Genomic DNA, 60,948 nt, shown 5'->3' on the forward strand with positions numbered 1-60,948 from the left:
GTTTTATTTGTTTACAGCAGCAATATACCTTTGCTGGCAACAACAAATCGTGTGTGTGGATCAACAATCAAGGCTGTGAATTTAGGTAAGGGTAGGAATTTGATGCGTTTTGTAGTTAGATGTTTATGTGGTAAGGGAATTGGGTTTGGATTTAATCTAATGGGTTGATTGGGGATTTAGTTGCTAACCCTAATTAACTATTAGATTTAAAAAGGTAAATTGAGGATATGTGATTAGGGTTTTACCCTAATTTAGTGTCAGAGCTTTTTATTTAGCTATTTATATTGGAATTTTAGCTAAATAAAATATATCTCTGTTGGTATCACAGGACCTTGACGCGAGACGAGTATCTCGACGTCGTGTTCGGACCAGATTTGACATTTCCTATTGGAGGCGGGTACTTTTGACTTATTGTCTTTGATATGCTTAGTAATGAAAATAATATGTTGCATTAATTGTGTTTCCTATTTATTTCGGTTAATCACTGCCCAATACATGTTACCTGTTTGATTGATTGTTTGATTGCATATCGTATTGGTCTTGTACCTGATCTATCATGCTCATGGGTAGTGATATAACCACGTTTCACATGTTCAGGACCTAGGTTTGCTACCTTATTGATCAGTATATCTTGATATGATTTATTCGCTTTCGTGCACATTATGATATGTCCAGAGGTTGGATTAGTATATTACCATGCTTAGTGACATGCACCATTTGCATGATCGCATGCTGTGCGATAGATTGCTCCATTATTGTCGAGCACATTGCCAGTTTCATCACTGTTCGGTGCTCCGTTGTGACGCTCATGGGTAGCGAGATACAGCGTGGTAGCACGTCAGTTTGACTCTTCCGGTGCTCCGTTGATCCGCTCAGGGTAGTGTGACGCAGCGTGTAGCACGTTAGAGATTCCTCCCGTCATAGCGTACCGGGAGTTGAGAGCATTGCGCTCCCCCATTTATGATTTGGGGTAGGAGTACGTATGTACTCCGACAACATCCCGTCCACTCGATCACTCATCAGGAGTAGTGTTGCGAGTGCACGGTTGTCACAGCCCTACCCACTGGTCCCACCTTTGTTGTGAGTCGGCTGACTGGCGTCAGGGGTGACCATGACATTGGCATCATATGCATGATGCATTTACTGTTTGTGTTTGTGTTTGTTGCACTTATATGCTGCACATTGCTTGGATACCTTGATTGACATGCATACAGGTCTTCTATACCTTTCGGACTGTTTGTCCTTTTACCGGGTCCTGGTTAGTACAGATTCTCTCCTGTCTTCTTCGGTTTTGTAGTTACCTTTATCTTTATCAGGAGACTGTACGCATGATTAGTGCTAGGTGTTATTTCTTTACTTTGCATATCAATTGTCGATTGTTGTTATTTTCAGGTTGATGCTGTCAGGAGGGAGTTCCAGTCGCTAGTCCCCACTGCACGTAGTGCTACTCCGCTGCTGGTTTTTGAGTTGTTTCATTTTAGCTTTTCGCTATCAGACTTTATTTTAGTTTTGTTTTGGACTTACATATAGATATTGTATGGAATCTTTCCGTTGGATGAACTTTTCGTATGATTTGGATTTACTCTACTACATGCCTGCCTGAACGGCAGAAGAGGTAAGAAAAAAAATCGGATTTGGGCTTTACGAGTGTAGTTGAGTAGGGTTGATTTCGAGTCAGAGTATTTTTACTGTGTGGTTGTGTCAGCCAGAGGCTGAATATATATATATAAACTGCGTGGTGATTGATTTTCATTACTGTTATTATTCCAGCCGCCTGTGGCTGAGTATTTAGTGCTTGTAGAAAATTTTGATTGTCCGCCGTACAGGGGAGATGCTGCCGAAATTTTCTCGGACAGGGACTCTTCTGGGGGCGTGACATTTTTAAATAAGTTTTCAAATAATGCATTCAAGTTTTTAAATAGTAATTTTGAAAACAAGTTTTTGAAAACCAACCACTTCATATAGAAAGTGATATCTTTTGAAATAATTTTTACAAGTAATATTTTCAAGTAAATAAAGTTTAGAAAGGCAAAAAAAAATCAGAAAAACTTAGGTTTATTGTAGGGAGGAGTAAATGAAAATTTTTTAAAGCAACTTTAAAGCAAGTTTTCAAAATTTTCAAAAGATTTTCAAAATTTTGAAAATTGAATTTTTCAACAACATTTTGCAAAGCCACAGTTTGCAAAGTATTACCAAAATAGTATTTTTCAAAAATGCCTTTTAAAACAAGGTTGTTAAAATAATTTATACAATAGTTTTCAAAATATTTTACATAAATATTTTTAAAAATCCTTTCAAAAATATTTTTAAAATAATTAAGGAAATTTTGAAAGGAATTTTCAAAAATAAAATATTTTGCAAATGGTTTTCCAATGTTTGAAAATTAAAACAAAAACAAAACATTTTACAAAGATAAATTTTATAAGAATTTGATAAAACTTTTCAAAGTGTTTTCAAAAATATCTTTCAAAATATTTTTTAAAGTATTTTTAAGTAGTTTTCAATGTAATTTACAAAGGATTTTTATTTCATTTTCAAAGAAGATATTGTTTTTTACCATTTGCAAAGTTAGTTTTAGTAAGGTTGCAAAAGAATTTTTAAACCAACACCTTGCAAAAAAAATAAATTTTGAAATAAAACACTTTTGAAAGTCATTTTCAAATATCCTCTCCCTGAACTTGATTTTATTTAAAAAAATAATATTCATCTAAAAATTATCTTTAAATGTCTAACTTTTAATTACTAACTAACTATCAGAAGATAGCAGTGTTCACTTGGTTAGTCAAGTTAAGTATTAATGTCCAGTTAGAATTTTACTGAAGAAGCACTACTTAACTTGATCAATGTACTATTGTATTTTTCATCCAGACTTATATTGATGCACTGATATAAGCATCTGAAGTTAAGGCAAAAGACTTATGCATCTCATGTCATTCTATATTTTTGAATACACAATCAAGATAGACTTAGTGTGTTTGTGAGATGCTCATTCCCTAAATCTATAGGATCATGCTTTCTATGGGTACGATCTAGACTAAGGCCAAAATAATTTTACAATACTAGAGAAATGGGAAATTTTTTTAAAATGATAAGTAAAAAGAGTTTTCCTAGAATTTACAAATCACTTGAAGATTTATTTGATAACAAGAGTCCTAGCCCATTTTACACATTCTCAGTCATCTTCATAGGTTACTAAATTCAAATTCTGGAGTGATTTAGTAAAAATATCAGCCAGATTTGACTTGGACTCAATATAGTTGAGTTCAGTATCTCCTTTAGCGACGTGATCTCTAATGAAGTGATGTTTGATTTCAATATGTTTAGTTCTTAAATGATGCACTGAATTTTTACTTAAGTTGATTGAACTGATATTATCAATATGGATTTTTATATTTTTATATTCTAAGTTAACGTTTTTTAATGTGTGCATCATTCATAACAATTGTGTTACACACTCACCCATTGCTATGTACTCGACTTTATTAGTAGATAAAGCAATACAGTAGGGTACCAAATTCCTATATTTGGTGTATCTTTTAAGTATCTAAAAATTCTTTTTACATTAGTTAAGTGAGATTTCTTAACATATGTTTAATATCTAGTACACATACTAACTGCAAATAAAATATCAGATCGATTTACAGTTAAGTATAAAAAGCTACCTATGACACTCTTATAATATTTTAAATCTATTGGTTTCCCATTTAAATCATTATCTAAGGTTGTGTTAGTTGTCATTGGTGTTTTATTTCTTTGGTATTTTTCATTCCAAATTTTTTAAGTAATTCTTTTATGTATTTTTGTTGGTAAACATAATTTTTTTTATTTGTTTGTTTAATTTATAATCCTAAGAAATAGGTTAGTTTACCTACTAGGCTCATTTCAAGTTCTTGTTCCATTAAGGTTATAAATTCATGCAGAAATTCTGAACAAAAAACTATGTCATCTACATATACTTGGGCTATGAAGATGTCTTGTTTAAGTGATTTTATAAATAAAGTTGGATTAATTTGACTTTAGTTGAATCCTTTAGAAATTAAATAGGAAGATAGTCTTTCATACCAGACCCTAGATGCTTATTTAAGACCATACAAAGCTTTCTTTAATTTAAAGATATGGCCAGGATGATCTAGACTCTCAAACCCATATGGTTAACATAAATAGATCTCTTCTTTTATTAGCCCATTTAAGAAGGCAAATGTACTATCCATTTGATAAAGTTTATGTAAATATGGAAATTTTAAAATAAGTTTTATTGGAGAAATAGCCTTATAAAAGTTTTGGGGAATTTTTAAAAAAAATTTGAGATTTAAATGGAGTCTGTATGACACGTTTAGGAGGATTAATCTATTGTGCTAGGGGAAAGCCTGTTTAAGCTACCCTATTTGAATGAGAAAATATTTAATTTACTTAAATATTTTCTTTTCTTTTCCTCTTCCTATTCTCGTGCCCTAGCCTTCCTTAGGCGCCACCTCTCTCTCTCACTCTTGTGTCTGCGATCATGTCGTCCACCCCCCTTCACTGCCGATCGTCGATGCCACATCTTAGTCATCGATGGAGCAGCTTCGGCTACAGCCGCCATCGTCGGATTATCGTCATACCGTCACCCCTGTGGGAGTTCGATATGGTTATGTCGTAGTGCTGCCTATTCTTCCTCCCAAGGCCGACATCGTCATCCCTAGCTACGATGCTCCGATCCCTTCTCCCTTGCATCACCATCGTCACCCCTCTCAATTGATCGTCGACCGATGCCCTTCGCATGAGACAGGGCTGGCAATGACATCACCCCTCTCTCGTTCGCTGCGGGTCCTCCGGCCGCCATTTCTTGGAAGCCATAGCTCGATCCCTCTCCTTCACATCACTGTTTCTTCGAGTGAGAGCAACTCGACATCGCCTTCTCTTCTTCCTGATTAACACACCATTGGCTTCCTCATTCCGGTGTCGATCTGTCCCTTCTCTTGTCCAGCCACCATGGCTAGACGCGGTTAACCATGGCCATCATAGTTGGACACATCTAGTGCAACCAACCCACAACTGTGGTCAACCTGCAGCTATCATGATCAGCCCTGCAGCTCCTGTTGTGGGCCTTCTCCCACCTCAGCCAAATCACCGGTTGCTACGTTTCCTCTACGGCCACTGCAACAACTCCACCATGCTAGAGAAAGAGCTGTCGATTCTCTTGTTGCACCCTGTGACATCACTGTACCAGAGAGGGTGAAGGTAATGGGTGTGGATGAATAATTAGGTTTAATTCTCAATTGGGAAAGTAGTAATTGTGAATTGGATATTAGATACATGCTAGGTGTTGATTTGGGGGCATCTGATTTGCTGGATAGTAGCTCTACCAAGCTCCGACCACCTCTCCAGCCATGAGCCTCCACCAACCACCGTTGGACTATGTAAGAATTAGGATTAATTGATTTGACTTGGGATTAGGTTAACTATTGGATTCATGATAGAATTGACTAATCTATTTTGGGTGTTGTAGGACCTTGATTAGAAATGAGCATCTCAACATGGGGAGTTATTTGACACGAGCTATATTTAAGGCAAGTACTTCTTCATTCGCCTCTATAGTTCTTTGAACTTAGTGCATGGATTATCTAATGGATTAGGTTGCTTTATCTTGACTCCACTCATATTTTATCTGTGTTTGATACTTATATGCTTGATCTTAGAGATGATCTCTTTATTGTCTATACAGTCTCACTGTTCGATATTCCTATTCTGTAGGATGCACACGTGTATGGTGTGTACGGTAGGAATTTGCGTTTAGATTGTTTATATACAGTAGTACACACATGAGGTTGGTGCGTGCTATAGGAGTTATCATGCTGATTATGCATATATTAGTGTGCACACGTGTATAGGTGTTGCTACATATTATAGATGTGGTTGGTAGACACATGTTGGATCTTTGCATGAATATAGGTATATGTGATTGATGGATCATATTTTTGGATCTATTGTGTGTTGTGTGTGCATACATGTCAGGTGAGTTTTATTGGAAGTATTTTGTTGATTATACCTTTATTGTTATATGCACATGTGTCCAGTATGTTTAGTTAGAAGCATCTTGATGATTATATCTATGTTGTAAGTGTACATGTGTTTGTCGTGTGTGTATGAGTGGCTGGTGAGTAGTATTTGAGGTATCTTATCGATTATACCTATGTTGTGGTGTGTGTACACATGTCGTGTGTGTACTATTGGAGGTATCTAGTTAATTATGTCTATGTTGAGTGTTCACACATGTCTGGTGTGTATTATTAGAGGTATCATGTTAATTATACCCGTGTGGTGTGTGTGCACATGTTTGGTGTGTACTATTGGAGGATCATGTTGATTATATTGTACCTATGTTGAGGGAGTTGTTGCATTGATGATCATTGTATCGGTATCATAGTTAATTACATCATATTCATCATTGCACTATATGCCTGCCAACGACCATTACTCCTTTTGTGGTATGAGCTAGTTTGACAACCATTGCTCCCATGCGGTATAAGCTAACTTGATGACTATTGTTCCCATGTGGTATGAGCTAGTTTAACAATCATTGCTCCCTTGTGGTATAAGCTAGTTTGATGACCATTGCTCCCTTACAGTATGAGCTAGTTTAATGGTCATTGGTCTCATATGGTATGAGCTAGTTTGGCGACCATTGCTCCCTTGTAGTCGGAGCCAATAAATAGTGATTATTATACAGTGAGATTTTCATGTCTCCTATCGATCAGGGCTCTCTCCCGTTATAGGATGAGGTCAAAGCCAGTCGACGGTGAGTGTTATATCTTGGGTTGCCCACAGTGATATATGGTAGAGTGATCTCGAGCAACCCGTAGTTAGATAGCTACTTCCTATCTACCCATAGTGATCTGTGGTAGAGTGATCTCGTATAGACAGGGAGCCTGATAATTTGAACTGCCCACAGTGATCTGTCGTAGAGTGATCTCGCGCAGTCCCTAACTAGATAACTAGATGTCTTGGTCACTTGTATTTTCTTGTGGTGGAGTATCGCTCCCATATATGATAGTTTAATTTGCTTATGGTTTTATCCTCGGGTTATTATACCCTGGACTGCCCACAGTGATTTATGGTAGAGTGATCTCGAGCAACCCATAGTTAGATAGCTACTTCCTATCTGCCCATAGTGATCTGTGGTAGAGTGATCTCGCATAGACAGAGACCCTGACAATTCGGACTGTCCACAGTGATATGTGGTAGAGTGATCTCGTACAGTCTCTAACTAGATAGCTAGATGTCTTAGTCACTTGTATTTTCTTGTAGTGGAGCATCGCTCCCATATATGATGATTTTATCCTCGAGTTATTATACCCTGGGCTGCCCACAGTGATCTGTGGTAGAGTGATCTCGCGTAGCTTGTAGCTAGATAGCTACTTTCTGTCTACCCATAGTAATCTGTGGTAGAGTGATCTCAGACAGATAGGGACCCTAACATTTCGGACTACCCATAGTGATCTGTGGTAGAGTGCCCCTAGCTAGATAGCTAGATGTCTTGGCTACTTGTGGATTATTTGTGGTGGAGAGTTGCTCCCATATACTATGGATTGTTTGTGGTACAGCGTTGCTCCCACATACTGTGGATTGTTTGTGGTACAGCGTTGCTCCCACATACTATGGATTGTTAGTGGTGGAACATTACTTCCACATACGATAGATTGCTTATGGTGGAGCGTTGCTCCCACATACGATGAATTACTTGTGTTGGAGTGTTGCTCTCACATTTAATGATCTATTACTATTTATCATATATGGTTATAATGTCATATATATTTTCTAGGTGTTATGAGCAGGTTTATTGTTGATCCCTAGTGAGTTACTGATAATTATACCTGTTTATGTTAGATCGGTATGAGTATGCATATATATGCTTATTTTCCTACTGATACTGAATATCTTTGATCGCCTTACACTTTTATCCATGCACTACCATGTTCTTATTACCACTTAAGTGATCCGCACTCACCACCCCTTGTACTAGTTTTTCTTTTGTCGGATAACAAGTAGATGATGGAGGAGTTGCTTGGTTTATTTTGTGCTATTTGTATTTTGTATTTAGATTTGGTATTGTGTTATATTGTTTTGTATATGGTTTTGAGTCTTGTGGCCACTTTAATTTATTTTCAAGTTTTATTGTGGTGTAAGTTATGCCGACATGCAGACAGTATATTATCTTGCATGGTTTTGTGTTTGTACCAACCGTGTAGGTTGTGCATTATTTTTGTCTTCCACTATGTTTTTAGTATAGTCGTGTGAATTGTTTATTATACAACTATGTGGTTATGTTCTTTTTGTTCCAGTCATGCGAGCTATATATATAATTGCATTGTTATGTATATTCTAGCCGTGTGGGTTATTTATAGCTTGTGAGTAGCCTTGTAGCATTGTATACATGTTTCATTTGTCACTGCTACAGAGGACGTGTTGTTCGATTTTCGTCGGATAACTTTACACTTGAGGCATGACAGTTTAAATCCTTTATAGGCTGCATAGCTTAGTAGCATTCTAATAGACTTAAGTCTAGCTACTAGAGCATAAGTTTCATTAAAGTCAAGTCCCTCTACTTGACTAAACCCTGTAGCAACTAGTCTAGCTTTGTTTCTAGCAATTTCCCCATTTTTCACTTAGTTTATTTTTAAACACCAATTTTATTTCTATTACCTTTTTATTTTTAGGTAATGACACTAAATCTCAAACTTCATTCCTTTCAAATTGAGCCAATTTTTCTTGCATGGTTATAATCTAGTCTAGATCAAGTATGGATTCTTCTACTATTTTGGGTTCAATTTTAGAAATTAAAGATATTTAACTTAGGTTTCTAAAAGATGAACTAGTTTGAACTCTTAGGTCTGGATCACCTATAATTTGTTCAATTAGTTGATCTGACCTGCTCTTATTATTCTAGGCTCAATTTGTGTTTGTTCATTTTCTGGTGGTTGATTGTGTTCATCTTCGTATTCATTTATTGGGTTTTCACTTGCTCCCCCTAGATTAGTGCTAGCTCTAATGAAATTAATTGGTTGATATTGAGGTTGAGTTGTGTTAGATTCTTTAGAGTTAGTAATTTCATCAAATTTTACATTGGTTGCTTTCTCAATTCTTAGAATAGGTTTATTATAAACTCTATATCCTCTATTGTTTAGGGAGTACCCTATAAAGATTCTATTTTCTACTTTTGAAGTAAATTTTTCTAAGTATTCTCTTGTGTTTAATATGTAAATAGGACATCCAAATACATTAAAGTATTTAATATTAGGTAATTTATTATAGTAAATTTCAAATAGGGTTTTATTATATTTCTTATTTATTGTTGTTCTATTTTATACATAGCAGGCTGTACTAATAGCTTCTGCCCAGAAATATTTTGATAGTCGGTATTCATTGAGCATTGTCCTAGTGACTTCTTGGAGAGTTCCATTTTTTCTGTCAACTATTCTATTTTGTTAAGGTGTATTAGGACACGAGAATTCTTGATGGTACCCATTTTCTAAGTAAAATTTAGTAAACATATGATTTTTAAATTCTCCACCAATATCAATCCTAATTCTTTTGATTTTTGAGTCTTTCTCATTTTCAATTTATTTTAAAAAAACACTAAGTATTTCAAATATTTCATCTTTATTTTTTTTTAATTTTACCCAAGTGAATCTTGAGTAATCATCAATTATTACTAGACAGTATAAATTTTCATTAATAGATTTAACCCCATGTGAGTCAAATAAATCTAAGTATAATAATTCAAGTGTTGAATTGGTTTGAGTTTGATTAGTTGGTTTGTAGGTTGATTTGGTCTATTTTCCTTGTTGACAAACATTACAAATTATTAAGTCGAAATTAGATAGTTTTAGTAATCCTCTAACTAAACCATTTGGTTTGGTGAGGTTTCTAAAGTGAGTGTGAGACGGTCTTCTATGTTATAGTCAGGTTTCCTCCTTTTGTATCAAGTGACACTTAAGTAAGGAGTTGAATAGATTAATTGTGTAAATATTATTATTCCTAAATTCTTTTAATTTTATTATGGAATCTTAACTTCTTTCTTTTTGTAAACCTACTAAACGACCTCCAAAAATTACGTAAAAATACTCTAAAAATTCCTAAAAATATCTAGAATATTTTAAAAAAAATTCTAAATATTTTTATGGACTTTTAGAACTTGAAATAGGGAAAATTGGGTCGTTACAATCCTCCATACCTTATAAAAAGTTCGTCCTCGAACTTAGAATAGCTCTGGATACTTCTGTCTCATACTGTCCTCACGCTCCCAAGTGACTTCCTTGTGCTTCTGGTTCTGCTGAATGACCTTCACTAGTGGCACATCTTTATTTCTTAGTCTCTTGACTGCTCTGTCCACTATCTGTGTAGGTTTGCTCTCATAGCTAAGATCCTCTTGAATCTGCACTGTCTGAGGCTGAATCACTTGGCTAGGGTCGTGAATACGCTTCTTTAGCATAGAGACATGAAATACATTGTGTATTGCTGACATGTCTTGTGATAAATCCAGCTTGTAAGCTACTTTCCCAATCCTTTCTATGATCAAGCAAGGTCCTACATAGCGAGGACTTAATTTGCCCTTCTTGCCAAATCTCATCACTCCCTTCATAGGAGCAATCTTGAGGAAGACTGAATCCCTTACTTGGAATTCAAGTGGCCTACGACGTGTGTCAGCATAGCTTTTCTGTCTACTCTGGGCAGTCCCAATTCTCTGCCTGATCTTCTGAATAGTCTGAGTAGTCTCATCTATCAGCTCTGTCTGAATGCCCAGCTCTACCTCCATTTCTTTTCTCTCACCTGCTTCTTGCCAGCAAATGGGTGATCTGCACTTCCTGCTATACAACGCCTCATAGGGTGCCATCTTGATGGTCGCCTGATAGCTATTGTTGTAGGCAAACTCAGCTAAGCACAGATACTTGCACCAACTTCCCTGGAAATCTAGCGCACAAGCTCTGAGCATATCTTCTAAAATCTGATTTACTCGCTATGTCTGTCCATCAGTCTGAGGATGGAAGGTTGTGCTGAACTTGAATTTGGTGCCTAGTGCAGTCTGAACACACTCCCAAAAGTGTGAGGTGAAGCGCCCATCTCTATCAAAAATGATAGATTTAGGAACTCCATGAAGTCTGATCACCTCCTTAGCGTATAGTTGTGCCAATTGCTCTATGGAGTGGGACACTTTGATGGCTAGGAATTGGGCAGACTTAGTCAATCTGTCCACTACTACCCATATCACATCGTATCCATTTGTGGTTCTTGGGAGGCCTGTTATGAAGTCCATGGATATGTCTTCCCATTTCCATTCTGGTATTGGAAGAGACTGAAGAACTCCTCCTGGTCTCTGGTGTCCTGCTTCGACTCTCTGGCATGTCAGGCAGGTACTGACATATTTAGCAACGTCTCTTTTGAGTCCTGACCACCAGAACCTCTGTTTCACGTCTTGGTACATCTTGGTAGAACCAGGATGCATGGAGTAGGATGTACTATGAGCTTCCTCTAAAATCTTCCTTCTTAATTCCTTATCATTGGGGACCAAAAGGCGGTTCCCCTGATAAAGAACTCCACTGTCTGATACTCAAAACTCTATATCTTCTTCTTGTATCCCTTTCTTGATCTTCTAGATATCTGGATCTTCGCTTAGCTTTCTCTGTATATCCTCAAGCAAGGTAGACTCTAAGGTCAATGCAGAGAGTTGCCCATAAATAATTTCAATTCCAAAATCTATCAACTCCTTCTGCAGTGGCAGAGCTAATGATGACAAAGACATCAGGGATGCACTGGTTTTTCTGCTTAGTGCATCTGCCACTTTGTTAGCTTTGCCTGGGTGGTAGAGGATCTCACAGTCTTAGTCTTTGACCAACTCTAGCCACATTCGTTGTCTCATGTTTAAGTCCTTCTGAGTGAAGAAGTACTTAAGACTCTGATGGTCCGTGAAGATCCTGCACTGGACTCCATACAGGTAGTGTCGCTAGAGTTTCAGTGCAAAGACCACTGCTGCCAGCTCAAGATCATGAGTGGAGTAGTTCTTCTCATAGCCTTTGAGTTGTCTGGAAGCATAAGCTATCACTTTTCCTTCCTGCATGAGTACAGCTCCTAAGCCCATCTTGGAAGCATCAGTGTAGATGTCAAAACTCCTGTCACTTTCTGGAACTGTCAGGATAGGAGTACTGGTCAGTCTCTTCTTGAGCTCTTGGAAACTCTGCTCGCATTTATCTGACCATTCAAATCTCTTGTTCTTCCTGGTGAGGGCTGTTAGTGGAGAGGCTATCCTGGAAAAGTCCTCCACGAATTTCTTGTAGTACCCAGCTAAACCAAGGAAGCTTCTGATCTCTCTGGCATTCTTGGGTCTACTCCAGTTGTTGACCGCTTCTATTTTGGCTGGATCCACTTGAATACCTTCTTTAGAAATAATGTGACCTAGAAACGCCACCTGCTTTAACCAGAACTCGCACTTTGAGAATTTAGCATAAAGTTGCTTTTGCTGAAGGGTCTGCAGTACTATCCTCAAGTGTGTATCATGCTCCTCCGGGGTTCTGGAATAGACTAGAATGTCGTCGATGAATACAATGATAAATTTGTCAAGATATTCTCTGAACACTCTATTCATCAAGTCCATGAAGACCGCTGGTGCATTAGTCACCCCAAAAAGCATTACCACAAACTCGTAGTGTCCATATCTGGTCCTGAACGTCGTTCTGGGTATATCCCTTTCTTTCACTTTCAGCTGATGGTACCCGGAGTGCAGGTCTATCTTTGAGAACACTGTTGCCCCTCTTAACTAATCAAATAAGTCGTCGATCCTGGGAAGGGAGTACTTGTTCTTGATCGTCACTTGATTCAGAGCTCTGTAATCTATGCACATCCGCATAGTTCCATCTTTCTTCTTGACAAATAACACAGGAGCTCCCCAAGGTGAGTGACTAGGGCGAATGAAACCTTTGTCAAGTAACTCCTGTAGTTGTTCTTGTAACTCTTTCAGCTCTGCTGGAGACATGCGATACGGAGCTTTTGAAATTGGACTGGTACCAGGAACCAATTCAATTTCAAACTCCACTTCTCTGTTGGGAGGTAGTTCAGGTAGCTCTTCTGGAAATACTTCTGGATACTCACATACTACCCGGACATCCTCCTGCTTGAGTCCTTTCTGCTCTTCTGCCTTTACTATGTATGCAAGAAAACCAGCACACCCTTTAATGCTGCTTCCATGTGGTGCAACTGTGCAGGCTGGCCTCCATATTGCAATGGCTGTGGCTGAGGTGCTTTGAGCTTGTTAGGGCATTCTTTAGCCATGTGTCCTTCCTGACCACAGGAGTAACATCCAGTCTTACCCAACAGACAGGCTCCTAGATGTGTTCTCCCACATTTGGGACAGGAAGGGAACTTGGTCTGCTTGTTTGCTGGTCCTCCCTTCTGGCTACCTCCTGTGTTTAAAGGAACTTCCTTTTACTACCTTTGCCTTTCCAGTTCTTATTACTTGACTGGGGTCTCTGTTTCCCCACTGTCTTGTATTCGATCTTGACTGACTTGTGTTGTGTTTGTTGTGCCTTGATGCTGTTCAGATAGTGCTCACTAATACCCTGTTGTCCAGCTCTTCATCAATCTGTGGTCGGTGAGTTTCATTACTCACATTAAGTGTTATTTCTGGTCTCAGCCTTCGGAGCATCAATCTGTCTCGCTCCTTCTCTGTACTTACTAGCTCTGGGCAGAGACGAGCTAGTCTGTTGAACTTCTTGGCTGCTTCTTCCACTGACAGGTCACCCTGTTTGAACTCTATAAATTACTCATAGTGCTTGTTGGTGATCTATAGGTGGAAGAACTCTTCATAAAACTCTGACTGAAAATCAGCCCAGCTCATTTGATCGGCTGCTCTCTTGGTCTTTATCCTCTCCCACCACATACGAGCATCTCCAGATAGGCAGAAAGAGGCACACTTAACCTTCTCGACTTCTAGCTAGTCAAGAAGCTCCATAGTGCTCTCCAGTGTTTTAAACCAAGCCTGGGCATCCTAAGGCTCAGTCGTGCCTGAGAAGCTCTCTGGTTTCAGTTTCAGCCACTGTATAAGGTAAGCTTCTGGTCTCTGAGGTGCTGTGATGGCTCCCAGGGCAGCTGGTGGAGTCTTAGTTACCACTGAAGTCTCTACAGTGACAATTGGAGGAGGGGGAGGAACTGCTTGCTGGTTTGCCATCAGATTGGCAATCACTTGTTGCTGCTCTGCTACTTGTTTCTGGAGTTGAGCAACCATTTCAGAAAGATTGGGCTCAGTTGCCCTAGGCACTTCGTTCTCTTGGGCTGGTTCCTCAGCACGAGCAGTACGGGGACGTCCTCTTCTTGCCATCTAATTTTTTTTCTACAAAGGAAAAGGTTTGATAACTTCTCTTACCCTTCAAATCATACATATATATGAATAAAGAAAAGGAAAACAAAATCTTCTATCTTACTTAAGCACTCAAAAACAAGTACTCTATACTGTAGTTAATAATAAGGAAAGCAGAATAAAGAAAGAATTTAAATACTTTCTTACTTGAAGACGGCAAGGATGATGCTGATGTGTGTGTGATGCTGGAGAATGGGAACTGCTCTGATACCAACTGTAACAACCACCCTTCTTACTACTACTCTCTAAGGGCGACCGTTACCTAACTACTACTCTACTTACTAGTGTCACTTATGCTAATATTAGCAACACTTAGATTTATCACGGCCCCAGAGAAAGTCCTACCAAAAAATTTCGACAGAATCTCCCTTGTACCGATGACTAAATCAACCGTACAGACACTATATACACAGCCACAGGCGGCTGGAACATACTTTTTCACAACCACGCAGTATAATAACACAATAAGAAGAAGGAAACTACTCTAGCAATAGCAAACAACTATATCACTCCAACTCATAATAAAAGAAAACTAATTACAAGTGCGGAATAAACTTAATTACAATCTCAACTCATAATAACATTAAAAGAAAACTAAAAACATAAACTGAAACTCTAAATAGGTAGGTCCTGAAATTCTGCCAGCAAACTCTGGATCTCTCCATAGTCCAGTCATCACACACCTTCATCACCACCACCTTGTCGCCTTCCTTTCATACTTAACTTTTCCTTTATCTGCAGTAGGAGGAAAAAGAAATCTATAAGCGAAACGCTTAGTAAGTACTAAACTATCTCACAAAAACTCGAAGTGCATAAAAATGCAAACGATACTGAAACTGAAATGCTAAAAGAAAAGCTACATGTACTCATCTAATAGCAAAGTACTCAAATAAACTGCGTACTCATGATATACCAGAATAAAGCTGAATACTGGAAATAAAACTGAACATGCTCACTAAACTGATAAGAAAAGTAATGAAACTAATGCTGTAAGCTTAGAATTTAAGAAACTAAACTTTTGTTGATTCCAAACATAGATGGTACTTGTTTCATTTACTTATAACTTTATACTTGAAATTAATCTTTTAATTTCACTTTTACTTTTACTTTTTTTTCTTCTTCTTTTTCTTTTTCTTTTTCTTTCTTTCTTCTTTTCTTTCTTGGGCTCAGGCTTAGTACCATCTTATGTGCGCTCTCTAATAGTGACTAGGGTAGCGAGCCTCCAGCGCTATGAGGATAAAAACCTCGGTCTTACCAGGGCCAAGACCTCAGAATTGGTCACCTGGATTTGTTTAACGACAATCTCGAAAGTCGGGTACTAGCCTCTTACTTTAGTTTACTTGTTATCTTTTCTAACTAGACCTTGGTCTTTTTCTTACTTGTAGTTACCCATAATCCTCAAAAGGTTTAATAGGGCACATAATCATACTTCTAAAATACATGGCTGCTCATGCTTGTTAAAATAGCAAATGAACACTAGAAAATCTGCACATATGACTAATAAAAATCTGCACATATGACTAATAAAAATCTGCATCTAAGCTATAAGAAATCTACATGCCATACTAAACTGAAGTGCCTAAAAAAATAACATGGTACAACACATAAAACCTCATGATCAAGAAAACCAAGAAGCTAACACTACATACTTAAATAAAGGTTGTTCTTGCCTTTTTGAGTAGCAAGGAAAATGCTAACTGCATGCTTAAATAACAAAGGTTATTCATGTTCAGAAACATGAAAATCCAAGGCTAAGATACTAAACTTAAAACTAATCATGTGCATGGAATTAGCAAAGATGAACTAAGCTACAATGAAAAATTCTGCATACAAAGAGATCCAACTACACTAAAATTCTGCACATGATATTCTAATAGCAAGAAAACTAAATTTCCAATGCTACTAAACAAGACTGATCATGTTTATTAAATAGCAAGAAAGCTAACACCATGTTCCTAGATCTAAGGCTGTTCATGCCCACTACTTAGCACAAAAGAAGGGTCTAACAGGAATGCTGATTATAGGGCTGTTCTTGCCCAATGCAAAGCACAAAAAGGCCTATACAAACTTATTCACAGCTTAAGTTATTATAGAGTAATGGAGACCTTTTAGCATGCTTTAACCAAACTGAAACCAAGCAATTATACTTATCCAACAAGCACTCCTAGTTGTTCATTTCAGTTTACTCGGCCACAAAGGATTTAAAACTGCCTATCTAAAGGAGTGAACAGGAGCTGTACCAATTCTAATACATAGCAAACCTCAAAGGTTGTTCTTATTCGTTTCAGCAAGGAAGAATCTAACTAAATAGTACTGCATGGCAACAGAACAACCTCACGGCAGCAAGCTTCAAGAACAAATCTTACAGCTTAAATCCCAATTCTGTAGAAATCTAAACCAAGGTTCAAAGTGGCAGATTCGGATGGAATCATCTAACCCAAGATAGTATAAATAATATCTACACTTATCCAAGAAGAAATCAGAAATCCGAATCCAAATCCTCAACTCACGGCAGTAAGCACAAGTAGAAAAATCTGTACGGCATGCTTCAAATTCTAGGAAAAATCCAAACGAATTCGGAGCAACTCCTACCACAGGTGAGTAGTACTTACCCACTGTTCTTGGACTTACAACCGAAGAGAAGCAAGTTCTAGGGTTTCGGGTGAAGCTTGAAGATCTCGGCGGCTCCCTTGAGTTCCCGAGCTCCCTTCGTCGCGGTGACCACGCACGGGTGAAGGCCGGCCGGAAGAAGCCTTCGTCGGCGCCGGAGAAAAGACCTAACGCCGTTGCCCCTTTTCGCCCGAGAAGGATCGCTCGAAGAACAGCGCCGTCGCGAGGAAGGGGAGAAGAGGTTTCGGGCTCGGGAAGAAAATTTAGGTCTTTTTAAAACTAGGGTTTTCTATTATAACTATACATTAAATCTATTTCTCTCCATACTTGGTTAACAAAACCCGCGTAGTTCAGTTGGTTGGCTGCGTCCGGTTGGGTCAGGTTTGGCCGGAGGTCTGGGTTCAAGTCTCACCTTCAACGTTTTTTTGGTCAAAACTTCTTTCTCTTTGTAAACCTACTAAACGACCTTCAAAAATTACGTAAAAATACTCTAAAAATTTCTAAAAATCTCTAGAATATTTTAAAAGTATTTCCAAATATTTTTATGAATTTTTAGAACTTGAAATAGGGAAAATTGGGTCGTTACAATTGACTTGCAGTCTCATCATCCTACATTTTAATGTTAAATAAATTGTTCAAAAGTAAGACTCTCTTGGTTACCTTGAATCGGTCGTGCCCTCGTGTAATTCGACCAGCTTGTCCCACAGCTCCTTTGCATTCTCATGCATGCCGACGCAGTTCAATTCTTCTTTTGTCAAACCACACTGAAGTGTATTTAGTACCTTTGCGTCAATCTGGGCCTTTTTTTTGTTCTCTAAATTTCATCTTTCTGGATCAAGAGGTACTTTCATTACTTCGTTTATCGGCGCCTCGTATCCTCATCAGATGATGAACCATTGGTCGATGTTGGCCTTTAGGTACACTTCTATCTGTTTCTTCCAATATGGGAAATCATCCCCATTGAAGAGTAGAGGATGGACGGTGTTGTATCTTTTGGTTTGGGCCATTAAAAATAAAACCTTGCACACAACAATAAACTAACAAAGAAATTTCAAGACTAGATCTTGGATTAGTAGTGTGAGAGATAATAAAAGTACTAAAACTCAATTGGTATTGCACCAATTCAGAGTATTTTGCAACGCTAAAAATTTGTCTAAAAGAGATGATTGCACCAATTTAAACTAGGTCAAAAATCTTAAAATCGAACGAGGAAATAAAGAAGAAAACAAGAGAACCCCCCCCCCCTTTGCTTAATTGGTGGTTGCACCAAATTCAGAGCGGTACCTCACTCTGATACCACTTGTTACATCGTAAAGATGCTATAGGGGGGGTAATATTTTTGTTTTTTCAGAAATTGAGAAGATGCAATGGAAATAAGACTAAGGAGAAGGAAGCGAGAAAGAAAAAGACAAACGCTAACACAAGTAGTTTTTTTACCTAGTTCAGAGTCTCCAACGACTCCTACTCCAAGGTCCACACTCGTTAAGTGCTTTCGTTGGGAAATTCACTAATAGTTCAAATGTTACAAAAATAAAGTATAAGAACTATAAAAAAAGGTTACTGACAACAGAGAAAATAAGTAGAACTTGACTGTCGGTTGTCGGAGGAGTGTTACAGCGTCGTAGGAGCTTCTTCAGAGTAGCGCGCAGAAACAAAAGTCGTAGCAAATGAAGTCATGAAGCTACTGGTTGAAGCCTCCTTTTATAGGCTCGTCCGAGCATCTGAAGCCCCTCCTAAGTGCCTGGATAGTGCTGACATAGTGAGCTCTCATCGAAACTTCATCCTCGAAATTTATCCACCTCCAAGTGCTTGGACCATTGATGTGGATCTACCAGTCGTTGTGCTCCAACTCAGTTTCTCGATGAACTTTTCTAATATGGGCACCTGGACCAGCTCTGAGCGCCCAGACCAACTTCAGGCGCCTAGAGTTTGGGTTCTCGGATCCCTTTTAGGTGCCCCCAACAACCCTTTTTCACCTTTCTCTTTCCTGTAAAAAAGAGTTAGTCTGGGAAACTATAATATGTTTATCCTATAAAATAAAATTATCACAATAAGGTAGTAGTATTAATTAGATTCTGTCTCCTTGAGATCAGGATCTAGTTAAGGTCTCAGCTTAGGTTTTCCAAATATACCTAAGCTGGACCAACACCTATTGTTCCCTCAACAGGGAACATGTTCTCATTGAATCTCTCCTCTAGTTGCTTACCTCCACTTACCAATTGCAGAGTTCTTTGATGTCAGGTCCCTTAATCCACCAAGACTTCATGTCATATTTCAACCAATCTAGACTTCCTCCTGTTAGATCTCAACTGATCTGAATTTTGTGCTAGCCATCAACCTAGCTGGACTTCCTTCTGCTAGATTTCAACCAATCTGGACTTCATGCTAGCTATCAACCTACCTAGACTTCAGCCTAGTGTTCCGATCCTCTAGACCCATCAAATCCTACACACTTGGTAAAATAAGTTAGACAAATGACACGTCTAACTTTAACCTATTGTCATACATCAAAATCTAATTATTAGTGTAACCTGCACCAATAAGTTTCTTGGTGGTCATTGTAATGGTGATCAAACAACCGACTCAAGCGAAACCCAAACCAACATATGACCATGATATTTTTTCACAGAATAAAATTGATAAAAGAAAAGCAAATAGACATGGAGATGTGGATGATAGCGTCGTCGAGGGTGTGATCAACAAAGGAAGGGCTGGAGGAGGTGATGATCTCGTAGAGAAAATGAGAGGAGGCTATATGTGGGGAAGGAGCGAAGGATGAGGAGGAGTGGAGGATGAGGAGGAAGAGCGGTTGAGAAGGGCGGCAGGGAAGGGTTTTGAGAGAGAAGTCGCAAAGGGCTGTGGGGAAGGGTTTTGAGCAAAGTTACAGATTAATTCGATAGGCGGTTTAAAAAGTGATAAAATTTTAACTTTTAACAGTGTACTTTATGCGCGTTGTTAATATTTAATTTTAACATACTTTTAATAGTGCACTTTGCATGTTGTTAATATTTAATTTTAACAGCACACTCTACATGCTGTAGAAAAGTTTATTGATAGTGTACCTTTTCTACATACCATTGTAAAAATATAATATTATCTGCAACACACTTAATTAGGCGCATCATAAATACTATTATTAATAGCGCACCCTAACAGTGCACCGTTAAGGCACACCATTAATGATGTATTGCAAAAAGTTACATTTGTTGTAGTGAAGCCAAGGTGACTGGATGCTCGCGGGCAGACCCGAAACAGGTCAAAGGTGATCGAATGCTTGTAGGGAAAACTCGAAGAAAACCAGGGTGACCGGATCCTCGCGGAGAGGCCCGAGCAAGTTAAGAGTGATTGGATGCTTGCAGGGAAGGCTCAGGGTAGGTCAAGGTGACCGGATGCTCGGGGGGAAGGATCAAAGTAGATCATGGTGACTAGATGCTCACAAGGAGGTCTGGAGTAGGTCAACAGGGACCGGATGTGGATGATTGCAGGAAAGCTCAAAGCAGGTTAAGGTGACCAGATATAAATGCTTACGAGGAGACTCAGAGTAGGTTAGGGTGACCGGATACTTATGGGGAGGCCCGAAATAAGTTAAGATGATTGGATGCTCACAAGGAAGCCCGAAGCAGGTCAAAAGTGACCGGATGCTTATGTAGGGGCCTGAAGCAGGTCAGGATAATCAAAATGCTCACGGGGAGGTCCGAAGTAGGTCAAGAGTGACCAGATACTAGCAGGGTGGTCTTTCATTTGAGGGGAGGATTTTTGGGGATACAATCAAAGTCCAATATTGAAAAGATATAAAAAAAAAAAGATTATGATTTTAAAAGAATGTAAGATATCTTCATTAGCATGAAGTCTTTTGGGTAGAGCTCAAGAGTAAAGTCATGAGGGCTTACACCCAAAGTAGATAATATCATGTTATTGTAGAGATATATGAATATCCTCTTGTTGGATCGAGTTGCACGTGAGAGGAGAGGTGAATCACATGTTTTAAAAAACTTGTTCTTTTCATTTTTGAGATCAAAGTACGCAGTAGAAATATATAGAAATTAAAAAAGAACAAGAAGACAAAGACATGCACGGTTGGTTTTACTTGGTTCGGAGCCTTTAGCGACTCCTACTCCAAGACCTAGGTCCCTCGGACCTATTGATGGGTAATCTATTAAAATACCTCTTTTGAAACCACCAAAAGAGGGGATTGAGTATAATGAAAGAATAAGAAAGAGTGTAACACGCTACACTTTTCTTTATGCAACAATTAAGTACAGTATTAAAATTTCATTACCCAACAACCTCTAAGATGATCGGATCAGGCTCGGTGTTGGACGACTCTTTAGAAGTAGTTGGGTGTAGCAGCGTCATAGTAGAGCATCAATAGGAAGCCAAAGTAGTCAGAACTCCAAATAGACGTGTACAAGCTTGTAGAAGAGTTGTGTCTTGAATGCTGCTCAAATAGGGCTTATATAGGTTGTGGTCAACCTCCTCTAAGGCGCCTCCATAAGTAAAGTTTATCCCCCAATCTTTGATGATGATTAAATTAGCAAACTTTGGATTTTATCCTCTGGAAGACGTCTTCAAAACTCTTCAAAGCGCCTTCCAACAAGCTCAAGGCACCTCCAACTGCTGGTTTGACACAACAATCTTTCGAAGAACATAATTTTTGACTCTGAACTCGGAATCAAGCTCTGTCAATTATCATGCATGCAAAATTCGAAGGTCTATGTTTGTCTCTACAATATAGAGTTAGAAAAATATATGCATGAATAGTTCATAAAGATTTATTAGTTAGATCATATCTTCTCGAGACCAGAATCTAGTCAGGGTCTCAATTTAGGTTTCTGAAATTGACCTAAATTAGACCGCTACCTACTGTCCCTTCAATCGAGATACATTCTCACTGAGTCACTCTCCTCCAGTAACTTACCTTCACTTGTCAACTTGCAGTTGGTTAATAGCCTCTTGACCAACCAGGTCTTCATGTCAATTGTCAGATCCATAAATCCAACTGGACTTCTGCCGGTTGTCAGGTCTCGCGGACCCAAACGAACTTCCCGCCAGATATCAGGTCAGTCCTTTGACCTATCTGGGCTTGGCACCAACTATCAAGTCCTTAGACCTTGCTAAATTTCAGCCTGGTGTCAAGTCCTTCAGACCCGTCAACTCCTGCACACTTGGTAAAGAGGTTAGACAAATAGTACATCTAACTTTAACCTATTTATTATATATCAAAACATGATTATCAGTGCAACCTGCACCAACATATCCTTTAGACACAACAAAGAATTACCAAACATTTTGTGGGCATACTGAACTATCCTGTAAGAGAGCATCGAGATGGCCTATGACGGTAAAGCGGTAATTCCTATCAAAATAGGAGAAGAATCCACTCAGAGATTTCTATATGATCAAGGAAATGTTGATCGACGTCTCCTTGACTAGACTTCATTTATGAAACTAGAGAAAGGACAACCATCCAGCTAACATCCTACCAACAAAGAATGAAGCAAAACTACGATTGACGTATTGCCCACGATATTCCAAGAGGTGACTTAGTGTGGAAAAGAGTCAAGCTGGTCAAAGACGTTAGCATGCTAAAGCCCCAAGGAGCAGATCTTATAGAGTTGTTTAAAAACTTATTTCTGAGGCCTACTACCTTCAAGATGTCAGTGGCAGTAGGCTGGATCAACCATGGAGTGTCAACTATTTGCAGCCCTATAGAAGCTAAGAATATTTTTTACTAAGAAAAATATGTACTGAGACATGTACTCTTTTTCGCTCCTTAGTGAAAAAGCAAAATGTGCTCGATCAGCACCAGCAAAAATCTCCAGGATCTTGCATCATCTGTGAGTTATAAGTGTGGTCTCCATACACCCCAACAACCTTCCAATAGGCAAAAATCTTTAGACTCTTACATTCGTTGTAAGTTATAAGCATGGTCCCCATGCGCCCCAATGATCTTTCGATCGGTAAAAATCTCCAAGCTCTCACATCTGCGAGTTAAAAGCATTATTCCCACATGCCCCAACGACCTTCCGATCGGCAAAAATCTCCAAGCTCTCACATCCTCTGTAAGTTATAAGTTGTAGGACCGTGATCGTTCGATAGAGGGGGGGTGAATATCGATTCGAAAACTCGAGTGTAAAAGTACGCAGCGGAAAAGTAAATGAACACAGTTTGTTGGATCGAGACGCGCTAGAGGGGGGGGGTGAATAGCGCTCGTGGCTATTTTCAACGATTATCGGAATCATAAGAGTTAAAACGCAGCGGAATAAAGAAAACAAGCACACAAAGACAGGAGAATTTACTTCGTTCGGAGCCTTGATCGACTCCTACTCGAAGGCCCGCGATCCTTGATCGCTTTCCGTGGGCAACAACTATAAGCTCGCAAAAACTATTACAAACTAATTACAATTCAAAGCAGTAAAAGATTATACCGACACCAAAAGACTAAATCTGAAGCTCCGGGGTGTCGAGGTGTCGTTGCAGCACTTCGGGATCGTCTCGTAGGCAGCTTGTAGCAAACAGTTCACTTGGAAGAAGATGTTTCAAGCTGCTGGTCGAGATGTCCTTTTATTGGACGTTCAAGGCGCCTCCAGTGCCAGTCAAGGCGCCTTGAACCCCAAAACTTATCCCTGTTCCTGCGCTGTGATAACCTCCGTTGACTGTTTGCTTATCCCAACCTGAAGGCGCCTTCATCAAGGCTCCAAGGCGCCTTCAATGGTCCAAGGCGCCTTCAATACCTATGAAGGCGCCTCCAGCTCCACTTCGCAGCAAACTTCAAGTTTTGCACCCGAGGCGCCTCCAAGCTCCATGGAGGCGCCTCGGTACTGTTCATCCGAGGTTAATCTTTGCACTTTGGTCCCTGCAAGATATATTAATCCCAAATATACCCTGCAGCACAAAGTTAGCAGATAAAACATAATAGAAATATGATAAATATGAAGTTTGACAGTCCGAGTCTGACTTCGGGTTTCCAACCGGAAACCCTAGGTCGACCCGACGCCTACTGTTCCCTCTACGGGGAACGCGTCCTCACCTACTCCCTCGGGAGATTACCTGTTGCCAGTACGATCCTCCAGATCGACTGGACTTTTGCTCAGCACTTCGACGCTTCCGGACTTTCTGCTGGACATCCGCTTCCCGGCTAGTCCAGTCTTTCACCTGGTTCGCGACACCAGGACTTTTCACCTAGGGTTACCACCCCCTAGGACTTTTGCCTGAAGCCATCGACCTGCCAAGACTTTCCGCATAGGGTTACCACCCCCTATGACCTAGGGTTACCACCCCCTAGGGTTTTCACCTGCCTAACCGCAGCTAGGACTTTTGCCTAAGTATCACTTAGGACTTTCCTGCAAGCTCCATGAACTTTGTTAGATAACACCACCACTTAACTTTGAGCCCTTTGCCATAATCAAAACTCAGGTTCGATCATCTGGTGCTCACTGCACCAACACAGTTGATTTTACTTCGTTCGGAGCCTGTGACGACTCCTACTCGAAGGCCCGTGGTCCTTGACCACTTTCGTTGGGCAATCACTAGCAATTCGAATATGATTACAAAAAAGAGTACAAGAAATGCTAATGAAACAAAGTGATACCGACAAGGAAATTAACCAAAAAAGAAGGAGCACTTTGTCGGAGCTTTGTTAGCGTCGTCGGAGCGTAGAGCAGCAGGGCAAACAATCGAAGAGTTCTCAGTTGCGTTTTAAGCTCCACCCCTGGGGCTTCTTTTATATGCTGCTCCGGGCGCCTGGATCCCTTCCGGGCGCCCTGGTGCAACGTGGCAAGTCCAGTCAGGATGCTCCACGTGGTGAGGCGACGCAGAGGATAAAAGTTGCCTCCGGGCGCCCGGACCACCTTTTTCCAGAGATTCCTTCTCCTGCAAAACAAGGTTAGTCCGAGGTAAAATATACCCCGCAACACAGATTGTTAGCACAATTTATAAAGTATGAATTAACAGAAAAAGTATGACTTAGATTCCGTCTTTCCGAGACCGGAATCTAGTCACGATCTTGACTTAGATATCCGAAATGGATCTAAGCCGGATCGACGCCTAATGTTCCCTTCCCGGGAACGCGTCCTCGCAGTCACTCCCTTCCAGTGACTTACCTTTACTCACCTGCCAGACGTCCGGTCAGCCCTTCGACCCATCTGGACTTCTCGCCAGCTATCCGGTCAGCCCATCGACCTAGCTGGACTTCTCGCCAAGCGTCCGGTCAGCCCGTCGACCTGCTTGGACTTTTCGCCAGCTATCCGGTCAGCCCGTCGACCTAGCTGGGCTTCGTGCCAGACATCCGGTCAGCCCGTCGACCTGTCTGGACTTCTCCTGCACACTCGATCAGAGTGTTAGACAATAACAAAACTAACTTAACCCATTTATCATTCATCAAATCCTAGGTTAGACCGTTAGTGCTACCCGCACCAATAATCTCCCCCTTTTTGATGGAATGACAACCTGGTTAAGTTAGTGAAAAGACGCAAAAAAATAAATAAAACAGGTACATGGTTTTTTAAAGTTAGTTTTGGTGTTTTCAATTTGGTTTAGCTAACTTAACCACCTAACCCTCCCCCTTTGGCATTCATCAAAAATAGGCAATGGTAAATAAGCACAGTGTAGAGTTACTGTAAAAATTTATAAATTTAAGAGACAGCTAAAAAAAACTGATAAAAGTACAATTTTTTAAAACCAAGTTAAAAATAGTTAAGTTGACTTGGGGGAGTCTAGATTAAAAAAAATTGCTTTAAGTTATGAAAAACTTAGATTGCAGAGTAATTTTCAAAAGATAATATTTTAAAGTTGATAATCTTTTCAAACGTTTAAAATTTTTCAAATCAGGTTTTTCAAATTTAGAATTTAAGTAACATATACTTTTCAAAAGGTAAAATCTAATTTTCAAACACTAAGTTGAATCTAGTTTTAAGTAAGTAAAATTTTAGCCAAAATAAATTTGTTTAAGCTAATTTGATAAAAACTAAGTTTGGAAAGTTTAATTTTCAAGCATATGTTACAAAACTGAATAAGTTTAAATTTGTAACAAATTTCAACTTTAAAATCAAGTTTTAAAAATTAGGTGGGATTTTTAAACTTCCAATTTTTCAAACACTCAGTTAAATTTAACTTCTTGAAAACTAGTGTTCAAAGATAAGTTAGTTTTAAAATAGATGTACAAAAGTATTTTTCAAATATACAAAATTTTAATTAATTTCTCCCCCTGAATTTGACATTTAAAATTAAACAGCTGTCTAACCAATTAGGTACTAACTAACTATCAGAAGATAGTAGCTTTCACTTGGTTAGTCAGATTAAGTTGATTATAAGCAGCCAGTGTTTGACTTGACTGATGAACTTAATCTGATTAATGTCTGATTTGTATTTAACGTCCAGACTTATGTTGATGCACTGAAATAAGCATCTTAAGTCCAGACAGTTGACCTATGCATCTCATCCCTTTCTATGTTTGTCAAACACAAGCAAGGTAAACCTAAGGTGTTGGTGAGATGCTCAAAGACTAGTCCTATGGGTACATGTTTTCTAAGGATTTTGAACTAGTCTAAGGCTAAAACTTTATTTGAAAATCTAAAAAGAGGAAAGTTTTGAAAAACACAATATGTTTCAACCTATAATTTGAGAAAGCCATTTTTGAAAATGTTTTTGAAATTTGAAACTCCTAGTCTATTAAGCACATCCCTAATTTTCGACGTAAGTTGCTAAATTCACTTTCAGGGAGTGGTTTTGTGAAAATGTCAGCTAAATTTGATTTGGACTCAATGTATTTGAGTTCAATATCACCTTTAGTAACATGATCCCTGATAAAGTGGTGTCTAATTTCAATATGTTTGGTTCTTGAATGATGCACAGGGTTCTTGGTTAAGTTAATTGAACTTATATTGTCAATTAATACTTTTACATTTGTGATATTTAAGTTGAAATCTTTTAGAGTATGCATCATCCATAATAATTGTGCAACACATTCGCCTATAGCTATGTATTCTGACTCAGTTGTAGATAGAGCAACACAATGTTGCTTTCTACTAAACCAGCTAACAAGTGATGAACCTAATAATTGGCATCCGCCACTTGTGCTTTTGCGGTCTAATTTACATCCAGCATAATCTGAGTCAGAATACTCTATTAGTTCAAAATTATTGGTCCTAGGATACCAAATTCCTACATTTGTTGTTCTTTTAAGATATCTAAAAATTCTTTTAACTTGTGTCAAATGGGATTCCTTAAAGTTTGGTATCTAGCACACATACTAACTGCAAATAAAATATCAGGTCGGCTTGCAGTTAAGTACAGTAGGCTACCTATTGCACTCCTATAATATTTTAAATCAACTGGTTTTCCATTTGGGTCATTATCTAAGATTGTGTTTACTGCCATAGGTGTTTTTATTTCTTTTGTATTTTCCATTCCGAATTTTTTAAGTAATTCTTTAGTGTATTTGTGTTGATAAATATAATTTCCTTCATTTGTTTGTTTGATTTGTAATCCTAAGAAATAAGTTAATTTTCCTACTAAGCTCATTTCAAATTCTTTTTCCATTAGATTAATAAATTCTTCTAAAAAATCTGAATTTGTTGAACCAAATATTATATCATCTACATATATTTGTGCAATAAATATGTCTGTATTTAATGATTTAACAAACAAGGTTGGGTCAATTTGACCTTGGTTGAATCCTTTAGATGTTAAGTAAGATGTTAGCCTTTCATACCATGCCCTGGGTGCTTGTTTAAGTCCATATAATGCTTTCTTTAACTTAAAAACGTAATCAGGGTGTTCTAGACTTTCAAACCCAGGAGGCTGACCTACATAAACTTCTTCTTTAATTGGTCCATTAAGAAAGGTAGACTTAACATCCATTTGGTATAGTTTAAATCCTTTATGGGCTGCATAACTTAGTAACATTCTAATGGATTCTAATCTGGCTACTGGGGCATAGGTCTCATCATAGTCAAGTCCTTCAACCTGACTAAACCCTTTGGCAACTAGCCTAGCCTTATTTCTAGTAATTTCCCCAGTTTCACTTAATTTGTTTCTGAATACCCATTTTGTTTCTATTATTTTCTTATTCTTAGGTGGTGGTACTAGGTCCCAAACTTCATTACGTTCAAATTGGGCTAGTTCTTCTTGCATAGCTATAATCCAGTCTGGGTCTAGTAGGGATTCATCTACAGTTTTGGGTTCAATTTTTGAAATTAGAGAAATTTGACTTAGGTTTCTAAAGGATGATCTGGTTTGTACTCTCAAGTCTGGGTCACCAATTATTTGATCAGTTGGGTGATTTGGGTTAACCCTTATTGTTCTAGGGGGTTGACTCTCTTGATGTTGTTCCTCTTCTTTATGACTTAGAGTTTGGTTGGTTTCTGGAACAAATTCAAGTGGTTGTGTAGGTTCTAAGTTTTGTTTAGTTTCTTCAAATTTTACATTAGTAGTTTCTTCAATTTTTAAGGTAACCTTATTATAAATTCTATAGCCTCTACTATTTAGGGAATATCCTACAAAAATTCCATTTTCAATTTTAGAGGAAAATTTTCCTAAATGTTCTCTAGTATTTAGGATGAAGGATGGACACCCAAATACTTTAAAATATTTTATGTTAGGTTGTTTGTTATAAAATATTTCAAAGAAGGTTTTATTATATCTTTTATTTAATGTTGTTCTATTTTGCACATAGCAGGCTGTGCTAACAGCTTCTGCCCAGAAATATTTAGGTAGGTTATATTCATTTAACATAGTTCTAGAGGCTTCTAGTAAGGTTCTATTTTTTCTTTCTACAATTCCATTTTGTTGGGGGGTTTTAGGACATGAAAATTCGTGATGGTAGCCATTTTCAAGACAGAATTTGTTAAAATTATGATTTTTAAATTCTCCCCCATTGTCACTCCTAATTCTTTTAATTTTAAGATCTTTTTCATTTTCAATTTGTTTGCAAAAGTTTGTAAAGATTTCAAAAGTTTCATCTTTATGTTTTAAGAATTTTACCCAAGTAAACCTAGAATAATCATCTATTATGACTAAACAGTATAAGTTTCCATTTATGGATTTGACTCCATGGGAGTCAAAAAGATCTAAGTGTAGAAGTTCTAATATTGAGTTGGTTTGTGGCTGATTCATTGGTTTGTGAGTGGATTTAGTTTGTTTACCTTGTTGACAAGCATTACATACGGTTGAATCTATGTTAGGTAATTTTGGTAAGCCTCTCACTAGTCCATTTAATTTGCTTATATTTCTAAAGTTGGTGTGAGACATTCTTCTATGCCATAACCATGTTTCTTCTTTTTGTGTTAAATAACACTTAATGGAAGAAGTGGTTAGGTTAATGACATAGATGTTGTCTTTTCTAAAACCTTTTAAGCTTATGGTAGGATTATCTAGATGTTTGATTAAACATTCTGAGGATAGAAATTTAACCTTATACCTGGTATCACATAATTGACTTATACTCAGAAGATTATATTTAAAATTTTCAACAAGTAAAACATTTGTAATTATAAAGTCTATTTTTAATTCAATATTACCTATACCAACTACCTTGAGTTTGCCGTTGTTTCCAAAGGCAACTGTTCCTAAGCTTTTGTAAGTGAGTTGAGTGAACTTGGTGTGATCTCCAGTCATATGTTTGGAGCAACCACTGTCCAAAATCCACTTGGTTTCCTACAGTAAGTAGGATTTAAAGTTAGTTTATTTTTGAGCAGGCATTATTTAAGTTAAGTTTTAAAATTAAAATTTTGAAATTAATTTTTAAGTTTAAAACTAAGATTTTGAAATTAATTTTAAGTTTGAAATTAATTTTTAAGTTTAAAAATTAAAATTTTGAAATTAATTTTTAAGTTTAAAATTAAAATTTTGAAATTAATTTTTAAGTTTAAAATTAAAATTTTGAAATTAATTTTTAAGCTTAAAATTAAAATTTTGAAATTAATTTTTAATTTTAAAAATTAAAATTTTGAAATTAATTTTTAAGTTTAAAATTAAAATTTTGAAATTAATTTTTAAGTTTAAAATTAAAATTTTGAAATAATTTTTAAGTTTTAAAATTAAAATTTTGAAATAATTTTTAAGTTTTAAAGTTAAAATTTTGAAATAATTTTTAAGTTACAATTAAAATTTTGAAATAATCTTTAAGTTTTAAAGTTAAAATTTTGAAATAATTTTTAAGTTAAAATTAAAATTTTGAAATAATTTTTAAGTTTTAAAGTTAAAATTTTGAAATAATTTTTAAGTTAAAATTAAAATTTTGAAATAATTTTTAAGTTAAAATTAAAATTTTGAAATAATTTTTAAGTTTTAAAGTTAAAATTTTGAAATAATTTTTAAGTTAAAATTAAAATTTTGAAATAATTTTTAAGTTTTAAAGTTAAAATTTTGAAATAATTTTTAAGTTAAAATTAAAATTTTGAAATAATTTTTAATCAATCAGGGAATTCTATGATTTTGTGAGATGAAATTGGATTTTTAATTATGGAGTTTTGGTTTAACTTGTGTTAGATTCAGATTTAGCTTTGGTCTCCACAAATAGGCAATCTTCAGATAAACTTCTAAGCTTGGTGAGTCACATGGACGTCATTAGAAGTAACCAACCTTTCGAGGTTTTCCGAATAGTCCTATCCACGAAGCTTAGTACTAAATCTTGGCCTAACTGGTTAGGATTCATTTAAGGGTAGCTTCGGTCAGTTCCACTTGGCCAAATGCACCAGATTGAAACCATATCTTTCTAGACATGCGATGCCCAAGTTTCTCTAACGTACTATCATCCAAAAACTTCACTAGTACCATGATTCAAGTTAAACTTGGTCTCTTTTTAACTAATCCTAATTACCCTGCCGGGTTAGTTAATTTTGGAGGTGCCAGCTATTCTGGAGCCTCCCCCTGAATTATTGGCCATTAATTTAAATTTTGGTTTTAGGTTTGTGTCGATTCCTTTTATAGTTATGGTTAACTTGGTGATAATTTTGTTGATTTTTAAAGTGTTTAGATTTTGAATTTGATTTAGGTTTGTATTTTGGATTTTGGTTTGGTTTATTCGATTTTATATAATGTATTTTTTCTTTAGGTATATAATATTGATTAAGTCCTATTTGCGTGATCAGACACGCTTTTGGAACCCAAGCTTGATTAGTTGATTTGTATTGAGTTATTAATGATTTAAAAGTTTTATTTGAGTTCGACTTGTATCCAAGTCCGATTTTATTATAACATGCTTTTTGATTGTTCAGGATTAAGTCAAGATTTTTTGATCTTGTTGTAAATTTTTCTAGCATTTCTTTTAGATTGTTAATATTATTTTTTAATGATAAATTCTCCTCCTCAAGTGTTAGATCTTGAGTTGGATTTGTATTTTTGATTTGTTCCTTGAGGTTTTGATTTTCCTCAAGAAGTGATTTGTTTTCATTTTATATTTTAATTAATTTACTATTTAAACAGGAAATAATTCTAAAAATTTTTTTGTTTAAATTAAAATATACCTCATTCGGGCCTTCGAAAACGAGTACGGACTCGTGGCTTGTTTCGGGTTCAGACCCGTCTTCATCTTCCGACTCGTCTTCTGTTTCAGCTTCGTGGGCCATCAGTGCGAGGTGGCTCTGATGTTTCTGCTCTTCTTCCTCCAATTCGTCCGAGTCATCCCACGTTGCTTTGAGTGCCTTCTTTTTGGTTGGCTTCGGTTTGTCGAACTTCAGTTTTGGGCATTCGTTCTTGTAGTGTCCCTTTTTATTGCAGCCGAAGCAAGTCACGTTCCTTTGTTTTGAGGGAGAACTGATCTTTTGAAGGTCCTTTTTGCTGAAGTTCCTTTTTCTCCTGGTGAACATTTTTCTTACCAAGTTCACCAGGTGTTCTTCGTCTTCGGAGTCTTGGTCGGAATCTTCTTCAAATTCAGGCTTGCTTTTCTTTTCTTTGGAGGAACCTGCAAATAAAGCTATACCTTTCTCGGCTCCAGCATTAGTTTGTTCATGTAATTCTAATTTACAGAAAAGCTCATCTAATTTTAACTTAGAAAGATTTTTAGAAATTTTGTAGGCATCTACGATTGATGCCCACAAACTATTACGTGGAAAAGTATTTAATGCGTACCTTATTAAGTCTCTGTTTTCCATTTGGTGGCCTATCGCATGAAGCCCGTTGAGGATGTCCTTGATCCTCGCGTGGAGCTGATTCGCCGTTTCACCTTCCTGCATTTTTATATTAAGAATTTTATTCAAAAGCAGGTCTCGTTTTGTTACCTTGGCGTCGCTCGTTCCCTCGTGCAGCTCGATCAATTTGTCCCACAGCTCTTTAGCGTTTTTGTGTGGACCGACTCTGTTCAGTTCTTCTCTTGTTAATCCGCACTGTAGAGTGTTGATCGCTTTATTTTCTGTTGACGCCTTTTTCTTCAAATCTGCTGTCCAATCTTCAGGATCCAGTATATTCCCGGAGTTGTCCGCTGGAATTTTATAGGGTCTCGTAACGCTCATCCACTGGTCGAAGTCTGTTTTGAGGTAGACCTCCATGCGCTTCTTCCAGTACGGAAAATCGTCTCCGTTGAAGAGTGGAGGTCGTACTGTGCTGAATCCTTCTGTCTGAGACATTTTAGTCCTGCGCACAGAAGAAAGAGAAGAAAAACAAAAATCCCAAGACTTGGTCTTGGATTAGTAGTGCGGAAAAAAAAAATTATAGAAGTATCTAATTGGTGTTGCACCAATTTAGATTTAATTGCAACGGGAAAAAAAAATCGTAAAACTGAAAACCGGAAAAAAAATTAATTTTTCACCCCCTGTCTGATTGATGGTTGTACCAAATCAGAGCGGTACCTGCTCTGATACCACTTGTAGGACCGTGATCGTTCGATAAAGGGGGGGTGAATATCGATTCGAAAACTCGAGTGTAAAAGTACGCAGCGGAAAAGTAAATGAACACAGTTGATTTTACTTCGTTCGGAGCCTGTAACGACTCCTACTCGAAGGCCCGTGGTCCTTGACCACTTTCGTTGGGCAATCACTAGCAATTCGAATATGATTACAAGAAATGCTAATGAAACAAAGTGATACCGACAAGGAAATTAACCAAAAAAGAAGGAGCACTTTGTCGGAGCTTTGTTAGCGTCGTCGGAGCGTAGAGCAGCAGGGCAAACAGTCGAAGAGTTCTCAGTTGTGTTTTAAGCTCCACCCCTGGGGCTTCTTTTATATGCTGCTCCGGGCGCCTGGATCCCTTCCGGGCGCCCTGGTGCGACGTGGAAAGTCCAGTCAGGATGCTCCACGTGGTGAGGCGACGCAGAGGATAAAAGTTGCCTCCCGGCGCCCGGACCACCTTTTTCCAGAGATTCCTTCTCCTGCAAAACAAGGTTAGTCCGAGGCAAAATATACCCTGCAACACAGATTGTTAGCACAATTTATAAAGTATGAATTAACAGAAAAAGTATGACTTAGATTCCGTCTTTCCGAGATCGGAATCTAGTCATGATCTCGACTTAGATATCCGAAATGGATCTAAGCCGGATTGACGCCTAATGTTCCCTTCCCGGGAACGGTCCTCGCAGTCACTCCCTTCCAGTGACTTACCTTTACTCACCTGCCAGATGTCCGGTCAGCCCTTCGACCCATCTGGACTTCTCGCCAGCTATCCGGTCAGCCCATCGACCTAGCTGGACTTCTCGCCAAGCGTCCGGTCAGCCCGTCGACCCGCTTGGACTTTTCGCCAGCTATCCGATCAGCCCGTCGACCTAGCTGGGCTTCGTGCCAGACATCCGGTCAGCCCGTCGACCTGTCTGGACTTCTCCTGCACACTCGATCAGAGTGTTAGACAACAACAAAACTAACTTAACCCATTTGTCATTCATCAAAACCTAGGTTAGACCGTTAGTGCTACCCGCACCAACATAAGTGTGGTCCTCATGCTCCCCGACCATTAGAATTGCTGCCCACTCGACACTCACTTCATCGCTTGCTCAGCACTCGATCGCTCGCTCGACATCAAGTCACTTGCTCAGTACCTTGGTTGATACTTAGAAACTTTAACTTAGAAAGGAAAAGTAGAAAGCCAAGATCTTCTAAAATTTCTATTAACAATCCAAGGTTAAATTTTATAAGAACAAAAAAAGTTAGTAGAAGGGCAAGCTAAACGAAGTCAAGAAAGGCATCATTTGGGGTGTCATTGAAGATCTTTTGATGACTGATGAAGTTTTCAAGAAGTTTAGTTGTCAGATACCCGACCTCGCACAGTTGCTTTATGTCCTCATCTGCTCTATAGGAGAACATCTTTATTATTCTCTTGCCTAAAAGCTCGTTGAATTCTGAGGAGCGAAGGTACTCTATTCTTTCTTCCTCGGTACTCTCAGTCTATTCGGCCTTAAAGTTAGCCAATTCAACCTTCAAAGCCTCCAGCTTGGCCCCTGGACCTCTAAGGCTTTCTACTGCTTTTGAACTTGTACCTCCTTAACCACCAGCTCATCCTCCTTCCCAGCCATCTCTACCACATAAGCAGCAATGGTCTCTTTTAGCTTAATGGAGAGGGTCTTGGCCTCAACAATCTTCTTGTCCAAATCTGATAAGACCCTCACTTTCCTAGTGCTCTCATATTTGAGTCTGGATTCATAGATCTCCAAGTTGGCTTAGAGCCTTTAAAGGGCGGCTAACCAGGTAACAACCTTCTCCTCAAGGATGACCTTCTCGGCCTTTAACAACAACAATGCTTGAGTCACAAGTTCCTCTTTTAGCTTAGCTAGCTCCTCCAAGACTTGATCGAGAGGAGCCTAAGTGGACTCTAGTTCCACCACTTGTTTCTTTAGGTCATGGTTCACACAATCTAGGTCTATTAGAGTGTGACACATAACCATCCATGTAGTCTAAAACTAGTGAAAATATAGAATATTAAGATCACCCTAAAAAAAAAAGGGCGTACCACTAAAATTAGCACTTACCCCAGTCACATCCTGGGCAAATTTGTCTGCTAAGTTGCTTGTAGACCGATTGTGATGCCACCCCATGCCATACTCCCAAGGCCCGATGAGTTTGCTTCTCAGCTTTATGAGGTGTTGGAGTACTGGTGGATCGGAGGGGGGCATGATTACCCCATTTTGGGATGGTACTCCGAACGTTACACTAATTTTTGTTCTTGTGGAGGCACCTGCCCATGGGATGAAGTGGGTCCAAAGGAAGAGGCCCCAAGAATTGGACCGGTCAGAGGGGGTGGGAGAAAGGAATGTGGTTGAGCGAGAATGGGCCTAGTCGATTGTGGGGGCAAAGGGAGTTTGACTGGAGGCTGGTTGCTAGAGGGCTCGGTTAGCTTTAGGCCCTGTTAACCTGCTTGTTGCTCCTCCTGGCTCAGTGTCAAAGGCCCCCCCCCCCCCCCCCAAATGGAAGAAGGACGCATCAGGGGGATAGAGGTCTTAATAGAAGGGGTCACCGATCGATGCCTCTTGCAATGAATTTGAATGGGCTCATCCGACTCCATGGACTCCAAGGGTACCCGAACGAGCACTATGGAAGACTGAGGTAATAGCAACTCCCTGGTACTTGCTGCTACTTCACTACTCCTGCTCCACTGGTTGGCACTTCACTGACATTAGCCTCATTGGTAGAGACGACCGATAGATCCTCGTGCTCCCCTAGCATAGCTTCTTCACGCTGGTTTAGCTCAGCCTCGTCAAGCTTCAAGTTGGCAGCTACGGAGGCTTTCCACATAGCCCTAGCTATAAAAAGGAGAAAGAACCTCAGTTAGCTATAATATAAAGATTAAAACTAAGTTCCTTACCAAAGCTGAAGGGAAGTTCGACCTTGATAGGACTCAGCTCAAATATAAGGATGCTCTCTTGAAGTAGTTTGTTGATATTAAACTTTGAGTCAATTAGTGTTTCTGACGCTTAGAAGAAAGTGGGCTCCCAACAATAGCTGCCTAGCTCCGACACTGAAGTAACTCCATTTGCCAGTCGATTGGCCAGGATATAAGTGAGTCCAGTCGGACGAAAAAATAATAGGATTTTCATCCCTTATTAGGAGAGGATGTTGGTCCGCGTTGGGACGGCTAGAAGGGGGTTGAATAGCCCTGTAATATTAAAAGAAAACTACCCTTCTTGAACTCTCAGAATAACACTTGCATAAATTAAATAAATAGAAGAATAATAAAAGAAGAGGCACCGGATTTGAGTTGGTTATAACCAGGGAGGTTGTTAATCCAAGAAATGTGTCGCATTAATATCTCCTTCAAGTGGAGAAGACTCATACAACAATGACACATAGAAAAATAGAAGCTAAACTCTAAAGAACACGTACAAGTGTTGGAAATACTAATTGCTTGAGTTGATTCAGCTTCTTGGACCAAGGCTATATTTATAGCCTTGGTCGGGGCAGCTTGAAGGGTTCCAGGTACTTGGAAGGGGATAAAACTTTATCCCTTCTCACATAGATGGCGTTTGACCGTGATCTTGATAAACTCCAGGCCTGGGCGCTCGGAAGGGTTCCGGGTGCCCTAGACTGGTCCGGGCGCCTGGAATGGTTCCGAGCGCCCGGACTAGGAAAGTCAATAAAGTTGACTTTTTCTGGCCTGGGTCCTCTGCTCCGGTTTCGTTCCCTCGGTCCAGATCTTCCGCACCGGCTCACTTGGGTGATTTCTTTCAACCAAAATAAGGCTCACCCGAACCCAATTTCGACCTTCTCAAGCAGGCTTCCACTCCGGCTTCTCGTCCCTCGGAATCATCGCGTGCTTCCTTCTCGTCCGCCAGCATACTAATCCGCAGCTCTTCGTCCCTTGGTTGCACCCCGTGCCGACCTTCTCGCTAGCTGCGTCTCTTGCTCCCCGAGCAATCTTCCACTCTGGCTTCTCGTCCCTCGGAATCGTCGCGTGCTTCCTTCTCGTCCGCTAGCATACTCATCCGCAGCTCTTCATCCCTTGGTCGCACCCTGTACTGACCTTCTCGCTAGCTGCGTCTCTTGCTCCCCGAGCAATCTTCCGCTCCGGCTTCTCGTCCCTCGGAAACACCACACGCTTCCTTCTCATCCACTGGTGTACTCTTACGCAGTGCCTCGTCCCTCAGACGCACTCTCCTGTGCCATCCTTCTTGCTAGCTGCATTTTCTGCTCGACTCCCTGTGCTCGTAAGCTCCTGCACACTTAGACACAAGGTTAAAACACCACAGGACGTAACTTAACTTGTTGATCACACCAAAACAACCTTGGGGTTCCAACAATCTTCTCCTTTTTGATATGAGCAACTCAAGTTAAGGTAGGGTAAATAGATATAAAAATGAAATAACTAATATTGCAATAAAGTGCAAAAAGCTAGAAGATTTATAGAAAAAAATTATTCTACCTCCCCCTAGACTTTTACTTTTTCTTCTCCCTCTTTGATCACATAAAAAATAGGGTTAAAAAAAATCTAAGGGTTAAAGCTTAGAAAATTTTGAAAATTATTTCAATGATTTTTAGAAAACATTTCTAAGTAAAGGAAAATCTCAAAGAAAATTTCTAAGTTAAAAAAAATCTTAGTTAGACAATTTTGCCTGAAAAATATTTTGAAAAATTTCAAAATTTTTGTAATCAAAATTATTTTTGAGAATTTTCTAAGCAGAAAACTTTTGCAAGAAAATTTTTCTAAGCAAAAATTTTTTTTTTTTAATTTCCAAACAAATATTTGAAAGACTTTCTAAAGTATTATTTAATTTTAACTTTAATGCTTTATCAAAAAAATTAATTAAACATTTCATTTCAATATTTTGGCTTCCAGACAATGGCGAGGCACTAGACCTTCTTGGTTATTGGAGTAACAACTACTTTCTTAGACAAAACCTCATAAGAAAATTAGCTGTTTAATTTTCTTGCTGAAAGCGCTAAGTCTAATTCACAATTTAGGTTAGTGATGTTTAAATTTCCATTTTAGTTTGTCATAATTTCTCAAATTTAAAGCAGGGAATTTTGAACATGCATAAAATTGTATTTGTTTCCTTTAACATGTCATTTTCTCTTGTTAGTTTGTTGAGATTCTTTAATCGACAATTTGTTGCTAGAGTTTCTTTAAACTCACTATTCTTTGCTTTATTTTTATTTTCTAATTCGCAAAAATGTTTCGATAATATAATTTTTAACTCGAAAATAATCTTTCGACAGTATTTTAACTGAATTAAGCAATTGGTCAGGAGGTGGAGACCGTACCTGACTTATCTTGTCAACTTTTGATGTTCCCCCTATTGAGCTGCTTTCTTCCGAAGACTCTCCCCCTTCATTGATGCTTATTTGGGATGAATTTTCTGTGTCCTCGGGATGGAATTCGGCTGTTAGGGTTGTCCCGACAATTTCCTCCGTCTCGGATTCTTCTGATGAGGGCTCGGTGTCCATCGAGGAGTCAGCTCATCAAATGGTTCTTCATAGAGCTTCAAGAACTTTTCCCAAAGTTCTTTTATGCTTCTGTATTTTCCAACTCTTTCGAGATCTTGGGTAGGTAGTACACTCAGAAGGCGGGATTCAGCCTTACCGTTTGTCATGAATTCATCGCGCTGCTCGTCAATCCATTGATGCTCCTCAAGTTCTTCTCCTTTTGTATCCTTTGGAGCTTCATAACCATACGTCATTATTAATAACATATTAAAATTAGTTTTAAAATAAATCTGCATTCGTCGCTTCCAAAAAGTGAACTCCCCCTCGAACGTTGGTGGATAGATGTTTGTTCCGGTCATCTCGTTGCTTCAATTGGCGGTTAGTCCTCCTGAGGCGTTCTTGCTCTGATACCACTTGTTGGTCCGCGTTGGGCCGGCTAGAAGGAGATTGAATAGCCCTGCAATAGTAAAAAAAACTACCCTTCTCGAACTCTCAGAATAACACCTACATAAATTAAATAAACATAAGAATAATAAAAGAAGAGACACTGGATTTGACTTAGTTACAATCGGGGAGGTTGTTAATTCAAGGAATGTGTCGCACTAATATCTCCTTCAGGCGAAGAAACCTCTTACAGCAATGACGCACAGAAAAATAGAAGCTAAACTCTAAAGAACGTGTAAAAGTGTTGGAAATGCTAATTTCTTGAGTTGATTCAGCTTCTTGGACCAAGGCTATATTTATAGCCTTGGTTGGGGCGCCTGGAAAGGTTCTAGGCATCTGAGAGGGGATAAAACTTTATCCCTTCTCGCATAGATCGCATTTGACCGCGATCTTGATAAACTCCAGGTCCGGGCGCCCCAGATTGGTTCGGGCACTCGGAATAGTTCCAGGCGCCCGAACTAGGAAAGTCAATAGAGTTGACTTGTTCTGGTCCAGGCCCTCTGCTCCGGTTCCGTTCGCCTCGGTCTAGATCTTCCGCTCTGACTCGCTTGGGTGATTTCAGCCAACCGAAATAAGGCTCACCCGAACCCAATTTCGGCCTTCTCAAGTAGGCTTCTGCTCCGACTTCTTGTCCCTCAAAATCATTGCGTGCTTCCTTCTCGTCCGCCAGCGTACTCATCCGAAGCTCTTTGTCCCTTAGTCGCACCCCGTGTCGACCTTCTCGCTAGCTGCGTCTCTTGCTCCCCGAGCAATCTTCCGCTCCGGCTTCTCATCCCTTAGAATCATTGCATGCTTATTTCTCGTCCGTCAGCGTACTCATCCATAGCTCTTCGTCCCTTAGCCGCACCCCATGTCGACCTTCTCGCTAGCTGTATCTCTTGCTCCCCGAGCAATTTTTTGCTCCGGCTTCTCGTCCCTCGGAAACACCGCACGCTTCCTTCTCGTCCGCCGATGTACTCTTCCACAGTGCCTCATCTCTCAGACACACTCTCCCGTACCATTCTTCTCGCTGGCTGCGTCTTTCGCTCAACTCTCTCTGCTCCTAAGCTCCTGCACACTTAGACACAAGGTCAAAATACCACAGGACCTAACTTAACTTGTTGATCATACCAAAACAACCTTGGGATTCCAACAGAGGGTATCTTATCTAAAAAAAATTATCTTCATTCGAGCTTAGAAAATGAAAATCCCCACCTCCGATTTTTTAGAATAATAAAAAAAACATGAGTCACAGAGATGCAGTATAATAGAAAGAGGATAACAACTTGACACAACAGTCGAATAGAATTGGGGGCTAACTGTTGAAGGAGAATACAAAAATGTTAGGATATTTTTGAGAAAAAACTAGGAATAAGGAAGCAAAGACCTCTCATGAACTAGTCTTTGAAGAAAGTGATGTAACCGGGAGCAGGAAGATAAGAACGATCAAGGGTGTTGGGAATAATAATGTGGTAATCCTAAGGAAGCTCGAAAGAGAGCCAAATCTGATCTACCTCCTAGCCATTAAAATCAGAGAGGGTGGAGGTATATCATAGGCAGGAGCGTAGCTAGGATTTTCGATTAGGAGGGGCAATTTTCAAAAATTCATGAAACGATCGAGGAAGGAATAACTTACAACTCTTGGAAGATCATTGTTTTTAAGAAAAATAGAGAAGATAAAATAGAGAGGAAGAAGTAAAAAAAAAAGGAGAACTTTACTTTCTTTATTAGTAACCTTGGCTAGTTTTGGTGAGCTCGAGAATAACACAAAGAGAGCAAGGTAAGATAATGTTGGTGCAACCTTAGGTCAAGGTTGACCTGGTTGACCAGACTCGAGTTGACTTGACTCGAGTTGTGTTTTGATGTTTGACGAGTTATGTTTGACAATGTTTGACGTGAACAGAAAAGTTGTATCTTGATGTTTTACAAGGATACAAGCTTGGGAGATTGTGGGTGCAACCTGTGGTCAAGGTTGACTTGGTTGACCCGAGGTGAGTTGACCTGACTCGGAAAAGTCCAAGCAGGGAGCTTGGCATGGGAAAAGTCCAAGCAGGGAGTTTGGCATGGTGAAAAGTCCAAGTAGGGAGTTTGGCACGGGAAAAGTCCAAGTATGGAGACTTGGCACGGAGAAGTCCAAGTATGGAAGCTTGGCACATGGGAAGTCGGAGAGGGCTCGGTAGCTCGTTCTCCGGACTGTGGGCAGAGAGGGCTCGGGAGCTCGTTCTCTGGACCGGATGGAAGTCGGAGAGGGCTCGGTATCTCGTTCTCCGAACTGTGGTCAGAGAGGGCTCGGTAGCTCGTTCTCTGGACCGGATGTGGAAAGTCCCGTGAGTGAAGCCAGTGACGGATAAGTCCCGTGAGTGAAGCCAAAGGGAAAGTCCAGTGAGTGAAGCAGAAAACCCTAGTGAGTGAAGCTAGGTGAAATCCCTGAGTGAGTCAGGCAGTGGGAAAGTCCCGGTGAGTGAAGCTGGAAAGTCGTGAGTGAAGCCAGGCAGATTGGAAATCTGGTGAGTGAAGCCAGGTGAAAACCCTAGTGAGTGAAGCTAGGTGAAAGTCCTGGTGAGTGAAGCCGGGCAAGGGAAAATCCAGATGGATCAAGGGTGATCGGACATCTGGTGTTGAGAAGGTCAAGTAGGTCAAGGGAGTGACCGGATACTTGACACGAAGAGAAAAGTCCAAGCGGGTCAAAGGGATTATTGACCGGACACTTGGTGGGGAGTCTTAGCAGGTCAAGGGAGTGCCCGGATGCTAAGCATGATGTACCAACAGGTCAAGGTTGATCGGATGTTGGTTTGGAAGGTTTGGGACTTGGTTTGGGCAAAACCAAGCTCGGATCGATCGATGGATCGATCCAAAGTACATCGAAACCTGGATCGGTCCGGTGACCGATCAGCGTCAAACCTGCTCATTCGAGTTTGTCTGATCAGCTCGGTCAGGAAACAACGATCGAAGGCAAGAAGTTCGGGAGAAAAGGAAGGACATGCATGCTGATCGGCCTCGACCGATTAGAGGAAGCTCGATCGGTTCCGTGACCGATCGGTGCTCGACCGATCAGCTTCATCTGATTGGTCCAGATATATCCGTTGAGATTCAACGGGTATCTCCGTCTTCTTCGCTGTCTGCTTTGTAGGTGCAGTTGCAGATGCAGACTATAAAAGGGCTGAGGGCTTCTACAGTGGACTCGCTCGCTGATTCTTCTTCTTCTCCGAAGCTTCTGCTTCTTCTTCACTACTGTGATTTGAGCTTTGCTGAGCTCACTTCTGCTTGAAGCTTCGTGTGAGCTTCATCGGCTGGTTCCTGCTGTTGTAGGCATCGCTTGAAGCTGCCGCTTCATCCAGTCGAAGAGAAGGCAAGTAAGCGAAGGTTTTACAGTTGTATTGTATTTTGCTTCTTGTTGTACTTGTACTCCTTCTTGCTGTTGTAAGTTTTTGTGGCGAGGTTTCTCCACCCATAAGGAGTTTATATTAGCTGGTTTTCCGGGGACTCATCCACCGACGGATTGATAGACTTCGTCCACCTTACGGACACGCCGAGGAGTAGGAGTATCATCTCCGAACCTCGTTACATCTTCGTGTTGAGGTTTGCTTCTCCTTTTTCATTTCTATTTAGTTATTTCCGCTGCGCTAACCCTAATCGTAGGAAGAAACAAAAGAATTTGGGGTCGGCTATTCACACCCCCCCTCTCTAGACGCGATCATCGATCCTAACAGATAAGACATGACTATTTTGCTGTGCTAATAAAATCCTAAAAAATACCAGAAGAGGAAGAAGATAGGGGGGTTGATGGCTGCTTGATCTTGTGGCTAGAAGAGGACAGCAACTGGTGTTACATTTCTTGCTTGCTGGAGAAGAGAAAGGAGAAGAAAAAAGCTCTTGTGCTTTAGAAGATGAGAGAAAAAAATTGTAGGTTTACTAACGTTGAAGAAGAGAAGGAGAAGAAGCAAACGAGGAAGAAGAGGAAAAAAAATAAAAGAGAGGAATGGGCAAAGGGGTGACATACGGTACAGTTAGGATGTAACATGTATAGGGAGAAGAGGGAGAGAAAAAAATGAAAGGTTTCTTCAAAAATATCCTAATTCTTTATAAATCGTTCAAACTCGTTTAAACATTAAACTTGGTTCGGTCATAACTCAACTTCAAATCAATTCCAATTTGAACCAACATAATACTTATCTCCATATTTACTCGTTGAATTTAGTTCAAACTCGATTCAATTTTAATTTAGCCTCCTTACTTTGTGCCCTATGATTTAGTTTATCCATTTATTATTATATATTTTATTTTTAAAATTTAATACTTAACCTTTCAAATTGTGATATTTCCTCATAGAAGTGGTACCAATAGATAACTTAGATCATGAACTTTCCAAATATGTGATCAATTTTAATTTTAGACATTGAATGGTGATGAATCAACTACTCAAAGTGATATATATATATATATATATATGGTCGCACCCCCTCTCCTTAAGGTGGCTACGCCCCTAATCATAGGGTAGGAATGTGCAGTGGAGCATCGAGGATCATGGTTTGAAAATTGCCACCCATAGTTAGGGAGAACTTAATGGTGAAGAAGAAGATTGAAAACCTAAGGAAGGAATCACGATGACAGACAGTGAGTGTTGGAGACGAAGAAGAATGTGTGGCTTGAAAACTCTAGACCAATAAAGTTTATAAACTCGGAAGGTTAAAGCACAATCGCCCAATCTCAAGGACAAAAGGCAGGTTAATTATTGTAGGCATCCGATCAAAAATCCAAAAATCGATTGAATCATCATACGTCATATGTCTCTTCGAGAATTAGAAAATCAAGCATGGGCGAGCCACTTGACGGCCTGATAGGAAAGGGCATTTATGATGGATGTGACCAGTGAATCATTACCATGATATGTCATCATGCATATCACCATACATTACTATACATTTATGGTAGCTGACATGCTCTTTTTCGAGAAGGATAAGCTTTGACGGTAAGCATAGAAGAATAATGTCAACCAGGGCATATGATCCGATTAGGAAACTAAAGCTAGGTGGGTCTAGTTAGTTAGTCCTGAGCCTCCTTCGATTAGACTTAAGGGGATGCTTATGATTTGACAAGATAGGGCAAGTAGGTGGCAATCAAAGTCAGTGGGTCAGAGTAGGTGGCAATCAAAGTCCAAGATAGGACAAGTAACCTGCCCGATGAGATCTCCCCACTCTGGCCTTGGCCAATCGGCGCAGCCCAAGGGCCTAGCTCTCTAACTTTGCCAAACACCTACGGGGCTCTACTCCTCATCTCTTGATCGACTAATGTTGATCGAACAGGCTCAGGAGCCCAGCTCCCCCAACCTTGTTCCTATGGGACTCTGCTCTCCCTCATCTCCCGATTGGCTAATGCTGATCAAACATGATCTCAAGGGTCATCTCTCCAACCCTATCGGATGCCTATGGGGCTCTACTCCCCCTAATCTCCCGATCGACTAATGTCGATCAAACGTACTCTCAGGGGCCCATCTCCCCAACTTTGCCAAATGCCTACGAGGTTCTGCTCCACCTCATCTCATAATCGTCTAATACTGATCGAACATGCTCTCAAAGGCCCATCTCTCCATCCCTGTAGGACTCTTATGGAGCTCTGCTCCCCCTCATCTCCCGATCAGATAATGTTGATCGAACATGCTCTTAGGGGTCCGACTCTCTAACTCTACTAGATGCCTACAGGGCTCTTCTCCCCCTCATCTCTTGATCGGTTAATACCAATCGAACATGCTCTTAAGGGTCAGCTCCCCAATTATGTCGAATGCCTACAAAACTCTACTCCCCCTCATCCCACGATCGACTACTGCTAATCAAACCTATTCCAAGGTGTCCAGCTCCTCAATTTGGCAGTTGTCTACAGGAGTCAACCCCCCCCCCCCTATTGACACTATCATAACGCATTCATCCCTCATAGAGGATTGGACCCCCTATTTGTGACCCATCTCTTGACTGGCAGCCTGATAGACTTTTTGGCCCATGAGCCCGTTTCACCATTAATACAACATATGAGTTTGTCAAAAAGTTAAAATATTATATCTTTGCACAGATACACAATACTCCCCCTTACCTAGATGGGACTGCAAGATACAATGGAAAGCATGGTGGATTAGATAGATTATCAAACAGTGATATGATATCTTATTAAATGCGGAGATTACAGGAGACATTATAAAAAGGGTTCTTCTCTGCTGGCACAGGTATGCAAGTCAATAACGTCTCTCTCATTATGCCACTATTCTTCTTCTTTCTGGATTCTGACTTGATCGTTGGAGTAGTTGTGCCAGGGACTCTCCTCTCCTCCTTACTTTGATGTTGCAGGCATCCCCCAATATCCCCTGTCAAAGTTTTGTTCTCGTTAAACTTCCAACTAGCTCATCGGTAATCCATAGCTCACTGCTTCCAAACAAAATCAACGTATTTGTAGAAATTTTTCTTTAAAATGGGATGTGCAACTACGGAATGTTGAGTTTCTGGGTCGCTCACCACAAGTACTTTCCGATTTATCCTAGTGATCGATGAAAAATTTATATAGAATCAGATCGGTTGCTTAAATTTGATATTACTTGGTTCAATATATATTTTTTTAAATTTTTTATAATTTAGACGTCTAGAGTTCGATTAATTTTGAAAAGAGATTCTAATTCGGATAAATCTAAGCATAATTTATGGAAACTGCTGACCTTTAAAATATTCATTATATTAAAATTTAAATTTTGATCATTTTCCTAAATGATTTACTATTATTTTGGGCCTTTTTTATTTTCTACCTAAAAGTTTTTAAATTTTAAAGTGCAATTATTTCTTAAAACGATAAATGGTAACGTAGATATTAATAAACGAATAATTAATGATGAAACGGATCGATTTGGTTCCGCTTTGGGTGCTGCAGTTGAACCGGTGCATCAATTTGGTTCAGACACTGGTTTGGCTTTTCCGAATAAACCGGGTCGGGCTACTCGTTCGAACGCCATCGGAGTCGGTTTGGATTATGTCGGATCCGGATCTGAACTCGGTATCTGAATAATACCGATCTATATAAAAATCATCCTCGCTGCTCTGATCCCGATCGAGTGTCTGATCCCGTTGCCTTCTCCGATCTAGGGTTGGGTTGCTAGATCATGTACCGAGCTGTCGGATCTCGCTTCAATTCTCTCAAGGTTAGTTGATCCCCTCGATCGCTCCTCAGTTCTGAGGCAATTCATGTCTTGCACGTTTGCTTTCCAGATCTGGCGGTGGTATGCTCGTATTTTCTAGTTTAATATGATTACCGGTGCGTTTTTTGGGTTTTTTTGTGTTGTTCTAAGAGTTGGTGGGTTGATTGGCGACTTTGGATTTTTTTTTCTTGGATATGTAGTGTCTGGAATTTATCATGTGTAAAAAATCCATCTTGAAAATTTATAAACGTACGTACAGGGATAAAATTGCACCTTGTTTGATTTGTTGGAGTTCATCCCTTCCTTTCTCCTAGAAAAGAGTACTGTGTATGATTCGTTGTACCTACTAAGTGTCAATCATCTATTTAAAACTCTTGATATTTTGTAAGAAAAAAAAGAAAAAAAAATTATAGGATACTGATTTCGGAATTTAAAATTGTGCCAGAAATAATTTTTGTCAAATTCCAGTACTATTAGTTACATGACAAGAAAGAAAAAGCTCTGATAATCTTAGAGGAAAGTGTGTCTGTTTCTGGATGCTTGTTGAAGATCTTTGGATGTGGTGAAATGGTAGCACATTTCATGTTAAGGAAATTAATTTTTCCCTTTGAAAATTATAATGCTTGTGTCCAAGCAACAAAGAAAAAAATTGAAAAGTTTGATTGTAAAACTGTTGGTATAAAGAAACTATTTTTCTTTCTTGGTGGCAAACAAGGAAAAAAACATATTTTTGGTGTTAGCTGATTTTTATGGAGCTGCAGATGAAATATTTTGTAATTTGATCACTGTTAAGATTACCTGTTAGAGAAAACAATGGTAAAACTAATAGTAAGCTGAATCACTTAAGAACAAGATGGATCTTTGTGTTCCTTCCTTAAATGGAAATCATGCATTGGAAGCTGTGAATTGATTGAATGTTAGTTCTCATTTAGAGAATTACAAAACTACTGATATTGGGAAGAATGACAGTGGAAGATTATAAGGCAGCATTGGCAGAAAGAACTGAGTTTGCCTATTCCTTAGCTTTATTCTCATTAGAGGACTCTTCTCAGTGCAAACTCATGCTCCTGGATGTCAGATTCTTTCAAGGAGTCCACTTGTGTTGAATATATCTGCAATGGGTTTGCAATACCATAGATTCTGTGTTTATAGAGAAATAAATGGATCATACTAAGACAACCGAGTAGTTCAGTTAACGTTGAATTGATACAATATCATATTTGTTGTTCTAACACTCTTAGTAATATGAAAGAATCAGTTAATAGAGGATTGAGATTATCTTTTGATACTCTTGGTTTTCTAGGTTCAAATCAATTAATCATCTGATCCACACTGACAGAGGGAGCATTGAAAAGAAAGTGCCCTCTGCTAGTCTTTTGACATATATAGCACGCGCTTTCATAAACTTTTCATTTTGGAGTGTTGTGATTTTTTTTTTACAATTTATGTAGCCATGTGTAATGCTTTCAACACTTCACACTTCTCTTAATTATCAGGCCTTATCTCATTTGCTTCTTGATTGAGCTTAAATAGGTTCTTAAATAATTAGTGATGTCAAGGAGCCACGTTCTAGATTTCACTTTGCACATAATACAATCTCAATTGAATATTTTATAGTCATATTATTTGGTAGCATCCTTTTTCATGTATAAGACTTTAAATTGCTTTTCCACTTGAGTTTCCAGACCATGACTCCTTGTTCTCCAATTTCCAGATTTTGTTAGCAAGATATTTTTCAAACTTTGAAGGATGATCAATATTATATATATTAATATTATTATTATTTCAAGGACACTATTTGTCAATATATTGGACATCCCTGAATCAAATTAAAGCTTGGTCTTTCATCTTCTTCTCTATCAATCATATTTTACTGGGATCTGGGTAGCTGTTAAATTTTAAAGAATTGCCTACTGTATTTTTTTTTATCTGAGTTGGTGATGCTTTAACATTTTTCATGTGTCAGTACTATTACTGTCTGATGGAACTATTGTCTGACAGCTGGTTATTCTCTGCAGCAACAAGCAGATAGTGCCAGGATTTTTGGTACTGTTAGATATGCAAGCAGTAGCATTGTGCAAAGGTCTTCTGGAGGTTTCTTGAGTTGGTTAACTGGAGGAAAGGCCAGTCAGCTTCCTCCTTTAGACTTTCCACTCCCTGGTGTTACAGTTCCTCCACCACTGCCAGATTTTGTGGAGCCTGGCAAGACACAGATCACAACTCTTCCAAATGGTGCAAAAATTGCCTCCGAAACATCACCTGTATGCTTTTAGTTAATGCTACAACTTTATGTTTTATGTTTAGTGTCCAAATGTAATCGTAATTGAATACATTTGTTCAGGGTCCAATTGCTTCCATAGGATTGTATGTTGACTGTGGTTCAGTATATGAAACACCATCTTCATTTGGGGCCACACATTTGCTAGAACGAATGGCATTCAAGACCACAAGAAATAGGAGCCAATTGAGATTGGTCCGAGAAGTAGAAGCCATAGGTGGGAGTGTTGCAGCATCAGGTACACGTGAACAGATGAGTTACACTTACGATGCTCTGAAAACATACGTGCCAGAGATGGTTGAAGTGCTTATTGACAGTGCCAAGAATCCTGTTTTTCTTGATTGGGAAGTTAGCGAACAGGTGTGCTCAAGTATTATTCTTTATTTTCTGACAAGTTTGATTGTAAATCAGCCTTCAATTGCAGCTTAAGAAACTGAAGACAGAGCTAGGAGAACTCTCTAGCAATCCTCAGGGCTTGCTTTTGGAGGCTGTTCACTCAGCAGGATATTCAGGCGGCTTGGCAAATCCTTTAATTGCTCCGGAGTCTGCAATAGATCGATTAAATGGAACAATATTGGAGGAGTTTATCGCTGTAAGATAGTTTATCCCTTAAGTTGCTCCAATTTTTCCCCTGCCAAATGAAGATGATTGACTTGAGGATCAATGCGATAATTGCAGGAGCACTATACTGCTCCTAGGTTTGTACTTGCAGCCTCAGGTGTGGAACATGAGGAATTTGTATCAATTGCTGAACCACTTCTATCAGATCTTCCTAAAGTGCCTCGTCAAGAAGAGCCAAAATCTGTCTATATAGGAGGAGAATATAGATGCCAATCAGTTTCACCAGTGAGTATTACATTCAGCCACTTTATTTGTTGAATTTCATCTTGCGTTCCAATGGTCTATTTTTTTTTCTTAAACTTTTTTACTGGAAACAGAAAACACATATTGCACTTGCATTTGAGGTTCCTGGAGGTTGGTACAAAGAAAAGGAAGCAATGGCAGTGACAGTACTTCAGGTTGAATATTAAATTCAACCTATAACTTTTTTGTTGTGTGTGCGGTGATGGGATCAATATGTTGTATTGGTGTATCTGTCTTGTGGTTATACTCACAATGATTTTTAATGCTCCAGATGCTTTTGGGAGGTGGCGGTTCATTCTCTGCTGGTGGACCAGGAAAGGGAATGCAATCTCGTTTATGTATGTGACCAAAATTCTATCTTGCGTACTTATCTGTGTGTTCCCCCTCTGGGATTAAGGTTTAATGATTTTGGAGCATACCTTTCTTGGTAGCATGACCATTTGTGAAGCCATTAACTTTTAAAAAAAAATTATGAGCTTTCTTCTTTCTTCTTTTTTTGAAAATTCATTATTTTTTATGTGCAGATATCAATGTCTTAAGTCAGTTCCCACAGTTGGAATCATTCTCGGCTTTCAACAGTATATACAATCATACGGGCCTCTTTGGAATCCAAGCAACCAGTGTATGCTATTCTAGCCTCCATATGATTCTAGGCTTTATTTTCTCCTCGTGAATTTTGTCAAACCATTAGCATCTTCTGTGGAAATTTTCAGCTAATATAGTCACATTTAGTTCCACATGTTACATTGAAAATAGCATTTTCAATTTTTATTCTTTAAGCTCTACGAAAAATTGCAAATTGACTTTCTTATGGTTAGAAAGAGTGATAAAAAGATTTGTAAAGATGGCAAAGTCATGGAGAAAGCTTAACTACCAACATAGGTTAGTAGTGTTAGATATGCGTCTCAAGTCTAGTATTAATAGAAAGAAAATATATACAACTCCTAGAATTAAATATTACATGTTAAAGGATGGGAAGCAAAACATATTTAAGGAGAAGATATGAGTACAAGTATTAGATGAAATATTCGGTGATTCTAATACAACACGGGATAAAATGATATCAAAGTTGAAAATAATAGCTAAGAGGGTACTCGGTAAGTCAAATGGGCATGTACCATCAAGTAAAGAATCTTGATGGTGGAATGAAAATATACAAAAGAAAGTGAAAGAAAAATGAATTACAATAGTCAAGAAAGAGGCTAAAAAAAGTAGTGAATTAAGCAAAAAAATGGAATTTTTGAACGGTTATATTGAAAATTAGATAAAAAAAAGGAAATAGACATTTATAAAATAGCAAAAGTGAGATAAAGGAATACAAGAGATCTTATCCAAATAAAATGTATTGAAGATGAATGTAATAGGGTACTAGTAAACAATGGAGAAATAAAAGAGCGGTGACAGAGGTATTTTCATTAACTTTTTAATGAAGGTTTAGGTGATCAACTTAACTTAGGTAATTTAGGTAAGTCGAATGAGTATAAAAATTTAAATTTTTATCGTAGAATTCAAATTTTAAAAGTAGAACAAGCTTTAAATGGGATGCACAATGGAAAAACTGTTGAACCAGATGATATTCCGATAGAGGGATAGAAGTTCCTAGGGAAACAAGGTATTGAATGACATAAAATTATTTAACATGATATTGAAAACAAAAAAAATGTCTAATCAATGGAGGGTAAGTACTCTAGTGCTCTTATATAAGAATAAGGGAGACGTACAAAATTGTATTAACTATAAGGGTATTAAACTAATGAGTAATACCATGAAACTTTGGGAAAAAGTAATAGAAAAAAATTAAGGAAAGAGATCACGGTGACTGAAAATCAATTTGGGTTCATGCTTGGTTGGTCGATAATAGAAGCTATATATCTTTTTGGCAAGTAATTAAAAAGTATCGAAAGCAAAAACAAGATTTACACATGATATTCATTGACTTAGAAAAAACTTATGATAAAACTCTAAGAAAAATTATATGGAGAATTCTAGAAAAGAGAGGTATTAATATAACATATATATTGAACTAACCAAGGATATATATGAGGATGTAACAACCAGAGTGAAAACTTCAGGCAGATTAACTCTAAGTCCCTATTTTTTTTACACTAATTATGGATGAACTCGGACGCATTCAAGACACAGTACCGTGATTCATGTTGTTTGCAAATGATATTGTTTTGGTAGATGAGACACGTAAAGGAATAAATCCTAAACTAGAATCTTAGCAGAAACACTAGAAGTAAAAGGTTTTAAACTTAGTAGAGTAAGGACAGAATATATGAAATTTAAGTTTAGTAATATTAGATGTAGAAGGGGAGCCTTGGCGTAACGGTAAAGTTGTTGCTTTGTGACCAAAAGGTCATGGGTTCAAATCCTAAAAACAGCCTCTTGCAAAAAGCAAGGTAAGGCTGCGTACAATGGATCCTTCCCCGGGACCCCGCATAGCGGGAGTTTCATGCACCTGGCTGCACTGGGATATAATGAGATAATTATTAAGATAGGAGATATCGAATTATTTAGAATCGAGAGCTTTAAGTATTTGGGGATCATTTTTATAAAACGATAAAGGGATTGAGAGAGATGTCTTAGAATACAAATAGGATGGTTGAACTGGAGGAGAGCATCAGGTGTTTTATGAGATCGTAAAGTACGTCTACAACTTAAAAAAAAGTCTTATAAAACGATGGATAAACCTGCTATGTTATATGACGGTTCTGACTCGAGCACATGAAAGTTGCAAAGATGAGGATGCTAAATGAGTTTGTGAACATACAAGGATCGATAGAATAAGAAATGAAAGTATTAGAGAGAAAGTCGGAGTTGCATCTATTGAGTGAAAATTTTGAAAGACACGTTTAAGATGGTACGGACATGTACTGAGACAATCAATAAATGTTCGAGTTAGACGATATGAAATTATGACAAATATGTACATCAAACGAGGAAGAGGGGATCAAAAAAGACTTGGTTAGCAATAATAAACTAAGATAAAATTTATTTAAGTATAGATGATTATATAGTAGGAGATAGAATCCAATGACGTAAATGAATTCATATAGCCGATCTCACTTAATGGGATAAGGCTTGGTTGTTGTTGTTGATATTGTTTAAGCTCTATTAGGAATGAAGTTGACAATGGAGTATTACCACCGTTCATATTCTGCATAAAAGGACGTAAAGGACTTTTGGTTTCTTTTTCTATTAGCACTGGTTGTCTTGCATATGATCTTCTTAACCATATATGCTAATGCAAAACTTGAGATTTGCACCAGCTGATTATGGCAACGCCCCCATTGTAGTTGTAGTACATAATGCTGGTAATATGATGGGGAGTTGTGGAAAACTATCCTGTACCCTAGGTCAAGTTATTTGAAAATTTATATAGATTTGCATTACTCAAATTAGATGAATAATCAATTTGAAGTAAAATGTCTTACAATAGAATGGATAGAATGGTAGAAAATGTATACCTCTGTATGATGTATACTTAAAAATAAACGACGAACACAAGTTTTCAACTGCTCCCACAAGACATCTATGCACTTGTCTGGGATGTCATCCCAGAGATTTCCCCTTTAGTCACAGTTTCTGCCAAGTTTCTTTTTATGTACCTTTTACTTGAGAGGTGTGTTTGTTAATCTTTTGTTAATGATAAACTGCTAACTCTTTGCTATTGATGCATCTGTCAGTATATTTAAGTATTTTTCTAACTGAATATCCATTTTGAAAAATCAGCAATCTAAATTGCAAAAAATTGCAAACAAATGTCCAAATCTTCCATTTTGTTTCACTACATGCATGACCAGCTATTGTTGTAACTCATCTTGATCAGGGGCCTGAGTTTGTTTCTAAAGCTGTTGATTTGGCAGCACGAGAACTGCTTGCGGCTTCAACTGCTGGTCAAGGTTTGCTATTATCTTAAACTTAAACTCATGAACTGATTGTTCTACCATGCTTATTTGTCTAACATGTTTGGTTTTCACTCTCTCAGTTGAGCAGGCACAGCTTGACAGAGCTAAGGAGTCAACCAAGTCAGCAATTCTGATGAATCTGGAATCTAAAGTACTGATCCTTAAAGTTCTCCATTTATTAGCTTCTCTCTTTCCATTACAGTGGCAATACTTATTTATACATATGACAGAAACTGGCATCGGAAGATATTGGAAGACAGATTCTCACATATGGTGAAAGGTAGGCTCCTATACTTTGGAAATCAAATGGAAATGAATAGACAAAACACATGGGGTGACAGGAGAAAGAATTGGAAATCCCTCACCGAATACAAGCTGTGGACCAAATATCTGTTTGAATGCAGAATAAAATTGGAACCTTTTACCTTGATTATCCATGTGCTTCAATTTCAATAAAAATTCATATTGAAGCAAGTTCATGTCGTTCCATATGATTAAATAGAACCAGCACAGAGTTACTGGTCAATCATTCAAGTGTACGCATGGTAAAGGAATAATAAAGACAAAACATATTCCCGTAGGCATCTCACTTAGTTTGCTGTCTATGCTCGCATATATAGGGATGATCCGTAGAGACAGGAGAGCACTTTTCCATTTGAAATGATTCATTTTTATTAATTATTATTTCGAGGGCATGCTTATTTTGCAATAATTATTCCGTGGAAGCGTGAATCATCATTTTCAAACAACCTAACCCAAATAATTGGAATTGGAATTGGAATTCAAGGGTAGCTAAAGCTTATTTGATAAAATAGGGTAAAGTTCTTTATGAGATAACACGAAGAATATTGAAAAAGCAATGGACCCCCACTTGATAGTTCCGGTTGAGCTATAAACCCGCTTTGGTAGACTTAAAACTTAAGGGCTAGTGAAGATCTTATTAATTACTTTTGATACAGTCTTGATTATTTTCAATGGATGGGTAAAATTCAAGTAGTAGTTATGCTAAATAGTTTGGACAAACATAACTAAGGACAATGCACTTTAGTATTTGATTTAATGTTGCTCAATTTATAGATTTTAATCATTCTTCATGCAACTGATCAGCTTGGCTTTGGTTATGTTGCAGGAAACCAGTTGAGCATTTCCTAAAAGCCATAGACCAACTTACTTTAAAAGATATTGCTTCTCTTGCTGAAAAGATTATTTCATCACCACTTACACTGGCATCATGGGGAAATGGTAAATCACAAACTGCATTTATGATGAAAAAACATTATGGTTCTTTATTTTGTTTGATCTCAATTATTTTGATAATTCTATTGGCAGTCATCCATGTCCCCAGCTACGAGTCTGTTAGCAGAAAATTCCATGCAAAATGAAGATTTTGGAGTTGACTTTGTATATTTTTTCCCCTCGACATATCTTATCATTATTTGGTGTTTCTCAATAATTATCAGAGGTGCTGCAAGCAAACAAGTATGATTGTCGGCCTCAAATCTCAAATTTAATTTCAACAAATAACTTGAGCAATTGTAGTTGGAATGCTCTTTTCTACATCCAATCTCTAGATGGAAAAAATTAAGATTTTTGTGGCAATCCAATGTTGGATCCAGTTGGCTTAATAGTATCAAATAAATTTTAAGGTTGAAGCTATCAGAATCTAAATCTGTTACATGTAGATTGAAACTGGGTGATGCTTCTATTGTGTATATATATGTTTTTTTTTTTTGTCTTTTTTTTTTTTTTTTGATAATTCAGTGTTTAGAAGCAAATGGTATTTTGTCTGGGTTCACCTGTTAAATAAATTTGGAGCGCCACATTTGGAGATTGATTTTTAAAATATTCAACTAGGGGTGTAAATGAATCAAGTCGTTCGTGAACTATTCGAAGTTCGATTCGATAAAAGTTCGTTTGATCTCGTTTAATGAGGCTTGTTAAGATAAACAAATTAAGCTCAAGATTTACACTATTCGACTCGTTAGTTCGTGAATATGTTTATTAAGCTCATCAATCAACTTTTAAATAAAAATAATAATAATTTTGATATTGAAATTATAGATTTTACATCTTACTTATAAAAAATATAGATAAATATATTAAATTTATTTATTAGAATAAAATTATAAATTTTAACAAGAATATTATAATTTTTTTAATATATATATATACATTTTAAAGTTTGTATTATAATAATCACATTTTAAATGTTTTAATCATATATTATGGTCGGTTTCTAACTGTGGCAGACTGTAAATTATTTTTTTCTAATAAAAAATAAATTAATTTTGTCTAATAAAAAGATAATCTTAAGACACAAGTTATAGAGTGACGGTCATTGGTATCTTTAAATTTATTTTAATGGTTGATAAAAAAAAATATTTAGGATTGGATCGAATATTTTTATGATTAATCAATTTTAAAAATTAAATATCTATATTAATACATAAAAAATAAAAAATAAAATAAAAATTCAACAAGTGAAATTACAAATAGAATTCAATTGGCACTTTCAAATTAATTCTTCTGAATGAATGAAAAATGCATCGTTGTTGGAATAGTATGAAGACATTGGAGTTATGGTTTTTAATATTATTCGTACTGAGGGAAAAAAAGGTTGTGATATAAAACAATTCAGCATTTTTACCGAACACTAAGATTTCAAAATTAACTAAATTATTTATCCACTTCCATTTTTCTCTGTTTCCCGATTTTTTATTAGTTGAATTGATTTTTTAAATCGATTTTCGTGTTTTAAAAAAAATTATTATTTTCAATATATTAAATCAAATTTGATAATACATTTACAATCATCATTTCGAGATCTCTAACTGCATCAGTCGATTTTCACCGAAACATACTGATAGACTTAGACATCTCGAAATGATATGAAATCAGTCCATATGTGATCCTATCCGGAAACTGAGTCAGACGAAGGTCGGCTGAGATGGCGTCGGTGTTGACGGAGAGGCGACTTGGACACATCTAGCGTATGTGCACCAGAAAGACGGACTCCCACGTGGAGCTTCCGGACAGTGGTGAGGAGGTCGGCGATACTTAGGCTCTGCGCACATTCAGATAAGCACACAGAACGTTAGAGACAAGAAATCAGGGAAAAAATCTCCAGCGCAGGCCTTCCAACGCTCAAGTCAGGTATTTTTTTCTCCAGAAGAACAGTATATAAAGGAAAAAAGAACTGTAGAAGATAAGTGTATATGTGTGCGTACCTGCTCAAGGGAAATGACCTTCCTTTTTATATGACAATGCGTACCTCTAGAGCTTGACCGATGTCAGAGAATGTCGTGTGTCAGGGACTATCGGGTGATGGAGGATACGTGGTGCCCTCTCATTGGTTGAAAGAATGTTCCATTCTCAGGCAATGGCCGACCACTGGAATATTCCCTGACTGATGACAATTATTCTCTGACAAATGGTTATAATTCCCTGACATTATTTGTCGCTTAGCGCTTTCTTTCCTGCCCGGGTTTGGCTACGGATAGCTCGGGATGACCGTTCGGGTGTGACATTTGACTCGAGTCTTGATGAGGGGGACGAGCTGTGGCGAGGGTCCCATCTTTCAAGCTTGGATCGTTGAAGGGCCGACTATGAGTTGTCTTACTGAAAGTACCAGGCCTGGCTATGCGGCCCGAGCTGAGGAAACCCGACCAGTCGGGGCAGGTCAGGCATTACTCCAGGTTGCATCTTGTGTCTCAGATTTGGGGCCCTGATCTGTTTGTATCCGATCGAGAATTATGCAGCTGATAACGTTAGGCGGCCTAACTCCTGCTTTCCCCTCCTAATTATTGACTGTCACATCCCTTTTACTTCTAACTGCCTGGTCTTATCGGATCTCACCTTTATGCATCGTATCACAAGCCTCCCCTTCATGTCTAGTCGAAGGAGACTCAAGTCCGACTGACTAGATCCAAACTCAAGTTTCATTTACTTCGCCATTATAACTATAAATGCTGCTTATTTTCCCAGACCATCGGTATTGTAACCTATTTAATTACTCCATCAACCTTGGAGGAAGGGTCACTTTAATCTCTACAGAAGTTGACTTCCCTCCTCTTCCTCTTTAAAAGGGGATGCCCTCCATCCACAGGGATATACCTTCCTTTAACTGTCGTCCCCTAATCATGGAGTTGAACTCCGAGTTTGATGAACTGCAACACCTTCGCCAGCAATTGGCTCATATGACCCAACCGCTTGCCCAAAAGGATATGGCCTTAGCCGAGATAACGCAAGAGAGGGATCTCCAGTCTTCCCTTCGTAAGGAAATTAAAGAACTCTGGCTAGTTGCTAAATCGGGGGCTGTGCTGAGGTAACGCTGAAGCAGAAAGCCTATTCAGACCTGGAGAGGCAAGCTCAATTCATAATCTATTTTAAAGAGAAACACGCCTCTTCTATGTCCCTGATGTAGGAAGAAGCAAAGATTAAAGATGAAACCATCACTCAATAACGACGCGTTCTTCAGTTGACTCAAGCTTATTTAGAATAGGCTCGAATCCATCTTGAGAAAGCAGACCAAGCAAAACGTTGTTGCCCGAGGTGTCGACTCACGACTGGTACCGGAAGAGAATGTTAGACACTTAGATGACCTCAATGTTTTTACTGATTCAAGAATGAGAGTTTGAGGCGTGCTTCCCTATAATTTATTGAATGCAGATCTGATCGTGTTTCAGTCTTTATTCCTGTCCTTTTACCTTTTTCCTACTAGAACTCCGATCCCTTGCTTCATGCAGACGCCTCTAACAAAAAAAGGCATTTTTAAATAGAATACACTCCGCGAATTGAGTGACGGTAGTGACATAAATTGCCCCCTAGAGGTAATTGGTGGAGGCCTCGCTGGCTTACGACCAGCGCTTGGGCGAGAGTCTGAAACGCCGATCGAGAGGTCGTTGGTTGTGAAGGCGTGCTCACTTATAACTCGCACTGGGGTGAGAGTCTGGGACACCGACCGAGAGGTCGTTGGTTGTGAAGGCGTGCTCACTTATAACTCGCACTGGGGTGAGAGTCTGGTGTTAGAGTGTATACTAAAAGTCTAGCTTTTGTAAACATTTATTTTTGAAATAAAAGAATCACATTGGTCAATATCTGCATTTATTTGTTAAATGTAAATTGTTCAATTAATTTATATAGTAGATAACATGGAGTATGGTGTCACACTCAGAAGATCATGTTGTCGGTTCTCTATAAATTATAAATAGTTGCTCATGACTAAGATGGAAAGGAACAAACCATCAGAATAGTCATAGTGTAATTAAGTATTAGTTTATCTTGACTAATAAATTACACTGATACACTTTAAGTGTATTGAGTAGGACCATTTAGGTCAGTTCTTTTAGTACTAACTTAGTAAAAGAACTAAACCTTAGTTATTATGGAAGTGTGTGCTCTTAATCCTAATATAATAACAAGCACATATATTTAATATTTATTTGTTTGACTTATCAAAGGGTGAGGTTTAACTCGATAAATCAATATGCTCGATAAGTTGGGAAATGATATTACTTATAGTGTGTGTTGTTGATTATAGAAGGAATCTGTGTCCTAGTTATCTAGGTTGAGAATGTCCCCAAGAGGAGCTCATAAGGATTGCCATGTTAAACCCTGCAGGTGGACCTAGTCCGACATGACAATGAAGTTGAGTGGTACTACTCTTGGAGCTAGATATTAATTAAGTGAGTTGTCAGTAACTTACTTAATTAGTGGACATTCGTAATCTTAAACACAGGGAGACTAACACACTCATGATAAGAAGGAGCCCATAATGTAATTTGGGATTGGTGTGGTAGTGCGATAATAACTCTCTAGTGGAATGAGTTATTATCGATGAACTTGAGTTGTGTGTTCGGGACGAACACGGGATACTCAAGCTCATCGGAAGGCCAAAACCAATTTCTCCTCTAGGTCCCTATCATAGCCTCATTATAGCCTCAAGTTCATCCAAATGTAAGGCTCTTCTTGGTGTCCAAGAAGGGGACCGGACCATTGCTTGGTGACCAAGCAATGGCCGGCCACATCCTCTTGTAGGGGTCGGCCCTATTGCTTGGTGACCAAGCTTGTAGGGGCCGACCAAGAATAATTCAAATAGGAGGGTTGTTTTGAATTTTTAAAATCTTCTTTTTGTAGAAAACTATAAGTTTTAAAAGAGAGATTTTAATTTTAAAAACTTTCCTTATTTGAATTTGGCCACATGTTTTAATAGAGAGTTTTAAAACTTTCCTTTTTTAACCACTCTCATGGTTTAAGAAAAAAAGGGAGATAAGTTTTAAAATTAAAATTTTCTATCATCATGTTAAAAAAAGAAATTTTATAAGAGAAGTTTTAAATTTTAAAACATGATTTTAATTTTTAAAACTTTCCTTTTTTAACTCTAGGAGAGAGAGCTTGTAAAACTTTTATAAGAATTTTTTCTTCTTGTAAAATTTTATTAAAAATTATTTTTCCTTTCCTAAATATGGTGGCCGGCCACCTTGCTTGGTGCCCAAGCAAGGGGCCGGCCAAACTTAATCCTAAACCATATAGGATTGATCACAACCATTGATTTGGAGATTGATTCAATCAAGAGGAAAGAAAAGGAAAACTTAAAAGGGAAAAGGAAAAACTCTTGGATGATTTTATTTTTGTTAAAAGTTTTTCCTTATTTGCCTTAGGCAAGTAATATAAAAGAAGGAGTGAGGGGGCTTCATGGGACAACTCTTATTCTCTTGCTTGGAGATCATCAAGTGGTCGTCCCTCCCTTTCTTCTCTCTTTTCCCTTTTGCTCTCTTCTCCTTGGTGGTGTTGGTGGCCGGATTTTAGAAGAAGAGGAGGAAGCTTTTGGGTGGTGTTCATCTTGGAGGATCGTCGCCCACACGACGTCCAAGGTGAGGCGAGGAATACGGCAGATAATCTCGAGGTCATTAGTTTACAAAGAGAAGGTATAACTAGTAATTTTTTTCTGCATCATACTAGTTATTTTCTTTGTAAGAATTCCAAATACAAGAGACAATTAGATCTAGTTTATCGAATTTATTTTTCGAGTTTGTGTTTTCTTCTTTTTCAAATTTTTGATTCGATTGTTCCTTTTGGTTAACCTAGAGTTATTTAAGGAAATAAATATTAGCTTTCCATAAAAGGTTTTGCCTAGGCGGTGGTGGTTGCTCCCATATCCAAGAAGGTCATGTGCCTCGCCATGCAGTCCTGGAAGCCAATTTTGGAAATTAATATTTATGGAATTAATAACTTAGGTAGATTTGAATCAATAGTGTTAAGTTCCGCTTGCGATTCAAATCTAAACCATTAAGAACAGATAAGTTAAATTTGGAATCAATGATGTTAAGTTCCGTCTGCGATTCCTAATTTAACTTTTAAAGAACACAATAGGTTATTTAAGGAAAGGTTCGACACTTGTACAAAAAATTTTTGTACAGTGGAATTGGTACGTTTTCCTAGGACTAACCAACATCTGGGACACCGACCGAGAGGTCGTTGGGCGTGAGAGCATGCTCACTTATAACTCACACTGGGGTGAGAGTCTGGAAAGTCGACCGAGAGGTCGTCGGACGTGAGAGAATGCTCACTTATAACTCGCGCTGGGGAGAGAGTCTGGAAAGCCGACTGAGAGGTCGTTGGGCGTGAGAGCATGCTCACTTATAACTCGCGCTGGAGTGAGAGTCTGGAAAGTTGACCGAGAGGTCGTTGGGCGTGAGAGCAAACTCATTTATAACTCGCGCTGCAGCGAGAGTCTGGAAAGCCGACCGAGAGGTCGTTGAGCGTAAGAGCATGCTCACTTACAACTCATGCTGGGGCGAGAAACTAGATAGCCGACCGAGAGGTCGTTGGGCCTGAAGTATGCTCACTTATAACTCGCGCTGGGGCGAGAGTCTAGAATCTTGACTGAGAGGTCGTTGGAGATTGAAGGAAATGCCCCCGTGGACTTAGCCCAATTCACCTGTGATCATGAAGCATATTACATAAGACATTAGTTAAATTTGAATCTTACTCTGATTCCGAGGTTGGGATGAGGCGCCAAATTTTGA

General features: G+C 38.6%; 1 protein-coding gene and 1 long non-coding RNA gene across 2 annotated transcripts in view; both read left to right on the forward strand.

The window, feature by feature from the left end:
• Positions 1 to 1,433, forward strand: part of LOC121968414 — a 1,943-nt gene extending 510 nt beyond the window's left edge. The window contains exons 2-3 of the long non-coding RNA XR_006108132.1: positions 18 to 85; positions 1,393 to 1,433. This is a non-coding gene — a long non-coding RNA (uncharacterized LOC121968414). The remainder of the gene's footprint in view (positions 1 to 17; positions 86 to 1,392) is intronic.
• Positions 1,434 to 45,735: 44,302 nt separating this feature from the next.
• On the forward strand, positions 45,736 to 54,589 carry LOC122056693 (mitochondrial-processing peptidase subunit alpha-like). The gene is made up of 13 exons (XM_042618766.1): positions 45,736 to 45,871; positions 47,887 to 48,129; positions 48,210 to 48,506; positions 48,571 to 48,738; positions 48,825 to 48,992; positions 49,085 to 49,165; positions 49,282 to 49,348; positions 49,535 to 49,632; positions 52,843 to 52,915; positions 53,002 to 53,072; positions 53,152 to 53,201; positions 54,051 to 54,163; positions 54,251 to 54,589. Exons 1-13 carry the CDS (start codon positions 45,833 to 45,835, stop codon positions 54,301 to 54,303), a joined length of 1,521 nt encoding a protein of 506 aa, XP_042474700.1. The 5' UTR covers positions 45,736 to 45,832; the 3' UTR covers positions 54,304 to 54,589.
• The last annotated feature ends 6,359 nt before the right edge of the window (positions 54,590 to 60,948 follow it).

This window comes from Zingiber officinale, chromosome 3B, assembly GCF_018446385.1.
Source record: "Zingiber officinale cultivar Zhangliang chromosome 3B, Zo_v1.1, whole genome shotgun sequence".
Classification (NCBI taxonomy): Eukaryota; Viridiplantae; Streptophyta; class Magnoliopsida; order Zingiberales; family Zingiberaceae; genus Zingiber; species Zingiber officinale.

Bases quoted from the DNA above. Each gene is read 5' to 3' on its own strand.
- LOC122056693 (XM_042618766.1), top strand. From the start codon at position 45,833: ATGTACCGAGCTGTCGGATCTCGCTTCAATTCTCTCAAG. The intron at 45,872-47,886 runs GTTAGTTGATCC...TATTCTCTGCAG, and splicing joins CTCGCTTCAATTCTCTCAAG to CAACAAGCAGATAGTGCCAG. The intron at 48,130-48,209 runs GTATGCTTTTAG...ACATTTGTTCAG, and splicing joins TTGCCTCCGAAACATCACCT to GGTCCAATTGCTTCCATAGG.